Below are 72089 nucleotides of genomic sequence, written 5' to 3'. Positions count from 1 at the left end.
CAATATCTCTGCATTCAGATTGTGTGCAATGTCCTGAATAAGCTTACCGTCAAAAACGGCCTCGCGCACTGTCCTTTTCTTCCGCTTTACATGCGTGTACAGGCTCGGGAAAAGGGAGGCCGGTGACCGCCCCCTGATCCAGCACGAGGTCCAGAACGGTGCTCGCCTGCCATTGCCTATGATTACTTTGGTTGCCGCCGAGAAAAGGGCGATGTCCTTCTCATCCACAGGTAGCTGCATCCCAACCCACGGTCTATCTGTACTGCTCCACGTTAGCCATAACCAGCGCAGTCTTAATGCTCTACTGAACCTCTCCATATCTAAGATTCCGAGGCCTCCATGGCAGATAGGTCTTGCAACCAAAGGCCAAGCCACCTTGCATTTCGCACCTGTGATTTCTCCATCTCCAGCCCACAGGAATCGTCTTCTTAGCTTGTCGAGATCTTCCAGTAGTTGTTTTGGTGCATTGAGAGAGGTTAGCATATAAATTGGAATCGCACTGAGGTTTGAGCGCACAAGCTCTCTTCTCCCTGCCGGATTCAGTAAGCGTCCTTGCCAGCCAGCTAGCTTCTTTCTTGCCTTGTCTAAAATTCCTTGGAGATGAACAATCTTCAGTCTCCCCAAGGTCAATGGTAGTCCCAGGTAAGTGATTGGAAAATGCACCTTCAGGCCTGCAAATGGTTCTAAAACTTGATCCAGATTGATACCGGCACATCTTATGGGAGCTACTGAGCATTTTGTCCAGTTTAATCTCAGCCCAGTCGTCGCCCCAAAATGACTGAGGATATTCAGTAAGGATGCGACTTCTTCTCTGTTTGGGTTCAGGAAGATGACTGCGTCATCCGCATATAGAGAAAGTCTAATTTTAGCACATCTTCCACGCAGGGGGGAGAGGACACCATCATTTGTCGCTAGTTCCAGGACCTTTTGAAGCGCATCAATTGCTAGGATGAACAGGTATGGGGATAGGGGATCACCCTGCCTCAAACCCCTAGCATGTTTAATTTCTTCCCCTTCAGTGCCATTAACCAGGATGGACGAGCGTGAAGAGCACAACAGCAAGGATATCCAATCCCTCCATCTCGGGCTGAAACCACGATGTTCCATCATCTCTATCAAATAATCCCAAGAGACCGTGTCGAAGGCTTTTGAGATGTCTAGCTTGAAAAGCAACGCCGGTGTCTTAGTTCGGTGATATGCTCGCGCCAGGTTCCTCACGTACATGTAGTTATCATGTATGCAGCGTCCTTTGATGAAAGCACTCTGTGAAGATGAGATCAAATGGTCCATATGTCTTGATAGCCTGATGGCCAGAGTCTTTGTTATCAGCTTTCCAAAGGAGTGCACTAGGCTAATGGGCCTAAAGTCCTTCGCATACTCAGGTGTTTCAGTTTTAGGGATGAGGACAATATTGGCTCCATTGAGATGTTCTAGAGGTCCTGCCCGTAGATTGTAAAAGGAGCTCATTGCTGTCATTATGTCATCCTTGATCGTCTGCCAGCATTTTTTGTAAAAAATTCCAGTGAAACCATCGGGTCCCGGAGCCTTTTCTGCAGGGAGCATCTTGATGGTATGTTCCACTTCTTCCTCAGTGAAAGGCATATCTAAATCATTGTCCTCAATCCTGCATAGCTGTAGGTTGTTCCAATCTATGCTTTGTGTGTGCTGAACCGTAGTACCCAAAAGGTCATTGTAGAAACGGTACAAGATCTCTTCCTTTTCCTCATGGCTCCAGGCGATTACATCTTCCTGGTTTTTGAGGTAAGCAATCAGGTTTCGCTTTCGCCTTCCGTTAGCACGTTGATGGAAAAATTTTGTGCACGCATCTCCCTCTCTTATTTGGGTCAGCCGCGAACACTGTCGTCATCTTGACCTTTCAATCGCCGCCCACCCCAGCACTTGGTGTTTTAGGTCCTTCAAAAGATTCAGTTCGGTCTCTGAGAGCTGTCTGGTTTCCTGAGCGGTTTCCAGCCGAAGAATTGCTTCGTTTGCCAAGTTGAGTTGCAATCGTGTATTGCTGAAAAGAGATTTGCTCCAAGCTTTCAGATCAGAAGCGGTTCAATAAGAAATGTTACTTTTGGAGGTTTGCCTTACATGTCATATATCAGACTACTGCGACGATATCGGGACATGTGAATAAATAACCATCCGTACTAGTTGACCTTGCTTACGTGATCATCTCGGCGAGCATTTCTCCACCGGACGGCACCGTACTTGGTCAAGGAAGAGCTCCGATTCTACGAGGAAGGGAACACGGTCTTCCACGACCATTGTCGCTCTCCCTCGTAGAATCAAAGCTCCTCCTTGACGTCCGTTACCGCTCGGCAGAGAACATGCTCGCCGAGATGAACACGGTCCGCAAGTTCAACTAGTACGGATTTTCTATAATTTTCTAACTATTTTCTAAGTTTATATTTATATATATACTACGTTTGGGTACGGTGATTGATAGACTACTGCGATGATATCGGGACATGTGAATAAATAATCATCCGTACTAGTTGAACTTGCTTACGTGATCATCTCGGCGAGCATTTCTCCACCGGACGGCACCGTACTTGGCCACGGAAGAGCTCCGATTCTACAAGGAAGGGAACACGGTCTTCCACGATCATTGCCGCTCTCCCTCGTAGAATCAAAGCTCCTCCTTGACGTCCGTTACCGCTCGGCAGAGAACATGCTCGCCGAGCTGAACACGGTCCGCAAGTTCAACTAGTACGGATTTGCTATAATTTTCTAACTATTTTCTAAGTTTATATTTATATATACTTTAACCTTCTTTCATGTAAATATGCAAGCTTGAAGTGATTTTGAGCTCAAATTGCTTACAAATGAAAAAAACCATAATAAAGAACCATATATATATAGTGAACAAAATGGCATAAGACAATGGTGAAAAATGAGAGTATGAGATTGGTAACCTTTACAACTGAAGAATCGACGGAGGAATCGAAGAAATCGATGGAGGAATCGAAGAATGGATGGAGGAACAATTGAGGGAGGGAGGAAGCAAGAACACTAGTGCAGTGAGCTTCAAAATATGCTGAGCTCGGGCTCGGGGAGGAAGAAGGAGACGGCCGATATATAAAGGGAGAACATTTAGTCCCGGTTGGTGACTCCAACCGGGACTAAAGGTAACTTTCCAACCCCGGGTGCAGCCACGGCCCAGGAGTAGACCTTTACTCCCGATTGGATGCACCAACCGGGAGTAAAAGTATACCTTTAGTCCCGGTTGGTGGCTCCAACCGGGACTAAAGGTCCCTGCCACCTCTGTCTGGCGCAGTAGCCGTTGGGCAGGGACCTTTAGTCCCGGTTGGAGCCACCAACCGGGACTAAAGGTATTTCTAGTCCCGGGGGCAAAAAATTCTGGGACTAGAGCCCATTTTGGCCGAGGATCAAAGGTCTGTTCTCTACTAGTGATCGCTATCTTTTAAAACTTGGAGCATATATGTGGTGGAACCTAATAAGCATATTTTTGTCTCTCCCAGTGTAGGAATAGAACATATTTGAGTGGATCCAAATGGAAAGCATGTTTTTGCGTACTCCCAGTATAGGAGCAGGACATATATGCCGCATGTACGTGATCTTGATCTTGGAAGCATGATAAATTTCTCAACAAGGGTCACAAGGTTTGACCAAACTCAACACAATAACAAGCAGCATATGTAGAAGGTTTTAAAACATGTATGAACATTTGGCTTTGGTAGGAATTTTTCACCATTGAGGAGTATGTGACACTATGGTTTTATGACATTTTTATCAAACACAAAATCTCTAAGTACTTTGATTAGAAAAGGTAGGATTTCTAAGCTAGAACTATATCTCCACAACAACTTAGTCAATATAATTGTCCTATAAAGATATTTTGCCCACAAGCATAAGTATATGTATATGGAACAAACTTTATGCAAGCTTCTATCTAAAAAATGTCATAAACATGTCACTTTTCCAAATTTTAATCAAAGCGTGGTCTTGGTTCATTTTAGATTGTATAAAAGCATGTTAAAGTATCATACATGTACCAAGTAGATGAGAGAAAGTGTCAACCAGAGTTTTGAAATGAAGCATCGGTAGTGGAGGCTGGTAGGTGAGCCCAAGGCACCGAGGTAGGGTCGACCGACCCCACCTGGAGGTACCTGGCCTTCCTAGGTGTGTCTCCTCTCTGAACGATGTTTTCCTGTATTTTCCTTTTTCTGTTTTGCCATCTTTGACATGTCGGCCGACCTTCCTACTCAGCATGTTGTTGATGCATGAGTTTGTTGTCCTAGTGCACTCCTGGTTGGTCAAATCATCTAGTTTTAGACTTACTATATATTAGTTTTGTTTTTTGAAGCTAGATGGCCGACCCGAGAAACATGGATGAGGAGGAGTTGATGATGAATTTGATCAACACTGGCACTCAAGTTGCCGGCGATGATGGTGCTAAAAATAACGTGCAAGAGGATGCAGATGACGGGAGTCAGTACTTAGCTCTTGAACAAAATGAGCAATAACATATTGGCCAAGTATATATTTTTTATTATTAGCTATATATATTATCATATGTCTTATGTGTGCTCATGACATTAAAAATAATGTTTATGTTTTGTAGCCCTCTGGATCGACATCAACAACTACAACGAAGAGTAAAAATGTTCGAGGTCCCAAAAAGCCATTGGAGGGCCGCTTCATCATCTCGGAGTTCAATGTGGATACAGGAGAACCGGGGGGGGGGGGGAATAAAATGAAATTTGTGCACCACTGTGGTTACCTTGTACGGGACCGGCTCCCGATTAGTACCCGTGAATGGAAGAAGAAGACCAATGCTCCTCATATCAGTTTTGTCTCCGATCATGACAAGACGTTAATTTGGAAAGATGTCTTGGTACATTTCACGCTCCAAACAGATGGTTATGATGATATAATAGATGGTGATGAATTGAAGGAGCGAGTTAGGGATTGTGCAATGAAGAAGATGGCCACCCAGTTTCAGACTTGGAAGAAACACCTATACATGACGTATGTCAAGAAGAACATAGCACCAGATTTTACTATCCCAGGCCCGATCTCAAAGCAGATGCCCTATTGGGATGAGTTTGTACAGTACAAGACTTCAAAAGAGGGTGTGAGTCGGGTGATAAAGAACCAACGTAATGCCCAATAGAAGACATACCACCATAACTTGGGATCAGGTGGCTACCCGACTGCCATTAAGAAGTGGAACAAAATGGAAGCAGACCTTCTTGCCAAGGGTATCAGACCAGAATCACTCGAGTGGGGAGAACGTGCAAAGAATTGGTTTTTCGCTCATGGGGGAACACTAGACCAGGAGATAGGGAAGTGCGTTTATGGCGCAAGACTGCAAGAAGCAGCAGCAAGATTGTTTTATGCTCAGAGAGCTACTGCTAGTGGTGCGTTCAGGCCCAACAGAGAGAAGGATGAGCTGACATACGCCATCGGGACTATTGAACATGGTGGCCAAACTAGAGGCAAAGGAAGTGTCTCATGGGAGCATGGATTCCCTCAGGACAGACCTTCCTACAGAAGCCGCCAGAGAAAGAAGGAAGAAGAGGCATAGCGGCTCCAGAGGTTGGAGGAAGCGGTGCGTGAAGCACAGGAGCGGGAAAAAAACCTTGAAACGAGAATGCAGGAGGAAATCAAAAGGCAAGTGCAAATAGCAGTGAGTGCAAGCAAGCAGGCATCAGAGCCAGGAATCAACATTAGCCAATCTGTTCAGTTGAAAAGCAGCTGCGCTTCCACGGAGATACCAAATCAAGGGGACACAGGACTGCGCTTCCCTGTGGATGACGTCACTGAACCTTGTACAACGTGTGAGCTACACATTCCGAAGGGGAATTCTACAATCAAGGTGGCTATCAGTCTTGTTAATCCTATCGACCGAACCAAGACACCAAGGATTCATGGGAATATAATCCAAGAAGGATATGCTACCATCTCGGTAGATAAAGCTAAAAAAGGTTTTAGTGATTTGCCTCTTGACATTCTTGGAGGTGATGGCGAGAAGACTCTAGGAATAGCGGAGAAGACATTCATTCTATGGCGCAAGCTCTACATCATCATTCCAGGGATGTCGGCTCCACCTCCTCCTGAACTACCTCACCATAGGTACATGCGGATGAAAACACTACATCATTAATTTGTATTGGCTTAAATAATTAACAATCTGCTCATAATAATATGTCATTCCTTTTTTTGTAGCAGATCCTCCCCCAACCTAAATCCAATTGTTCAATCGCCAGATCATCATAGTGCTCTGTATGATGACATTGTGTTGGAAGGCGAGGCTACATCCACACCATCTCCAAGGAGGTCTCCAACGCCGCAGCCGCCACCTCCAAGGAGGTCTCCAACGCCGCTGCCAACACCTCCAAGGAGGTCTCCAACGCCTCCCCCGCCCTCGCCTACCAAGAAGCCTAGCAAGAGGCCAGCCCCTCAAATGAAGAACCAGTCCCCGCCTGCAAAGAAAGCCACCGTGAAACCAAGGGCTATTCCCAAAATAATATCTGAAGAGAAGGAAGAAGGAACTGATGCATATAAAAAAGATATGTCTAGATTCTATGACAAACTTAAAAAGAATCAAGAAGCAAGGAGAAACCCGGAGAAACCGTACTTCTTCGTAGCTCCAGATATTCTAAGAAAAAGGGTGGCTTCTTACCAGCAACAACAGCGGGAATCTCGTAAGCCATCCAAATCAACGTTATCGGACTATGACCGCACTCTCACCAAGTCAATTGAGGCGGCACAGAAAAAGAAGCGGGCAGGGAAAGGAGTTGCCCAACTCAGACAACAAGCGCACCAATCAGTCCCCCCGCTAGTTGTTGGTAATGAATATGGTTCAAATTTAGGATTAATGCATCAGGCAAACATACCTCCGGATGTCGATTTGGATCACCTTGGTGAATTTATTGATGAGACTGGTCTCGACCTTTACCAGATGTTTGGTGATGGAAACATTGAGAGTGCGGCGGAGGTTGATATTTGGTAGAAAAAATTTGTACTAGGCCAGAGTCTATACAACCCTCAAGCCTTATCTGATCTGGGGACGCAAATGTACTTGCTAAACAAGTGGTACATGCAGACGTCTACCGGTGGAGACTTCTGCGTTGGTGTCAGAATTAGAGATGAACATTGGTTTCGTGGCGATGATGTTATGTATGTTGACTTTACAGAATTTCATCAACTATGCCACCTGACCTCTCTGGACAAAGTTATCATTAGCTGCTATTGCCTGTAAGTAATAATTCTTTCGATCTATTATTAAACTCATCATATGTGTGTATATGCATATAAATTATCCTAACAAGTACTATATATATGTAGATTTACAATGACAGAGCTCAGAAAGAAAGGCTACAATGAAATTGGTTTTGTTGATCCCCATATAGTATTCAAAGACCCAATTACTCCAAAGACTAATTGGAAGTCTGAGTCAGAGAGTAACCTCATGAACTTCTTAGTGAACCAACGCCACAAGAAGGATATACTCTTTCCCTATAACTTCAAGTGAGTGTTAATAATGTCGATCATCCTTAATGGCTCATATGTTGATTCTAGTTAATTAATAAGTGTTATGCGTTATATCCTATAAACACATGCAGCAATCACTAGATATTGATGGACATCGATCTGGTGAAAAGTCACTTGATAATCTATGACTCGATGAGAAAACCACAACAAGACTACCAAGATATGATAGATATTATCCAGAGGTAATTTCGGGATCTCTAGCAACTATATATACACACAAACATGATGATTAACTATATCTGATGACGTGGCAAATTTTTTATTGGGCAGTGTTTGGAAAACCTTTATTGAGAAGCAACACATGGAAAAATGCAAAGCGCCACTGAATGTAATCCCTTTGAAAGTAAGTCCCCTGAATCGCATCATCTTTATTAATTAAACATATAGCTTTCACCGGATCACCAGATTGGATGACAAATCTTTTTCTCGTAAAGTGGTGTCTGAGGCAGGAACATGGGAACAACTACTGTGGTTACTATGTTTGCAAGTTTATCAAGGTGGTCTCCTAAAGAACTCCTACAGAGAGACTCAAAGTATGTTAAAAATACACTATATATTCATTTAATTATTATTATTGATTGTGTTACTATGTCTTTATATATATATATATATATGTACATATATTAATTTATTTTCCTTTAATTCAAACCTGTAGACTCGATGGTTGGAGAAAAAGGTCATACGGCAAGACCAAATCAAAGCAATTCAAGAGTCTATATCCAGATTTTTTAATGAGCAGGTCATCGATTCCAAGGGCGAGTTCTACTTCGACCCAACACTGCCATGGAAGCCAAGCTAGAGGATGAGAGGAAACTTGTTATATCACAACAACTATAATGCAATCTTTTTGTAATATATGCACATGAAATAATATAATGTAAAATACACATGCATGCATGTAAATATATATACGATGCATGCATGCATATATATATATATATATATTTATGCTTGAATTGTGTGATTTAATACGTTCATTGTGCTTGAACCAAAACATACTATACGTGCGTATAAATGTATAATTAGCAGCGTACAATACGACTTCGAAAACCTATTTTGAAAAGAAAAGAAAAAAGGAATAAAACCTTTAGTCCCGGTTCGTATTACCAACCGGGACTAAAGGTGCCGGCCATCGTGGCATGTCAGGAGGCACCTTTAGTCCCGGTTGGTAATACGAACCGGGACTAAAGGTCCTCCTTTAGTCCCGGTTCCTGACCCGGGACTAAAGGACCCCCCTTTAGTCCCGAATGCTTGCTCCCGGGTGGGGAACCAGGACTAGAGGGGGTTCCCCACCGGGAGTAAAGCTCTGTTCTCTACCAGTGGATCTCTCTCTAAAATTATGTGTTTTAGTAGAAGAGACATGAGCTATTCAAAAGTATGAAAAAAGAAGAAAAATAAATGGACACATGAAGGTCCAAGTATAGAAAAAAATATATGAGCACATGAAGGCTAGTACAAAATAAAAGAAAAAATATATTGCCATGTCTCAAAATTATATATTAAAGAGAGAGATCATATCTACAAGAGGAGTATACATCCACTATATATCCACACACATGCACATCTTGATCTAAGAGTATGGCATTTTTCTCCATTGAATCCTTGTTTTGACTTTACAATATATGCAATGCAAGTATGCTCTCATATTTATCCCTACCTGAGCTCCACATAAACCTTTTAGAAGTAGGATGACACAAAAAGAAGGCAAAACAGTGCTATGCCTTGGTGAGGAATCATACACCATTGAGCGATTTAAGAGTACCATTTGAGGAGTATAAAGTGAACTATGCTTTTCTTGTAAAAACTTTAAAAACTCCAAGTTGCTAAGATGAGAATTTGGGAAGATGACTTCGCTTCGAGAGCTGTTCCATTTTTCAACCGTCCAAGGATATATGGTAGCTACCGCCACATATCCCACCTGTATAAGAAATGTTTTGGAATAACTTTTATGTTAGTTATATATCTTAAAATGTTATGATCATGATTACTTTTATCTCAAACTCATTACTCGAGGACGAGCAAAGAACAGGTGTGGGGGAGCTTGTTGACGGTCGTTAACGTCAACTATAAACCAACAAATTGACTTATATTTATTCATAAAATCAATGACCAACATAGGTGTAGTGGTTTAAACTATGTATTTCCATGAGTTTTGGTGACTCTGTGAATGCAGGAGGGTATATCTAGAAAATGGACCAAAGTGGGCCATGCTACGTCAGTAAATCAAGTCCATTCGACACGAAACCGACTACACCGGGCTCTAATCCACCGTCCAAGAGATAATGACACAGATCCATGTCGAAAGAAGCCAAAGGTGGGGTCGACCGACACCACATGTAGGTCGGTCAACCCGTCCAAGTTTTCCATTTGACCCTATGACATGTGGGACACCAGCTAGAAGAAGATTCATGTCGAAAGGAGCCAGAGGTGGGGTCGGCCAACCCCACATGTAGGTCGGCCGACCACCCCTGGTCCACCTGTCGGCACCAGAATTGTTCCACCGCATCTAAGGATGAATCTCCACCATTTATTAAAGTCGGTTCGGATGGAGAGTCGAGATTAAGCCGTGCCACGGATTCATAGGCCCACAGGGTGGCTTGTGGCCACTATAAAAGGACCCCCAGACCCCCCTTCAGAAGGCATCGCAATTCAAGAGAAGAATAGTACTCTAGAATAGGATCTATTCTTTGTACATAGAAAATAGTGAGATAGAGGGTGAGGGAAGAGTTTGGAGGAAGTACCGGGTTTGCCGGTGCTCACTCTATGACTTGTACCTTGGCGGATTCAAGTTCTGCTCGAGCCCGCATCTAATACATCTCTGGTAATTGATTTCTAATCCAAAGTAAGTATTTTGTTTTGTGTCATCAGGATCACGACTTGTATGAGTGCTTTAATCCGAGGCTACAGGGTTAAGGTAGTAATTGCTAGTATAAGCATGGTGCTTAGACTTTCAGCTACTCGTGGTTGCTCCCTACATTCCGGATCGTGTGGTAGATCTCAAGAGTGACAGTCTCTTGATCCTCTGTAGTCCACCTCTCATTTGTAGGTTTAGTAGGACTAGTGTTGCGATGGAAGAAGTCATACTCGGTTTATGCTCTTTCTTAGTAATGTCCCCAGGTGAACATTAGAATACAACGCTAACTTAAGTTAGAAGTTAAAAGCCTTAGAAGTACTCTCTACACTCCTATTTATCCTTAATCTTGTTGCTATCCCTGGTTAAGTTAGTTCTAGTTAATCTCACATGTTTCCCTGTAGATATGATACTTTGAATACTCCGGGTGAAAAGCTACTTTGATATCCGTGTGCTTGCGAATTATTCTGCGTGCCACTACAGGTGTCAACATACATAATGAACTCCAAATTATCTATTGTCAATGCACAAACATTCATTACAATATACATTAACCATACATACAAGGACATTGATTAATGAGCATAAATCGTTGACATTGATTCATTCATATATGAGCTAGCCCAATGTATGGCTGGTCAGATTCAACATCATTCAAGTACAAAATACATCAGAAGCTCACAGACATGAAGTTTGTGCATGAGTAAGCCATCAGCATCCCTACCTCTACCTCATGTGACCAAAAGTCATACATCCACCACTTGTAACCAAAAGCTTAGCTCACTAACACCTAAAGTTCACTGCTCAAATTTCACTAACAGTGAGCTCATAGTCTTATCTCTAATAGGTTCAAAACAAAACATAGCTTCGATGAGCACTTTTAACATGTTGACACCATCAGGTACGCTGCCTAGGACCTTGCAGGATGGCCTGAAATGCAATATGAATATCCAATTAGTGACAAAGACAGCCAATAAGAGAAACTCTACGAGGTTCTCTAAAATTAATAGCCAAATTCCATAAAAAGGAAAGTTCAATGTCCCAAACCATTGTAAATGAAATAAATAACTAAACTAATAGTACCTAACTCAAAGCAATATACAAATTTGGTATATGGGCTGGCACTGGAGGGTAATATAAGATGATGAATTGAACATAGCCTATATAGTTTGGACAATTCAGGAACGCCACTATCTGCAGCTTGGACAATATTACATGCTATTTTATCATGTTTGCACGTATGATCAATAATTCAATAGAAATTAAAAATTCAGCATACTCAATGTGTATAAATGCAGCTGTAGGATCCTACCGTTTGCTCAAGCAATGTGAATTTTGAATGCAATTTTATGCTTTATTAAGGACAATTACATGTGTATGGAGGATTTGTATGGTATCTTTTAGTGCACTGGTTAGTTCCAGAACAAGTATATGTGGCAAAACAGGTGAACAGGTCTAGTTGTAAAACTTACACAAGACAACATAAATACAAACTGTAATCCAGCCATAAGATGTATGCTTATATTGGGGCAGGGGTACTAGCTACCTAGCAAACAGACCAACAGATACATTTAGATGGCAATGAATAAGAACTAGCAGTATCAAATTCTTTTGATTGTGTATTGTATACATAGCAGGGTGTGTTCAGCATCACAAATAGCAGCTTGGTGAAAGTAAAATTAAGAAAAAAAACATACCTGCAGTAGACTGGGATGAATGTGATACCTTGCTAAGCCTCAACTATTAGAAATATCATTAATTAGAAACTTTCATCAGAAATTGTTCGAGACTGAAATTGTTCACCCCTTCTTGATGTATCTTGGTGTTCCTACATGCAGTTTTTAAGTTAATTCCCATGCTAACTACAGATAGAAATTTCAGTCTTCGTGAAATAAGTTTGTACCTAGCATCATTATCGATCCATGATTTATCCATTTCCCTTTGTGAAAGATCAAGCAGCTTTAGTAATGAACTATATAAAATAAAAAAGACCATAAGCATCAAAGTAGCTACATACTTTGACAATCATGCTCAATCCATAATTCCACAGAATGGTTTTAATTTAAACACGATTGTCGTGTTCATGTCCACACACAATATTTAAAAAGATGGCCTACAGAAAGAGGACCATACCGTTACGCACAAGAAGAGCAACTGCCAATGTTGTGGATTTTCAAACAATCTCCAAAAGGTTGCAAGTTCCGACTTCGGCTCTAAGCTTGGGTAGACAGTCCTGTGCAGCTGTAGTGGGAATATACATGACATCAGATCAGTACATGTACAAGTATGTTGAGACTTGAATTGCAAAACAATGTAGTGCAGCAAATATGTTAGGCCAAAAAAATAGTCTGCATTTCTGTTTTCTATTACTTTGGATAGCAACTCATAGCAAAGGGGACATTATCCAGTCTGTGGCATTAGAACACTATGGATCATCTATCTACAGAAAGTTTGCATGGTGAACTAAGGTGACACTCTGACGGCACCTCAAACCTATATCATCTACAAATAGGTTCAGCAATGGCATGGTGGCTTAGTTTTAGTATGTTGCCCATCTGCCAATCAATTTCTTTTATATGAAAAAGCAAGGGGGAAGGGGTCTGCACTACACAGTAGCAGTCATCCATGAGGACCATGACAAGTTGGAAGTACATTGTTACACAGAAATGTTAGAAAGGAGCATCAGTGACTTGTCTGATATGTCATGGACAAACAAAAAAGTGTTTAATGTACTTGTCTAATATTAGAAATGTTCTACAGTTTTATGTCAGAGCATTATATATCAATATGAAGACCAAAGAGTTAGAAGCTTCGGGAAAAAAAACAGGGGAAGAGAACTTCTGTACAACAATTGAGAGTCTAAACAACTCGCCTTAACAGGTTCGATGTCTGCCAGTTCAAGTGACAGTAAAAGAATTTCCAAGGGATGTGTATTTGCACAATGTTGTATCTCTGTTTATTTTAAGTAGAACATCTCACACACTGAAGCTCTTATCTAGCAGGAGGTCACTAAAAATACTGAGTCGGATGGATGAAACAGTTCAAATATTCCCAAAAGAAACTAGCAAGCTGACTCATTTGAGATATCTCAACTTGGGTAATGCCAGTTATAAAAAAAAAGGGTAATACAAAGATAAGCAAGCTTCAGTGTGTGAGATACAAACTTTAATCCGCAAAGGTACCCAAGTATCATAATAATTACCAAATATTTACCCAAGGAAATACAGAAAGTAAGACAGCTACAACATCTTCTTGCCTACAGATATGACATGGACAAATTGTATGGAGAAATATCTCACCTTCTGGCGATGGTAGAAGATTCCATGGCACCACTGCCACAGCCACGGATGGGTTGACGGAGGAGATATTGATTCTGCTTCTAGGACAAACAGGGGCACGATAGGAGACCTGCTGCTAGACGATGGGGGCTTGTTGCTGCTGTCAGCCAGAACTCTCTCCGTCGGCCGGAATTCTTCCGGTGATCTCGCTCACGAACGCTAAGATGCAAACGAGACTCGGGAGTTTTTGGTGCTGCACAAACCGTGACAGTTTTTCTCAATGCATTAGGCTACTATTTATATACATCTCGACGCTAAAATAGGAAAGCGAGAAAAAGGAAATACAAGGACCCGTACGTGAGTAACAAGCAAGCTAATCTTGTCGTCCACCATGCGTGCATGCACACTTGCGTATGCCATACGTGCTCGGGAGGAGAATTTCCATGCCAAGCTCAACGCTATCTCCAACAAAAAGAAATAAGCAGGAACTCAGGATTACATGCCTTGCTTACATTTCACCCCCTAAGTCTGAAGTTCCTCGCCGATCTTGACGACACCCAGCTTTACACGCAGTTCGCAGAAAGGATCTCGCGAGAGCGGCTTCGTCAGAATGTCGATGATCTGCTCCTCAGTGCGTACGTGCTCAATGTACGTCTTTGCATCTCCAACACACTCCCGAATGAAATGATATCTCACATCTATATGTTTACTTCGGTCAAGGAAAACGGGATTCTTACTGAGGGCTATAGCCGATTGGCTATACATCTTTAGCAGGAAGGCTGTGCGCTGCCCGCTCTTCAACTCTGCAAGCAACTGTGCCAACCATACACCTTGACAGGCCGCCGTCGTCCCTGCAATGTACTCCGCTTCGCAGGATGATAACGCGACGACCTTTTGCTTGTGGGACTGCCAAGTCACGGGGCAGGAGCCAAGGAAGAACAGCATGCCGGTCGGTGGTGCTCTTCCTTGTATCAATGTCATCGCCCATGTCGGCGTCGCTGCAAGGTTTTCTCTACCGGTATTTTAAAAATCTCGGTGGTCACCGATAAACAGGAATATCGGATATATCGGAAACTTATCGACGATAGAAATAAAATTTCAGAAAAAATTTAGACAAAAAGTGACTCATTTTGTTTAGGAAAGCACATAGATCATTTCTAAACCACTTAACATAAAAAACTAAATAAAACATATTATCAATTGCTTATTCAATGAGAGGGCAGCGACATGGTTGGAGCGTGCGAGTGCGTTGAGGCGGTGGCAACTTGAACTTAGAAGAGAAGAGGAGATCGAGAAAATGATACATGGATTAAGGTTAGAGTATTGGGTGGGCTTTGGCGTCTATTTGGATGACAAAATTCTAAAAATATGAACATTTTCGGACGATGGAGGAAAAATTTCGGGCCCAGCCGATAAATGGGATACCTCGGAAATTTTGGATTCTATCGGCCGATATTTTTTTTGTTGCGTCGCTGTACCCGAGCAGCTTCAGCTCCTCGCCTCCACGCTTGTAGTAGCAGCCGTAGTTGATCGTGCCCGCGATGTAGTGTAGGATCCGCTTCACCTTGTCGAGGTGCTCCATGGTGGGGTTCTCCATGAACCTGCTGACGTATCCGACGGCGAATACCATGTCCGGCCTAGTATGCACCAAGTACCGGAGGCAGCTGATAAGGCCCCGGTACTCAGTGGCATCCACCGGCGCAGCTGTACTAGCCTTCGACAGCTTCAGGCGGGGCTCCATAGGAGTATGGAATGGATTGCAGCTCGCCATGCCCGCATGCTCCAGGATGTTGCGCGCTACGCCGCCTGAGACAGCTTGATGCCGTCGCCACCCTGACGCACCTCAATGCTAAAAGCAGAGTAAGCCCAGATCACTCATCTTGAACCTGGCGCTCATCTCTCGCTTGAACTTCACGATCTCGCTGGCATCCACTCACCCACGCCCCTGCTACGGCCCCTCTGCGACTCCCCTGCCATGGCCGTTCCGCGACGTCCCTGCACGCCCCGGCCCCTCCATGACGGACCTCTTGAATCTCCACGAAGACAGGCAACAAGCTGTGATGCACAGCACTAGCATGGCACCAGGAAGCCATCCCACATCCAAGTAAGACCATTCCCCCATTGACATACCCTCCTCCCTTCCCCCCTCTCCCATCTGCCTTCCTGAGTTGCCCAGATCCCCTCCCCTTCCTGTCGATGCCTCCCTCTCCCGTGGGCTCGGTCTACAGAGTGAGAAATCTACCAAGCCGATTGTGGCCACTAGTTTTTTACTGATTTATCGATCTCTTTTTCACAGGGCGTGCTGAGCGGCGCCTCCGAGATCGCTGTGAAGCGGCTGTGACATTGAAGACACAGTAATAGAAGAATATGGAAGAAAGGAAGTGGTATAGTGCGGTGAAGAAAGTCTTCAGTTCCTCTGATCTGGATGGAAAGGAAACAAAGGAATGTCGAATTCCCTATTCACAAGAAAAAATGATCCTCTTGGTCATCAAAGTAAATTCATTGTGTCTCTGTTATCCGTTCATTTTAGAATACAGCCAACATTTCACTTTCCTAGCATTTGTGTACTAATTAGTAGATGGTAAACTATTAAGAAAAAAGATGGCAGACTTGTTAAGAAAAAGAGCTAGCATACTTGTCTGCCACTTAAACAATAAAAGCTTGGCATATCTTATTCTGTCCTTTTTACTAACTACTAGAAGGAAGGCATATGAGTGATTCAGGGAAGCAACAGAAGGAAGGCATATGAGTGATTCCAGCTATATATGAACATTCCAAGGTTCTATGGTAATGCTACTGCTAGCTATGTACTGAATGTTGCTGACTATAAGCATATATGTTGCTGCCTAAATATTGTATGGTAAACTGAATTTTCCTAAAAGCATATTAAAGTGTCTATCTAAATACTGAATTTTCCTGAAAGCTTTAGACTTAGTTTGTCTTGGTAAACTGTATGGCAAGGTAATTTTCAGTTGAGAAAATTACTAGGCTTTGAATTATCTTGATAATGCATTGTTTTTAGGCAACCACTGTATTTTACATATGCAATAGGTGTCATAGGCTGTTTTTTCAGTTTCTTGTATTTAATTGGGTATGTGTGGTACCTGTATCTTTTTGAGGAATCTTTTCTGGGATGTGATGCTCATGATGAGGGAAGGCTTTTGTTAAATTTTCATGTTAATTGGATTAAGTTTGGCCTTGTTTGCTGATACTTTCTGGAAGAAGCCAGGCTGCAATTTCCGTTCTGAAGTTTTCCTGTTCTGCTTGCCTCTGTTGTCTGTTCATGAAACCAGTCAAGGTGTTTCATTCTAGGCCACTGACTACGAGCCGAATCTTCAGCATACTAAACTGAAGTTATCTGTTTAAGGCTTTTCACCTTATTTCTGGTAGCACCTAAAGCACAGGCAGTTGGTTTTCAGAGCATCTCTTTCAATTCAGTGAATCAGCTTCAGTTTTTTTTTTCTTCAGTTCAGCAACAGTTGGCTCTGCTCGACTGAAGAAGTCTCTATCTTCCTTTGGTCTGATTTCATCGACAATTTGTTGCAGTGGCAGCTTGTTTCCTGTCTCCATCTGTTATGTGGGTACCCTGGATAGCAGTAGCAGCAAGCCAGCAACCAGCACAGTATAACAAGTATTGGTCATCAGGTTTGCTTTGGAAAACTAGTAGCTCATAATTCTCTTTGCTACAGTTCTATCTAGTATTCTTTCATTGCAATTTGGTAATCGTGCTTGGGAAGTCTAGTTATTAGTTCATTGTTTTCTGGTTAACTAAATTAGTAATGGGATCTGAAAGTCACTTTATGTACATTGTAGTTGCCTTCTATTTTACCTCCTCAATGTTAGAAATAATCTGTTACTCCCCATTTCTCTTTGGTTGGCAACTGGTCGGCTCGGCCGACCACTCCCTGTTGGGAGTTGGGGACTGATCGGCTCTGCCGACCAGTTCCTGTAGATGCAGCAGTTTTACAATGGGCCACCTCTAGTACATTAGTTGGTAGCTATTACATCAGTCATGTCTTGGTAGTGGGCTGAGGTAAGCTTTGTACTGCTAGGTGTAGTTGGTATACCCTGTACCTTAAGAGTAGGTAGTTGGTGCACTATTGTACTCAGGAGTAGGTAGTTGGCCAACAACTATGTACCTGGTAGAGGTACAGTTAGAGTTGTATATATTCTATCCAAAGGGTAATGGAATACTCAGTTCAGTTGCCACAAACAAAAGGGCAGGGCTTCGGCCAACGCTGGTGCTTGTGCTGAGTGTGTGTGCTGTTCTCAAATCTCTTCTTCTACCTCTAGCCATAGTGAGTGAGTGTGTGTGCGAGTAAGCTAGTTGCTTACCTGTGCAGGGCAGCCAGGGACGAACAACTAGCATCAAAGCTGGCGGGTGAGCTTCCTCGCCGATCAGCTCGCCCAGCAGCCAGACAGCCTAGCACGCCGCCATGGCCGCTGCGACGTACTCCGCCTCACACGTCGATAGCGCCACGATCTTTTACTTCAGCGACTGCCAAGCAATGGGGTCTGCTCCAAATAAGACGAGCACGCCGGAGGTGCTTCGTCGCCCGCCATGTCCACATCGCTGAAAATAGTGAGCTCCGGCTCACCTTCCTTTGCCTTGGGGGGTTCCTCGCTGGACACCATGAGCCGCAACCCTCCCTTGCCGCCACTCTTGGGGAAGATGATCGCTTGATCGAGCATCCCCTTAACGTAGCGCAACAACCTTTTCACTGTCGACCAGTGATCATCGCGCGGGTCCTCCATGAAACGGCTGACGTATCCAACCGCGAACGCAATGTCCGGTCAGGTATGAGTAAGGTAGCGTAGCCCACCGATGATACTCCGGTAGCGTGTCACGTCCACCTTCGCAGCAGTGCTGTGCTTGCTCAGCTTCAGCCGTTCCTCCATCGGAGTTGCGCACGGCTTGCACTCTGCCATGCCGCCGAGCTCCAACAGCTTCTCCATGTAGGCACGCTGACCCAGGAAGATGCTCTGCTTCCCCTACCTCACCTCAATGCCGAGGTAGTAGGAGAGCGTGCCGAGATCGCTCATCTTGAAACGAGCCACCATCTTGCGCTTGAAACCATCGATTTCCTCTACTCGCGCTCCGGTGACGATTAAGTCATCCACGTACACGCCGATGACGAGCTCCTCCTTCCCCCGTCGCCGCGTGTAGAGCACGTGCTCTGTAGCGCAGCGAGTGAACCCAAGCTCGCCCAAGGTGGCATCGAGCTTGGCATTCCACGCCTGAGGGGCCTGCCGCAACCCGTAGAGCGCCTTGCGTAGCTTGAGCACCATGTGCTCAGCGCCCTTGATGGCGAAGCCCAGAGCTTGCTTGACGAAGACCGTCTCCATGAGCTCACCATTGAGGAATGCAGACTTGATGTCGAGGTGGTGGACGCGCCAATCCTTCGCTGCTGCTATGGCCAACAGCACGGACTCCATTCGCGCCATCGGAGCAAAGACTTCCTCGAAGTCAATGCCCTCACGCTACACGAAGCCGCGGGCGATGAGCTGAGCCGTGTACTTGACAATGACGCAGCGCTCGTCCTGCTTCACCTTGTAGACCCACTTCAAGCTAATCGGCCTACAGCCCACCGGTGGATCTATCAGCTTCCATGTGCCATTGTCCTCGATGGCCTTCATCTTTTCCAACATCGCCCATTGCCAATTGGCGTCGCATTCAGCCACTACGAACGTCGGTGGCTCCTCGACACTAACAAGGAGCACCTCTGGATCGTCGAGCAGCTGACTCACCAGGCCTATGGCCCCTGCATTGCTGAGGATGTTGTCCAGCCTGCGGAATCGGACCTCCTCGCCGTCGTAGAAGGCATCCACGAACTCGCTGATGTGGCTCAGAGGGGAGGTGAACTCGATCGGTGGTTCTCGAATTTCTTTTTCTACCAGAGTGGTCGACATCGCTGCTGGACCGCTCGGCACCATTGCCGGAGTGGTCGGATCCACTACTGGAGTGGTCGGCACCACTCCTAGAGTGGTTGACTCCACTGTTGGAGCGCTTGGCACTGCTACTAAAGTGCTCGGCACCCCCTCTATAGTGCTCTGCACCCCTCCCGGAGTGCTTGGCACTGCCCCAGGAGTGCTCGGCTCTGTTACTGGAGTGGTCGGCACCTCCTCTCCAGCGTCTCCACCACCATGGATGACCATGTGCTTGATGACGAAGGTGCTGGTGAAGCCACCAGCTTCCCCCATGCCCGGACTGTCCCAATTCCAGGCCACCTTCTCATCGAACACCACATCCCTAGAGATCACCTTCTTGCCTCTCTTAGGATCATAAAGCCGATAGGCCTTGCTGCCCTCCTCATAGCCCAGGAGCACCATTGGTGTGCTCCTGTCTTCCAGCTTGCCGAGGTGAGGCTTGATGTTCTTCACATGGCCGACACAGCCAAATGTCCTAAGGAAGGACACATTCGTCTTGCCTCCATGCCAAGCCTCGAATGGCATCTTGCCCTTTAGGGCCTTGGTGGGCGCGCGATTGAGGATAAACATCGCTGTGGTCACCGCCTCTCCCCAGAACTCCGCCAACATCTTCATAGCCTTCATCATGGATCGAGCTAGGTCGGCCACCGTCTAGTTTCGCCACTCCACCACACCATTCTATTGTGGTGAGTATGGCGTGGTGTGGTGTCGCACCATGCCTTGATCCGCGCAGTATGCAACGAATTCCACCGAAGTGAATTCGCCACCGCGATCAGTCAGCAGCATGCACAGCTTCTTGCCGCTCTCTGCCTCCACACGCGCCTTGAACTTCTTAACTGCTTCCGCTGCCTCGGTCTTGCTGGTCAGAAGCTGTAGCCACATGTACCGGCTATAGTCATCCATCAGCAAGATAAAGTACTTGCGCCCGCCGGGCATCGCCGGTGTGATCGGCCCGCAGAGGTCACCATGGACCAGCTCGAGGGTCTCTGCCGCGTGGTACTTCGTCGTCTTCGGAAATAGCAACCTTCTTTGCTTCTTGGCCAGGCAGCTGTCACACAGCTCACCTGGGTACTCGATGTGAGGCAGCCCAGTCACCATCTTCTCTAGCCGACCAATAGCGTCGAAGCTGAGATGTCCATACCGAGCATGCCACAGCCATGGCTCCTCCATGCGTTGTGTAGCCAAGTAGATGGGCTGCTCCACCTTGAGGTCAAGCATGTACAGCCGGTTCTGGGACCTCTTCACCATGGAAAGAAGCCGCTACTCCGGGTCCCTGATCCTGAGGACGCCGTCCTTGATCAATTCCTCGCTGCCATGCTCATCCAGCTGGCCAATGCTGATGATGCTTGAACACAGCTGCAAGATGTAATATACATCCATTAGCTCGTGGTGCTCGCCATTCTGGCACCTGAAGATGATGGTGCCGCACCCTCAGATCGCCACCCTTGAGCCATCACCGAACTTCACTGTGTCGGTCACATCGTCGTTGAGCTCAGAGAAGGCTACCTTGGAGCCCATCATGTGGTTGCTGGCGCTGGAGTCCAGGTACCACCGCTGCCCCTACTCGCCGCCCACACGTCCGAGGTGGACTTGGGTGCGTAGTTCGTCAAGGTTGATATCTTTTAGAGCCTTCTCAGACCCTTCCACCGCCATCACCTCTCCCTTCTTCTTAGCCTCAACGTCGTGTAGTGCTTAGAACATCGCCATCAGGAGAGTGGCCTCATCATCATCATCAGTCTACGCCAGATGAGCCTCAGCCTTTTTCTCTAGCTTGCGATTTGGGCACTCCTTTGCCCAATGGCCCATCTTCCCGCAGCGCCGGTAGACGTTGGGGTCGACCTTCTTCTTCTTCTTCTCCGAAAAAGCTGAAAGGTCCTAATGGCTAGAGGGGGGGTGAATAGCCTAATAAAATTTCTACAACAACACTTAACAAAATGGTTAGACAAATATGAGGCGAAGCGAGTGTTGCGCTAGCCTACTCAAAATGCAAGCCACCTACCACAATTCTAGTTTAGATAGTGTCGATCCACACAAAAGCTATGACACTACCCTATGCTAGTGTGCTCTCAAAGGCTAACTAAAGAGCCACACCAACCAAGCAAGCAAGCTCTCACAATTAGCTACACTAAAGAGCTTGTCAACTAATTTGCGGTAAAGTAAAGAGAGTGATCAAGAGGGTTATACCGCCGTGTAGATGAATGATCCAATCAATCACAAGGATGAATAACAATGAAGACCAATCACCTCGGAATCAATGATGAACACAATGATTTTTTTACCGAGGTTCACTTGCTTGCCGGCAAGCTAGTCCTCGTTGTGGCGATTCACTCACTTGGGGGTTCACGCGCTAATTGGCTTCACATGCCAAACCCTCAATAGGGTGCCACACAACCAACACAAGATGAGGATCACACAAGCCACGAGCAATTCACTAGAGTACCTTTTGGCTCTCTGCCGGGGAAAGGTCAAGAACCCCTCACAATCACCACGATCGGAGCCAGAGACAATCACCACCCTCCGCTCAACGATCCTCGCTGCTCCAAGCCATCTAGGTGGCAGCAACCACCAAGAGTAACAAGCGAAATCCGCAGCGAAACACGAACACCAAGTGCTTCTAGATGCAATCACTCAAGCAATGCACTTGGATCACTCCCAATCTCACTATGATGATGAATCATTGATGGAGATGAGTGGGAGGACTTTGGCTTAGCTCACAAGGTTGCTATGTCAATGAAAAATGGCCAAAGATGTGAGCCACAGCCGGCCATGGGGCTTAAATAGAAGCCCTCATGAAATAGAGCCATTGTACCCCTTCACTGGGTACACTGCGCTCTGACCAGACGCTCCGGTCATACTGACCGGACCCTAGACCTAGCGTCCGGTCCACTGATGGACGCCACGCATCACCAGCTTCAAACGCCGTTCGTCAGATTTCAACGGCTACGAACCTGACCGGACACTCTAGTAAAACTGACCGGACGCAAGAGCCTCAGCGTCCGATCGAGTACAGTAAGGGTCAAAAACCGGTTTTCCTCGACCGGACGCGTCCGGTCCACCTCGACCGGACACAGCCCAGCGTCCGGTGGTAAACCATAGCCTCTGTACCGCCAGTCAGTGCGACCGGACGCAGGCAGTCAGCGTCCGGTGCTTTTGGATCCAGCGTCCGGTCACATGACCGACGCTGTCATCTCCTCCGTTCTCTTCACCCTTGCTCAAATGTGCTAACCACCAAGTGTATCACCTTGTGCACATGTGTTAGCATATTTTCACAAACATTTTCAAGGGTGTTAGCACTCCACTAGATCCTAAATGCATATACAATGAGTTAGAGCATCTAGTGGCACTTTGATAACCGTATTCTGATACGAATTTCACCTCTCTTAATAGTACGGCTATCAAACCTAAATGTGATCACACTCTCTAAGTGTCTTGATCACTAAAACCAAATAGCTCCTACAAATAATACCTTTGCCTTGAGCTTTTTGTTTTTCTCTTTCTTCATTTCAAGTTTAAGCCCTTGATCATCGCCATGCCATCACCATTTGTCATGTTATGATCTTCATTAGCTTCTTTACTTGAAGTGTGCTACCTATCTCATAATCACTTGATAAATTAGGTTAGCACTTAGGGTTTCATCAATTCACCAAAACCAAACTAGAGCTTTCAATCTCCCCCTTTTTGGTAATTGATGACAACCCTTATACAAAGATATGAAATGAAATGAAATTGAATCCATGTTGCTTGCCCAAGCATATTTACCATGTGTAAAAGGATATGGACAAGTTTCATGAACCCTAAGTGGTAGCAATTGCTCCCCCTACATATGTGCTAAGAATTTGGATTGAAGCTTGCACATATGCTTAGATAGGAAATATAGGAGTCAATGTTTACCAAATGATGCTAAGGTATAAAAGATGGACCTTTGAAGCATGATACCAATCGGAGTGCGCCAATATACCATCCTTAGCACCATGGTTAGTTCAATATCACTTGGAAACATATTTTTGAAAGATACCACTTGTAAAGACTTACTTGGAAATGAAAGTTATCTAGTGATTTCATTTCATCATTCAATCTTACAACTAACATTCATCACACAAGCATGGATGTGTAAATTTAATACTTGTGCCATGCACACAAACATATGAAATGCACATTCAAATGCACCATACAAGTTCATGAGCTTGCTCCCCCTACTTGTGTGCTCAAAATTTTTTAGTTGATCCCTTTCCTTTGTTATATCTCTCCCCTTATGTCATATATATCTTTCTTTATGTTTGTTTCTCTCCCCAAACCCCTTATCTTTGTTTCTCTCCCCCTTTGTCATCAATGACCACAAAGGTTCTAAATGTAGATAGTATTACTTGTAGGGTCAAGATTATCAATGTCAATCAATGGGGTGAGGGTCATTTTCCCAAATTTGGTTCAATTCTAGATTATCTCCCAAAGATATTTAACTCGGTTTGATCCAAGGACAAGCTTCTTCACACCTCCAAATAAGGGTTATCTTGTACCATGTTGAGTTAAACACTTATAGTTCATTTTCTAGATTAAACACTAGGTTTACAAGCTCACAAACATGTCATATGCCATCACTAGATCAAGTCAAACATAGAAGCAATAGTGATATCATATAGACATTAAAATCATTTGATTTTCATGAATGAGCCTTATAAGATAGAACCACTTGCAAGGTCCTAATAAGATTAAAAATATGACTAGATGCACTAAACATGTCCTTAGCAAGGATGTATGTCATGCCAATCAACTTTTACCTTGGATTGCTCGAAGGAGAGGCATGTCATATGAGTGGGGGTGCATCAACACATATTTGAGAAATCCAATATGTTCAACTCATTCCTTAGCTTGCAAAACATTTTCTCATCCAATGGCTTGGTGAATATATCGGCAAGTTGATCTTTGGTGCCTACACTCTCAATGCAAATGTCCCCTTTTTGTTGGTGATCTCTTATGAAATGGTGGCGGACATCAATGTGCTTTGTTCTTGCATGTTGAACCGGATTATTGGTTAACTTGATTGCACCCTTATTGTCACATAGCAATGGCACTTTCTTGAACTTAATTCCAAAGTCATTCAAGGTGGCCTTCATCCAAAGAATTTGTGCACAACAACTACCGGTAGATATGTATTCAGCTTCGGCGGTTGATAATGCAATACTATTTTGCTTCTTTGATGACCATGAAACAAGTGATCTTTCCAACAATTGACATGTGCCCGAGGTGCTCTTCCTTTCTACCTTGCATCCTGCATAATTCGAGTTGGAGTAACCAACTAGCTCAAACTTTGCTCCTTTGGGATACCACAAACCAACATTTGGTGTATGCTTCAAGTACCTCAATATTCTCTTTGTAGCCTTCAAATGACTTTCTCTTGGTGAGGCTTGAAATCTTGCACACATGCATACACTAAACATGACATCCGGCCTTGATGCGGTCACATAGAGTAGGCTTCCAATCATAGACCGATACAACTTTTGATCTACCATATTTCCACTTACATCACTATCCAAGTTGCCATTGGTTCCCATTGGTGTGCTAATGACTTTGGTATCAATCATTCCAAACTTCTTGATCATGTCCTTGATGTACTTGCCTTGTCTTACAAATGTACCATTCTTTAATTGCTTGATTTGAAGACCAAGGAAGTAACTCAACTCTCCAATCATGGACATCTCAAACTCATTAGCCATCATCTTTCCAAACTCATCACAAAATTCTTGATTGGTTGATCCAAATATGATGTCATCAACATAGAGTTGCAATACAAATAGATCTTTTCCAATCTTCTTGATGAAAAGAGTGGTGTCAACATTGCCCATGGTGAACCCTTTAGAGAGTAGAAAATCTCTCAATCTCTCATACCATGCTCTAGGTGCATGCTTCAAGCCATACAATTCCTTCTTTAACTTGTACACATGGTTGGGCTTCTTATCATCTTCAAAACCGGGAGGTTGCTCAACATATACTTCTTCATTGATGTAGCCATTGAGAAATGCACTCTTAACATCCATTTGATAGAGCTTGATGTTGTGAGCACAAGCATAGGCTAGCAAGATTCTTATTGCTTCCAATCTAGCAACCGGGGCATATGTTTCTCCAAAGTCAAGACCTTCAACTTGGGTATAGCCTTGTGCTACCAATCTTGCTTTGTTCCTTACTACTATCCCATCTTGATCTTGCTTGTTTCTAAAGACCCATTTGGTTCCAATCACATTGTGTCCCTTTGGTCTTTCTATCAACTCCCATACTTGATTTCTTGTGAAGTTGTTCAATTCTTCATGCATAGCATTTACCCAATCAATATCCTTCAATGCTTCATCTATCTTCTTTGGTTCAATGGATGACACAAATGAGAAGTGTTCACAAAATGATGCCAATCTTGATCTTGTTTGTACACCTCTTAAAATATCTCTAATGATTGTATCCAAAGGATGATCTCTTGCAATACTTGTTGGTTGGAGCAATGGAACTTGATTGCTTGCACTTGCTAGATCATTGGGTTGAGATGATGTACTAGCCATTTGATCTTGATTAATGTCATGAGAGTCACTTGCACTAGCTTGATTTGTATCATCTTGCACATTTGAGTTGGAGAGCACTTGCACTTGATCATCTTCATCATCATTCACTTGCCTAGGCCTCAATTCACCAACATCCATGTTATTCATGGCATTTGAAAGTTGAATGCCTCTAACATCTTCCAAGTTCTCATTCTCTTCTTGTGAACCCTTGGTTTCATCAAATTCAACATCATGAACTTCCTCAAGAGTACCACTATCCAAATTTCAAACTCTATATGCTTTGCTTGTAGTGGAATAACCAAGTAGGAATCCTTCATCACATTTCTTGTCAAACTTGCCCAATCTTGTGCCTTTCTTCAAGATATAGCATTTGCATCCAAAGACCCAAAAATATGCAATGTTGGGCTTTCTACCATTCAAGAGCTCATATGGTGTCTTCTCTTTCAATCGGTGACAATAGAGGCGGTTGCTACAATAGCAAGCCATGTTGATAGCTTCGGCCCAAAAAGATTGACTCACATTGTACTCACTAAGCATAGACCTTGCCATATCAATGAGTGTTCTATTCTTCCTCTCAACAAGGCCATTTGATTATGGAGTGTACTTGGCCGAGAATTGATGTCTAATTCTAAATTCATCACATAACTCATCAATTCTAGTGTTCTTGAACTCACTACCATTGTCACTTCTAACTCTCTTGATGGTTGTTTCAAACTCATTGTGAATGCCTTTGACAAATGATTTGAATGTTGCAAATACATCACTTTTGTCCACTAGAAAGAATACCCATGTGTATCGAGTGTAGTCATCCACTATCACAAAGCCATATTTATTACCACCGATACTAGTGTATTGTGTTGACCCAAACAAGTCCATGTGCAATAACTCAAATGCTTTACTAGTGCTCATCATGCTTTTCTTAGGATGGGTGTTTCTAACTTGTTTCCTGGCATGACAAGAGCTACAAAGCTTATCTTTTTCAAACACAACATCTTTCAAGCCTTTAACTAAGTCATGCTTAATCAATCTATTCAATTGTTTCATTCCAACATGACCAAGCCTTCTATGCCATAACCAACCCATGCTAGACTTAGTGAACAAGCATGTAGACAATCTAGCTTCACTAGCATTGAAATCAACCAAGTATAGATTCTCATATCTAAAGCCTTTGAAGATCAAGTTAGAGCCATCTACACTTATGATCTCTACATCATCTACTCCAAATATGCATTTGAATCCAAGATCATATAATTGAGCTACGGATAACAAATTGAAGTTCAAGCTTTCTACTAGCAATACATTGGATATGCTCATGTCATTGGATATTGCAATCTTACCAAGCCCTTTGACCTTGCCTTTGCCATTATCACCAAATGTGATACTATCATAACCATCATTGCCATTGGTGTTGATTGAGTTGAACATTTTTGCATCACCGGTCATGTGTTGAGTGCACCCACTATCAAGAACCCAATGCCTTCCTCCGGCTTTGTAATTGACCTACAAAAGAAGATCAATACTTTTTAGGTACCCAAACTTGCTTGGGTCCTTGAAGGTTAGTAACCAAGCTCTTTGACACCCAAATGGCTTTCTTCTTTGAGCCCATCCATGGTTTACCAATGAACTTAGCCTTTACACCATTTGTACCCTTAGTAAGCATATAGCATGAATCAAGCTTAATAAAGGATACATTAGCATTTTTGTTCTTATGTTTGCATTCTTGCTCTTTGTGACCCACTTGCTTGCAACTAGTGCAAAACCGACCATTGTTCTTCACAAAACTAGTCTTGTGAGGAGCAAAGGCTGCTTTGCCTTTCTTGGGGGTATAGCCCAATCCCTCTTTGTAGAGAGATACTCTTTGGCTACCCAAGCACATAAGCAAGCGGTCCTCACCACCATAAGCCTTAGCTAGGTTGTGAGTGAGCTTAGTGACCTCCTTCTTGAGGTTCTCATTCTCAACCACTAGTGAGGCATCACAAGTGAGACCATCACTACTAGATGAGGTAGAAGTGGAAGTGCTACAAGAAGGGTTAGTAGGAGCAACAATGATAGCATAGATAGCGGTTCATCAATTATGTCACAAGTTAAACCTACGTTGCAAGTTTCAACATGCTTCTTTTTATTTTGCTTATCAAGCAAAGAGGAATGAGCCTTTTCAAGCTTTTTGTGAGCTTTGCCAAGCTTCTCATTGGCTTCCTCTAGCCTCTCATGAGATGCATTGAGCTCATCAAAGACTTGCTTAAGGGCTTTTAGTTCCTTACGCAAGCTTTTGCATTCCCTTCTCTTGATATTAAAGTGTTCTCTAGCATCTTCTAGCATGTCAAATAATTCATTCTTAGTAGGTTCATCATCATTACTATCACTATCATTTTTATTTTCATGTTCTTTATCATCAACATGTTCTTCATCACTTTCATCATCACAAGATTGTACCTTAGTGGCCTTGGCCATGAAGCATGATGAAGATTCGAAGAGAGAAGGCTTCTCATTTATGGCAATGCTTGCAAGAACCTTCTTCTTGGTGGTCTTGTGATCATCACTATCATCATTATCATCACTTGAGGAAGCATCACTATCCCAAGTGACTACATATGAACCACCCTTCTTCTTCTTGAAGGCCATCTTGTCCTTCTTCTCTTTCTTTTCCTTCTTGTCCTTCTTCTTGTTCTTCTTGTTGTCATCATCATTGTCACTATTGTATGGGCATTGAGCAACAAGATGATCTTTGCTTCCACACTTGAAGCACCTTCTTGACTCTTCTTTGTTCTTGAATGAAGACTTCTTTCTTCTAGCATGATAGCCCTTCTTCACCATGAACTTGCCAAATCTGTTGACAAATAGAGCCATTCTTTCATCATCATCATCATCATCATCTCAAGATTCATCTTCTTCACTTGATGTTTCTTGCTTTGCTTTGCCCTTGGATGATGTGGCTTTGAATGCCACGCTCTTCTTCTTGTCATATTTCTTCTCTTCTTTCTTCTCTCTCTTTTCTTCCTTCTCATCATCATCTCTATAGGCATCATCGGCCATGATATCTCCCAAGATTTGATTTGGTGTCATTGTATCCAAATCGAACCTCACAAGAATAGTGACCAATGTAACAAATCTTGAGGGTAAGCATCTCAAGAACTTATTTGAGAACTCCTTGTCCTCTATCTTCTCACCAAGTACCTTGAGATCATTTACAATCACTTTCATCCGATGGAACATGCCCGGCACACTTTCATCTTCCTTCATCTTGAAACTAGCAAATTTATCCTTGAGAATGTATGCCTTTGCACCTTTGATTGCCTTGATGCCCTCAAATGATTCTTCCAATTTCTTCCATGCCTCATGAGCTCTCTCAATGTTCTTGATTTGCTCAAATGTTCTCTCATCCAAAGCATCATGGATGGCACTAAGAGCAATGTCATTGTTTTGGAGTAGCAATTCTTCGGCGGCGGTGGGAGTCTCTTCATCTTCAATCTCAATTTTTGTTTCTACCACCTTCCAAATCTTCTTATTGATTGACTTGATATATGTTGTCATCTTAGCCTTCCAATAGGGATAATTTGTGCCATCAAATTGGGGTGGCTTTTTGGTGTTGTTGATTTGAGCCATTTTTACACCGAAGGTTGTTAAGCCTCAAATCACGGTGACCTTGGCTCCGATACCACTTGAAAGGTCCTAATGGCTAAAGGGGGGTGAATAGCCTAATAAAATTTCTACAACAACACTTAACAAAATGGTTAGACAAATATGAGGTGAAGCGAGTGTTGCGCTAGCCTACTCAAAATGCAAGCCACCTACCATAATTCTAGTTTAGATAGTGTCGATCCACACAAAAGCTATGACACTACCCTATGCTAGTGTGCTCTCAAAGGCTAACTAAAGAGCCACACCAACCAAGCAAGCAAGCTCTCACAATTAGCTACACTAAAGAGCTTGTCAACTAATTTGCGGTAAAGTAAAGAGAGTGATCAAGAGGGTTATACCGCCGTGTAGATGAATGATTCAATCAATCACAAGGATGAATAACAATGAAGACCAATCACCTCAGAATCAATGATGAACACAATGATTTTTTTACCGAGGTTCACTTGCTTGCCGGCAAGCTAGTCCTCGTTGTGGCGATTCACTCACTTAGGGGTTCACGCGCTAATTGGCTTCACACGCCAAACCCTCAATAGGGTGCCGCACAACCAACACAAGATGAGAATCACACAAGCCACGAGCAATTCACTAGAGTACCTTTTGGCTCTCCGCCGGGGAAAGGTCAAGAACCCCTCACAATCACCACGATCAAAGCCGGAGACAATCACCACCCTCCGCTCAACGATCCTTGCTGCTCCAAGCCGTCTAGGTGGCGGCAACCACCAAGAGTAACAAGCGAAATCCGCAGCAAAACACGAACACCAAGTGCCTCTAGATGCAATCACTCAAGCAATGCACTTGGATCACTCCCAATCTCACTATGATGATGAATCAATGATGGAGATGAGTGGGAGGACTTTGGCTTAGCTCACAAGGTTGCTATGTCAATGAAAAATGGCCAAAGATGTGAGCCACAGCCGGCCATGGGGCTTAAATAGAAGCCCTCATGAAATAGAGCTGTTGTACCCCTTCACTGGGTACACTGCGCTCTGATCGGACGCTCCGGTCATACTGACCGGACCCTGGACCCAGCGTCCGGTACACTGATGGACGCCACGCGTCACAAGCTTCAAATGCTGTTCGTCATATTTCAACGGCTATGAACCTGACCGGACACTCTGGTAAAACTGACCAGACGCTAGAGCCTCAGCGTCCGGTCGAGTATAGTAAGGGTCGAAAACCGGTTTTCCTCGACCGGACACGTCCGGTCCACCTCGACCGGACACAGCCCAGCGTCCGGTGGTAAACCCTTGCCTCTGTACCGCCAGTCAGCGTAACCGGACGTAGGCAGTCAGTGTCCAGTGCTTTTGGATCCAGCGTCCGGTCACATGACCGACGCTGTCATCTCCTCCGTTCTCTTCACCCTTGCTGAAATGTGCTAACCACCAAGTGTATCACCTTGTGCACATGTATTAGCATATTTTCACAAACATTTTCAAGGGTGTTAGCACTCCACTAGATCCTAAATGCATATGCAATAAGTTAGAGCATCTAGTGGCACTTTGATAACCGTATTCCGATACGAGTTTCACCTCTCTTAATAGTACGTCTATCAAACCTAAATGTGATCACACTCTCTAAGTGTCTTGATCACCAAAACAAAATAGCTCCTACAAATAATACCTTTGCCTTGAGCTTTTTGTTTTTCTCTTTCTTCATTTCAAGTTTAAGCCCTTGATCATCGCCATGCCACCACCATTTGTCATGTTATGATCTTCATTAGCTTCTTTACTTGAAGTGTGCTACCTATCTCATAATCACTTGATAAACTAGGTTAGCACTTAGGGTTTCATCAATTCACCAAAACCAAACTAGAGCTTTCAAAAGCCTTGCCGCGGCTCTTGCCATCACCACCACAGCTGGAGGAGGCTTCCCCGGACTTCTTCTCCTTCATCCGGGTAGCCCACTCCTTCTATGTCAGCAGCAGCTTGCCGCTGTCCATCGTTGCTGTGGCCTGCTCCATGCGCTCATCCACCACCTACAGACGTCCTGTCACATCCTCAATGGTGAGGGTGGACAAGTCCAGCATCGTCTCTATGGAAAGAGCAATCTGGATGCACTTCGTCGGTACGGAGTGGAGGTACATGGAGACTGCCTCTTCTTCATCGATGGTGACACCGTGGCTCCTCAGCTTGCTGATGAACATTGACAGGTAGAGGGAGAAATCCTCCACCGCCTCACCATCCTTGAACTTGAGGTTGGCGTACTCCTGCTTCAGCAGCTGGGGTGTCGCCTTCTTTGCGTGGTTGGAACCGACGCGCATTACCAAAATAGCCTCCCACGCCTCCTTAGCAGAGCTCTTCGCCCCCAATGGCTCCCTGTACTCCGCTGGTACAGCAGTGAGGATGGCTTCCAACGCTAACATGTCGTCGTCTTCGTTGTCGGTGCCCTTGTCAATGGCATTCCAGAGCCGTCGGGATCTGAGCTTGACCTTCAAGGTCACCGCCCATTCGCCATAGTTGGTGCGAGTCAACATCGGCCAACTGGTGCCACTGACCTTCCGCACCATGCGCACAACGACCTCCTATCGTGGCTGGGCAGCTATAGCAGCGCGCTACTGCTGTCGCATATCTCCAAACTGTCTGTCATCGCCAGCGGTTAGTCCGGCGATGACGCTTGTACGGCTCCGATCCTCGCCAAGAACCTGGTCCTCCACGATTGGAGCAAGCACATCGACATCAAGTTCCACTTTCTCTGGGACTGCATCGATGGAGGGCAGATCATCATCGAGTTTGTCGAGACCGACAGACAGCTCGTTGAGATCCTCACCAAGTCACTCAGACGCCTGCGGTTCATGGAGCTGAGGAAGATGATTGACATGGATGAGGTTAAGGCATCGGGCTAGCAGCAGGATTAGGGGAAGAATTGTTAGACATAAGCTGCTGCTCCCAATTTCTCCCTGATTGGAGACTGGTCGGCTCGGCCGACTACTCCCTGTTGGGAGTTGGGGGACTGATCGGCTCTGCTGACCAGTTCCTGTAGCTATAGTAGTATTGCAATAGGCCATTTCTAGTACATTAGTTGATAGCTATTACATCAGCCATGTCTTAGTTGGCTGATGTAAGCTTTGTACTGCTAGGAGTAGTTGGTATACCCTGTACCTTAGGAATAGCTAGTTGGTGTACTATTGTACTCAGGAGTAGGTAGTTGGCCAACAACCATGTCAGGAGTAGGTAGTTGTCCAACAATTATGTACCTGGTAGACGTATAGCTAGAGTTGTATATATTCCATTCAAAGGGCAATGAAATATTCAGTTCAGTTGCTACAAACAAAAGGGCAGGGCTTCGGCCAATGCTGGTGCTTGTGCTGAGTGTGTGTGTTGTTCTCAATTCTCTTCTTTTACCTCTAGCCATAGTGAGTGAGTGTGTGTGCTAGTAAGCTAGTTGCTTACCTGTGCCGGGCAGCCGGGGACCAACACTCAATGCTTAATTTATGATTGCAAACTTACAAACGTAAGCGGCTTTGAATAAGCAATGGATTGCTGGGATTCTGTGTTTCCTTGTTTTTCATTTAATTATCAGAAACCAGCTTCTTTAATTATCAGTAGTGCTGTTGTAACTGCAACTGCTGGTTTGTCCTCCCTTTGCCTACACTGAATCTAGTTGTGCTAGCAAGTATCAATTTGGGTTACTGATAATTGATCTAGTGTTCTTGCTTGATTTTTTAGACCATTAGTATTTCACAGTAACAACTGAGGATGGACCAGATGAGCATAAAAATTTTATAACCACATTTTAATCTAACTGCTGCTGCTATTTTCCATAGCCTGCAATTTAAAACCATGTTCCCAGCCATGAGTAGATGCAACATGCAGTAGTGCTAGCAGTCTGTCCTCCCTTTGCGTACACGGAATCAGATTCAAAACTAGTTGGTTACTTCATCAAAAAAATATAAAACGAAGCAGCGCTACTCTAATAAAGTGATCTGCTCCTTCCTAGTTTTTTCTCTCTCTAATAAATAATAATACAACAGTTCATAGTATTATTTGTGCTTACCTATGATTTTGTAAGATCTATTATGATGAGTTCACTAAATACGATTGTAGTAGCTCTGAATAAATACTATGTTTTCATGCATGTGACAGATCAAATGGAACTTAAATAAAAGTCAATTTGTGTCTATCTCTGATATATCTTTTGCTTCTTTAAGTAATAATGTCAGTGTTCAGATATAAGATGTTCTAACAGTGCCATATGTACTTACATTTGTGCTGTGTTTTGCTGTAGGGTGACAAATCAAATGGAATTTTAGTGCAGTTTGGAGGATGGACAATGTAGTGGAAGATGATTGGACATAAATGTTATATATTGTCGCAACCAATTCTTGTAATTTGATCTGTTGGATAAAAACTTGTATGTGATCTATTATTGGGTGAAAACTTGAAACTTTGTATTGGATTTGGTCCTAGATGAAAACTTTGATTTATTGCATGTGATGCGTGTTATATCATTATGAGATTTCCAAACTGTGCTAGAATGATGTCAGCATCCATGTGACATCCACGTCAGCATCCATGTAGTGCCCATGTTAGGCCCCGTTCGGCTTACCCTATATTCGGCTTGTTCGACTTCTTTTTTCAGCTGGAACAGTGTTTTTCTCTCACAACAATTTAGCCAGAACAGTATTTTTCAGCCAGTTTCAGCCAAAATTCTGCTAGCCGAACGGGGCTATCAGCGTCCATGTCAACGCTGACATCAGTGTCCACATCTGCATGAAGGAACGAGGGGATGTGGCAGCGCCTCATGTGAAAGATGGGCGGTGTGCAAGCGGTCGTGGTGTGTACGTGATCACTGGGCAATTTTCATTCGTGCATACCTATGTTGTCGTGATTAGATTACCCTGAAATGCAATACGGTATTTATGCAGGTCAAATTTTCTTAAGTTTGACTAGATTTATAAAAAATATTAGCAACCTTTGTATCTCCAAGTAAGTTTATTATGAAAATATATTCAACTATTTATCTAAATAATACTAATTATATATTATAAATATTAATATTTTATTGTATATATTTGCTCAAAGTTATAAGTGATTGACTTCTCAGTAAGCGAGAACGACACTTGTTTTGGAACGGAGGTAGTATGTAAATACATGGGTTGTGATACAAGCTTCTATTGCCACAATATGTACTGCTATATAACAACTACTAAGCAATGTTGCAATACAAACTTAGCTATTGCAACGATTCAGTTTTTCGTTGCTATATGTATAACCCTATTGCAACGCAAGCGACTATTATATGCAAGGCCACATATTCATTGCAATATAGACGTGCTATCACAACCATCAACTAAACAGTTACAATATCTTCTCAGTATTGCAACGCCAATAAAACTGTTCGCAACGCAAATCAAATCGTGGCAACAGTGATAATTTATTGCAACCATTTTATAATTGGTTGCGATAACACTTACTTATTGGAATGATCTTCATACTTAGGGCCACGAAACAATTTGTGTGGCAAAAATTCCATCTATCGCAACCAAAAGTGCAAATGGCTACGATAACACCCCCTATTGCAACCAAATCTTGCTGTTGCGACATAAAAGCGTGGCATAAGGGTCAAACTTAGTAGTGATAGTTTGTTCACATTCCGATCCTTGTACTCAGCTTTCATCCGAGAGGGTGTTCTTCGTGATAAAAGCCCTCTTTGGAAATTAAAAATACCACTTAGAATTAAGATTTTTATATGGTATTTAAAAAAGAGGTAACCCTCACGAAAGATAACTTAGCCAAGAGGAATTGGCAGGGAAGTGTTAAATGTTGTCTTTGTAGTTCGATTGAAGCCATTCAACATTTATTCTTTAACGGCCACTTTGCACGCTTTATTTGGAATACTGCGCACATCACCTTCTAACTTTGCCAATTTGTTTGGTTACTGGATGCATGGTCTAAGCTTAAAGCTTAAAAACCAAATTCTACTAGGAGTTGATGCGCTTTGTTGGTCGATATGGTTGAATAGGGATGATATGGTATTTAACAAATCTAAATCTAACACATCGATGCATGTAATTTTCAGGATGACATATTGGATCCGTCAGAGGCCCATGCTGCGTAGGGAGGAGCAGCGACCACTGTTCAAAGACGGATGTAGATGGTGGGAGACTATGATCATGACTATCTTTGCGAAGTTTGGCTGGAGCTTCTCCCATCGTATTGAGGCTTAGTTTCTCTATTTTTTCTGGTTGCGCTCACTACGTGGGCCAAACCCTGCTTTTGTTTCTCATGTGTTTGTAAGCCTTATGGCTTTGATTTGTACCGTGACTATCAGCTGTGTACCATTCCCGGATGGTAGAGGCTAGAACCTTATTCCATTATTAAAAAAAATCTTGATGAAATTTTTTTGCTCTCTCCATAATTGTAGTGACAAGCACGTGTCGTTAGATTTTTCCTACATTAATTAGTGACACAGCATTTACTGGAAATCAAACCCCTTTGGGACATCTGACAAAGGCCCCACCATAGTCATCGGCAGGCTGGCCACTAGCGTGAGATCCGTTGCCCTATATATATGCTTGCATTATTGGCCGGCCGGAAAATGTAATGACAATGCATATAGTCTTGGTTCACGTATGTAGTTCTCTATGCTGGCGTAAGATCCGTTTCCCTATGAGCGAGTACATGCTTTGGCCCCATTCGCTTCGCTGAAAAAATAAGCCAAAACATTGTTCCGGCTGATTTATTGTGAGAGAGAAATAATGTTCCGGCTAAAAAAAAGGATGAAAAGCACGGATTATAAGAGAAGCGAACATGACCAATTTATTAGGGAGATAGTGAAGCACCGACCACTCTTTAGAGTTTTGTAGTTTTCAAGGACAAACCTACTCCGCTAGCTTGTTAGCTACCCTAATGACAAGAGTAGTGTCATCACCAATACTATAAGAAGTTCGACTTTTGGAGGTTTGCCATAAGTATGATGCATGTGCATATATCATTACTACAGAATGGACTTGTTGTCCCGGGCGGTAACGGCCTTTAGTTCCGGTTACCGCGCCGGGACAACGATCCCGGGACTAAAGGTGTCACCTTTAGTCCCGGGTCATCGAGCCGGGACTAAAGAGGGACCTTTAGTCCCGGTTGGTGTTACCAACCGGGACTAAAGGCCCTCCAGCCGAGCAAACGTGGCCGCACCCTTTAGTCCCGGTTGGTAACCCCAACCAGGACTAAAGGTTCCTTTTCTTTTTCTTTTTTTTTGTTTAATTTGTTTTCAGTTCAGTTACACGTATTTGTTTAATATATAATATGTTTTTATGTACGTATTCTACGCTGCTAATATAAATACACGCACGCATATAATTACATCTAATTCTCATCTCGAGCATTATTATATTCGAATAAAGTATGAACCTATATATATTATAGATATATATATGTATATATACAACACTTTCATAATCTTGTTCTCGAAAATAACGATATCAATAAACATTTAATTTACATCATTTATTCCTTAGGATCAAAGTAGAACTCGCCGTTGGGATTTAGCACTTTTTCTAGAAAATATCCTGCTATTGACTCTTGAACTGCTTTCAGATGGTCTTTTTGCATGACCCTTCGTTTCAACCATTCAGTCTTGCATTTGAAATAAAAGGAAAAGTATTAATATATATATATATATATATATATATATTCATTTAAAAATAAATAAAAAAATTGATATATACGTACTCTGAGTACATCTTTAGGAGTTCTTCTTATGTGCGCAGTGATAAATTCACAAACGTAGTATCCACACAAGTTATTACCTGGTTCCTGCCGCAAACACCACTGTACGAGAAGAAGATTATTCTCATCATCTCACACGTAAATTGAAGTACGATATAGTAATTAAACACGTGGGGAAGTGTATATAGTACAACTTACTGGTATTTCAACTACATTAAGTGGTGCCTTGCAATCCTTGCGATGTTGCCGAATAAACTCTTTCCAAACCCTGTGCGACCAATAATGTACGTTCGTTAATAAATTATGGCAAAGTCTATTCAATAATAGTTGTGTGCGAGAGATCGAAATTACCCCTGGATAATGTCTATCATATCTTGGTATAGTGCCCGCTCTTTTCTCAACGAGTCAAAGATTACTAACCGACTTGAGTTTAACTCAATGACAATGAGTATCCAGTGAAACCTGCATTGGTTTATACACACACGTACATGCATATAAGTTGTATTGATATTACATAAAATGTGTAGACTACATTATTATTAACACTTACTCAAAGTTGTACGGGAAAAGTATTGTTGTCTTATCGTGCTGCTTCACGAAGAACATCATGATATTCTCCTGTGCTTCAGATACCCACCGCTCCTTGACAATAATACCGGTTTTGAATATGATATAAGGATCAATGAAGCCAACACTGGTGTCTTATATTCTTTGGAGCTCTGACATCTGGAATCTGTATATAAATATAAGTTACATGTGAGGATAATTATATACACGTACGCATGGAAGTGAGTTTATTAAATAAAAGTAAGAATCACTTATAAACAAAAGGAGCTAATGATTGATTTGTCCAGAGCGTCCATGTGGTATAGTTGATGCAATTCTTCGAAACTAATATGTAAGATGTCATCGCCACGGAAGTAATGATGGTCTCTAAATCTGACAAAGATCCACTGCTCACCCCTGCCACACGCCTGCATATACCACTTGTTGAGCAAGTACATTTGCATACCCAATTCATTCAGAGCCGCAGGGTTGTATAGACTTTTGCCATATTTATAAGTCTTCCAGGTATCAACTTCCAGGTTCTGGATTGGAGCTTTGCCCGTCAATTGATCCAAGGTTAAACCAGTATCTTCAAAAAAAGCATTAAGGGCTTCAACCGACACTTCTCCAGAGTTGTCTGGTCGACAGACTTCTATGTTGGAACCATATTCATTAGCAACAACAAGATTTTGCATTGGTTGCTTCTGTTGTCTGAGCTGTGGGACATCCTTCCCTGATGCTCTTTTCCTTTTCTTATCTGCATCATGTGACTTCACGAGGGAGCGGTCATAGTCTGATAGTGGCGAAGGCTTACGAAGTTCAATCATCTTTTTCTTGTGAGCATCGACCTTTTGCCTCAGCACCTCTCGTGGTATGTAAAAGTATGGCTTCTCCTTAAGCTTCACTTGACTCTTGTTTTTGGTATCTATAAAAAAATCTTTCACTTTTTTGTCTTCTTCAGCTGCTATTTGCTCATCAGTCTTTTTAGGAAGTATTTCTTGAGAAATAACTCTTTTTCTCGGGGTCTTCTTTGCCGCCGGGACCTTAGACGTCTTTGTAGTGCGTCGCTGTGGAGGGGGTGGGGGCGGTGTTGGAGACCGGCGTGGAGGCGATGTGGCCGGTGTTGGTGGAGACCGGCGTGGAGGCGTTGGAGATCGTTGTGGAGGCGGTGGGGACGGTGTAGGAGTTGGAGATCGTTGTGGAGGCGATGGGGCCGGTGTAGGAGTTGGCGATCGCCGTGGGGATGAAATCGTCTCGCCCCCTGCAACGCTGTGATGAGATGGGGAATGAATGATTAGGCTAGGCTGGGGGGAGACCCTGCTACAAAAACAAGTCGTGTGTCAATTATTTTTGAAGCCAATAGAAAATTAATGGAAAATAATATTTCATTCACTTTCATTTGTACCTAGGGTGAGGTAGGGGAAGCGGTGGCGCCCCAGGAATGATGATGAAGCATTTGCGCCATTGAATAAATGTCTTCTCTGCTTCTCCTAGTGTCTTCTCCCCATCACCGCCTTCAATGTCAAGAGGAACATTGCTCTAACCTTTGAGCACTCTATCGACCGAGACGCTAGCATATCCAGGTTGAATAACTGACCCATGGATTCTTGGTGTCTTCGTTCGGTCTATTGGAGATACAACCCCGATAGCCACTATGATTGATGCATTATTACCATCTGGAATGTGCAGCTCACATGTTGTTAGAGGCACGGTAATGTCATCAATAGGGAAGCACAACCCAGCGTCGTCTTGAATAACTGGCAGCTCCATAGAAGCACAACTGCTTTTCATCTGACCAACAGGGCTAATGGTGACTCCCGGTGTTGATTGTGATTGCATTTGACTCATTGCTAGCTGCACTTGCCTCTTGATCTCCTCCTGCATTCTTGCCTCAAGAGATTTTCTCGTTCACGTGATTCAAGCAATGCTTGTCGTGACTCATCAACAAATTGCTCCAATGCACGGATTCGTTCTGCCTCCTCATCCTTCTTTCTCTAGCGGCTTCTATAGGTATCCTTGTCTGCTGGGAATGCGTGTAGCCACGGAACCGCCCCATAGCCTCTTGTTCGACCACCGTGTTCGGGATTCTCTAGGGCATATGTCAATTCATCCTTCTCTCTGTTGGGCTTGAAAACACCACTATCAGCTTCTTCCCTAGCACGAGCTAGTCTCTGTGTTGCTCTCTCAATTTTTTGGCCGAAAATTAGCTTGCTAGTGTCTGGGTCTAGGCTTCCCCCATGAGCGTAGAACCAATTCTTCGCGCGTTGAGGCCAGTTCTTCTCTATTGTTTCAGGTATGATTCCCTTGGCAGTAATCTCTGCTTCTAGGTTCTGCCACTTGGGAATAGCACTCCTATAACCACCTGATCCCATGCGATGATGGTATTGCTTCTGTCGGGCATTCTGCCGATTCCTCATCACACGTTCCTCACTGTCTTGAGATGTCTTGTATTCTACGAAGGCATCCCAATGGGACTCCAACTTGACAAACGCCTTAGCATTGAAATTCGGTGTAGCATTCTTCAAGATAAACTTTTTATACAATGTCTTCTTCCAACTCTGGAGCAATGTTGCCATCTTCTTCATTGTCCAATCCCTCACTAGCTCCTTCAAAGCATCATCTGCTTGTAATGTGAAATGCTGAGTGATATCTCTCCAAGCTAGGTTCTTGTCACGATCAGATACAAAACTAACATTAGGAGCAGATATCTTCTGCTTCCATTCATGAGCACTAACTGGGATCCTATCCCTTACAATGAACCCACATTGATTGACATATGTCTGAGCATGTGGCCCCAATGGTTTACCGGTGTCGGTGTCGAATTCTGATATTATGAAACGGCCCTCTAATAGCTTTTTTGGCCCTCGAACTTTCCTACTTTTGTCGGTGGTTGATGTAGATCCAGAGACCGGCTACATGAGTAGAAACACAACGATTAACAACAAATATATGTACGCATGCATCTATAAGAGATGATAGATAATCGAATATACCTCGCCAGTATTTTCTTGCACGACAATTTGTTGATCTTCAACCACCGGCATATTCAGGATATCCTCATAATCAGCAAAGTACTGACTCGTGTCATCTACATCCACATTGGTGCCGGCGTTGATAATATCCGCCATTATGTCATCACTCAAGTTATCATCCGGAGCAGCCATTTGTATCTTCAAGATAACACATAGATAGAATTACTATGGTACATAACATAAGTACATGTGATAACACATATAGAATTACTAAATCCAATTAAATATAATAACACATAATATTTCATAAGGATAAATAATAATAAGGTATAGGCTTTGGAATCGAATAAAAAACACTTTCGATCCAAAAACATGGAAATAAGTACATGTATATATATACACATAGAATGATACAATATATTTTCTCTCTCTCTCAACACATAGAAATAAGTGCATATGTCTATATCTCTAGATATGCATGTGATACATATAGAATGTCTCTCTAGATACAATTTTCTCTCTCTCTCAACACATGAAAATAAGTACATGTATATATACATATAGAAATAATTAAGTACATATGTATACATATAGAATCTCTCTCTAGATATAATATATATAAAGAGATAGAATATATAATTACTAAATCCAATTAAATAAATCTAACATGAAATTAGATAAACTAGTAATAGATAATACATTTTAATCTAACATATATCAAAAACTATAATAAAAAACTATCTAAAAAAACTATCTAAATAAAATACTAATTAAATTTTAATACATTTAAATCTAATATATCAAAAACTATCTAAAAAATAACTAAAAAACTAACAATAAACTACCAATTAAAATTTAATACATTTTAATCTAACATACAGCCGAGACTTTGTAAAAAAAATCTAAAAAACATGGCCGATCGAGAGCAGCAGATCAAGAGTTCGACGGAGGCCGTACGGTGGGCGCGCGGGAAGCGTCGGCGACGGAGGGTGGGGTCGGGTGCGGCGGCGGAGACGGGATGCGGCGATGCGGGCCGGGAGAATGGCGTGGCCGGGCGGGGGTAGACGACGACGGCGGCGCGGCAGAGACGAGCTCGACGACGGCGGATGGCGCGGCCGGGCGGGGCTGAGCGACGGAGGCGAGATCGAAGATGAACAGAACAGACGTTCGATATATATAGGCCGGGACCCTTTAGTCCTAGCTGGTAACACCAGCCGGGACTAAAGTACATTTAGTCCCAGCTGGTAAGACCAACCGGGGCTAAAGGTCCAACCCTTTAGTCCTGGTTGGTCTTACCAGCCGGGACTAAAGGTATTTTTGGGTGGGCACCGAAATTGCCGCCCACCCTTTAGTCCCGATTCTTGGTCTGGGCCGGGACTGAAGGCCTGAAAATTTTGGCAACCCGCCAGCGTAATTGGAAAGGCCTGGGATTTTGATTTTGTTTAATACTAGGTTAATCAATTAATTCCATAGCAACTTCAATACTTTGCAATATTTATTTTAAAAAATACTATTGATTAACTAATTATTTATTGTAAATAGGAAAATTTTGTAACCTAAAGTTTTTAATTTCTTTTATGAATATAGAATATAAATGTTACTAATACTAAGTATTTTGTTAATGCAAAAATATATTTGTAACTTAAAATTAATAAAACTAATATTATTCGATAGAAAATTTATTATCACATTATTGTAACGTCAATGTTTCAATTTTGTCTCGGTTTTTGACCAAAATTGACAGGAATTTTTTGTTGAACCTATAAAAATAAAGAAAATGTAGTATTTTTTGTTCTACAACTTTTTCAAATGAAAAATAGCCTATATAAGGATTGTAGATATTGATGAGCTTAACAAACTTGGTATTCAAAACTTTTCAATTTGAGACAATCTAGGGTTTCGGAAACTAGTTTGTAGGCGTCGAAATTTAAAAATCATAAATTTGAACCATCCAAACTTTCTCAAATGGAAAGTTGACCAAAACAACAATTGTAGATCTTTTTGAGTTTAACAAACTTGGTATTCAAAACTTTTCAATTTGAAGTCATTTAGAGTTCATAATACTAGAGTCAAAGTGTTGTTTTTTTATTTGACCAAATTTGACTTGGTCAAACTTGCTCAAATGAGACACTAAATGACCTTAGATGAAAAAACTCTGAATACAAAGTTTGATCATCTCAGCAAGATCTACAATTGTTACATAGCTCATTTTCCCATTTGAGAAATGTTTATCAAACACTAGTCACAACTTCTTGAATCTCATATAGACTTTCTAAAACTATATCACACACTTGTGAAATTTGAATTACATTTTATTCAAGCTTTCTCAAATGAAAAAATGGCCTATATAAGGATTGTAGATATTGATGAGCTTAACAAACTTGGTATTCAAAACTTTTCAATTTGAGACAATCTAGGGTTCCGGAAACTAGTTTGTAAGCGTCGAAATTTAAAAATCACAAATTTGAACCATCCAAACTTTCTCAAATGGAAAGTTGACCAAAACAACAATTGTAGATCTTTTTGATTTTAACAAACTTGGTATTCAAAACTTTTCAATTTGAAGTCATTTAGAGTTCATAATACTAGAGTCAAAGTGTTGTTTTTTTATTTGACCAAATTTGACTTGGTCAAACTTGCTCAAATGAGACACTAAATGACCTCAGATGAAAAAACTCTGAATACCAAGTTTGATCATCTCAGCAAGATCTACAATTGTTACATAGCTCATTTTCCCATTTGAGAAATTTTTATCAAACACTAGTCACAACTTCTTGAATCTCATATAGACTTTCTAAAACTATGTCACACACTTGTGAAATTTGAACTACATTTTGTTCAAGCTTTCTCAAATGAAAAAATGGCCTATATAAGGATTGTAGATATTGATGAGCTTAACAAACTTGGTATTCAAAACTTTTCAATTTGAGACAATCTAGGGTCCCGAAAACTAGTTTGTAGGCGTCCAAATTTAAAAATCACAAATTTGAACCATCCAAACTTTCTCAAATGGAAAGTTGACCAAAACAACAATTGTAGATATTGATGAGTTTAATAAACTTGGTATTCAAAACTTTTCAATTTGAAGTCATTTAGAGTTCATAATACTAGAGTCAAAGTGTTGTTTTTTTATTTGACCAAATTTGACTTGGTCAAACTTGCTCAAATGAGACACTAAATGACCTCAGATGAAAAAACTCTGAATACCAAGTTTGATCATCTCAGCAATATCTACAATTGTGAAGTCATAACATATTACACAATATCCGTCTCTAAAACATAATATATTAAACATGCATCGTTGTATCATGCGGGCACAACAGTGAATTTCTTCTTGACGTATGACCCTTGGTTATGATCTTGTCGTAACCATGGAGTGTCTTCATCATTTAACATGATGCTTGGATCTTTCTTCACTATGAAGGGTGGAATTCGGACATTTCTTTCATAATCTTCTGACATGTCTGACTTGTCTTCAATTTCCACTATATTTATTTTCCCAGAAAGAATTATGTGGCGCTTTGGCTCATTGATCATTGAGTTGATGTCTTCGTTTTTTCCTCTCTTTGATTTTGTAGACATGTCTTTCACATAGAACACCTGACTCATATCGTCAGCAAGGACAAATGGTTCCTCTTTGTACCCAATATTATTGAGGTCCACTGTTGTCATTCCATACTCTTTGTCGACTGTTACCCCTCCTCCGGTCAGCTTCACCCATTGGCACCGGAACAAAGGGACTTTAAAATTAGGTGCATAGTCTAGTTTCCATATCTCTTCTATGCGGCCATAATATGTTTGTATATTCCTATTTGGATCTGTGCCATCTATGCGAACACCACTATTTTGATTGGTGCTCCTTTTATCTTGGGCAACTGTGTAAAATGTATTCCCATTTATCTTGTACCCTTGGTACGTGAGGATATGCCACGATGGTTGCCTAGCCAACAAATACAGTTGCTCATCAATATTGTCATCGCCTTGACATTCTTTTCGCAACCAACCACTGAAACTTTCCATGTGCTGACGCCTAATCCAAGCTTCAGTCTTCCCTAGAAACTTGGATCGTAAGAACTCCTTATGTATCTCGATGTACGGATGCACCAATGACGAGTTCTAAAGAACTGTGTAGTGTGCTTTATTGAAATAATCGTCTTCCATGCCGATATATGTTTTCTTCCCTAAAGTTCCTTTACCACTGAGTCGCCCCTCGTGTCGTGATTCGGGAACGCCAATCGGGGCAAGGTTAGGAATAAAGTCAACACAGAACTCAATGACCTCCTCTGTTCCATAGCCCTAGGCGATGCTTCCTTTAGGCTTAGAACGGACTTTCACATATTTCTTCAAGACTCCCATAAACCTCTCAAAGGGGAACATGTTATGTAAGAACACAGGTCCAAGAATACTAATCTCCTTCACCAAATGAACTAGGATGTGTGTCATGATATTAAAGAAGGATGGAGGGAACACCAACTCAAAGCTGACAAGACATTGAACCACATCATTCTGTAGAGTAGCTAGTTCCACTGGATTAATTGCCTTCTAAGAAATTGCATTGAGGAATGCACATAGCTTCACAGTGGCTAGACGTACATGTGGAGGTAGAATTCCTCTTAAAGCAACTAGAAGCAATTGCGTCATAAGCACGTGGCAGTCGTGGGACTTTAAGTTTAGGAATTTCTTATCTGGCACATTTATTATACCCTTTATATTGGAGGAGAATACTGATGGGACCTTGATGCTGCTTAGACATTCGAACATGCTGTCCCTCTCTTCTTTGCTAAGCGTGTAGCTAGCAGGACTTAAGTAATGACGTCCATCATCTGTCTTCTCTGGATGAAGGTTATCTCGTTCTTTCATGCCCTGCAAGTCCTGGCGTGCTTCAAGTGAATCCTTTGGCTTCCCGTACACACCCATGAATCCTAATAGGTTCACACAAAGATTCTTTGTCAGGTGCATCACGTCGATTGCGTTGCGGACCTCTAGGACTTGCCAATAGGGTAGCTCCCAAAAGATGGACTTCTTCTTCCACATGGGTGCATGTCCCTTAGCATCTTTGGGAACAGATTCACTGCCTTGTCCCTTTCCAAATACTACTTTCACATCCTTGACCATTGCAAGTACATCTTCCCCGGTTCGGTTATGAGGCTTCTTCCGGTGGTCTGGCTTACCTTTAAAATGCTTCCCTTTCTTTCTTACTTGGTGATTCAAAGGAAGGAATCGATGATGGCCAAGGTACATGACCTTTCGACATCTTTTCAAATATATACTGTCAAGGTCATCAAAACAATGTGTGCATGCATTATATCCTTTGTTTGTCTGACCTAAAAGATTACTTAAAGCAGGCCAATCATTGATTGTTACGAACAACATTGCTCGTAGGTCAAAGTGTTCTTGTTTGTACTCATCCCAGACACGTACACCTGGTTTGTTCCATAAAACTAGAAGTTCTTCAACTAATGGCTTCAGATAGACATCAATATCGTTGCCAGGTTGCCTTGGACCTTGGATGAGGATCAGCATCATAATGAACTTCCGCTTCATGCATAACCATGGAGGAAGGTTGTAGATACATAGAGTAACTGGCCAAGTGCTATGACTAGTGCTCTGCTCTCCAAAAGGATTCATACCATCTGTACTTAAGGCGAACCTTAAGTTTCTAGCCTCATTTGCAAACTCTGGAAATTCCCTGTCTATCGCTCTCCACTGGACCCATCAGCTGGGTGTCTCAGCATATTGTCTACCTTACGGTCTTCTTTATACCACCGCAACAACTTTGCATGGTCTTTATTTCTGAACAAACGTTTTAAGCGTGGTATTATAGGAGCATACCACATAACCTTGGCAGGGATTTTCTTTCTAGGACGTTGTTCACCCTCGACGTCACCAGGATCATCGCGCCTGATCTTATACCGCGATGCTTTACATACCGGACATTCATCCAAATTCTCGTATTCATTGCCATGGTAGAGGATGCAGTCATTAGGACATGCATGTATCTTCTGGATTTTTAATCCCAATGGGCAGACAACCTTTTTTGCTTCATACGTAGTGGTGGGCAATTCATTTGGCTTCGGAAGCATCTTCTTTATGAGGTTCAATAAATTCCCAAATGCCTTGTCGGATATACCATTCTTTGTCTTCCATTGTAGCAATTCCAGTGGAGTACCCAGCTTTTTTTTGCCCCTCTTCGGCCGTCGGGTATAGCAACTTTCTATGATCCTCAAGCATGCGCTCGAACTTAACTTTCTCTTTTTCACTTTCCCATTCTTGTTGTGCATCACGAATGGCATCGCCAAGAGCATCACCGAGATCATCTTCTACCGCTACCTCTTCTTCATCTCCCCCCATTGTAGTATCATCAAAGGCACCATACTGAGCAATAACGTCATCAATGTCTAAATCTTCTCCTTCACCTTCTTCCATCATGACCCCGCTTTCTCCATGCTTAGTCCAACATATATAGTTTGACATGAAACCTGACTTAAGCAAATGTGAATGAAGACTCATTGAGCTTGAATATTCCTTTAAATTCTTACATAGGGCACATGGACAGCACATGAAACCATCCCGCTTATTTGCCTCGGCCACACCTAAGAAATAGTGCAAGCCCTCAATAAAGTCTTGGGAGCGGCGATCGGCATTGTATATCCAATGGCGTGACATAATCTGTATTACACGATAAATTATGAAAACCTTGAACATAATTAAGTATTTTATTACACAACATAAATAACACACACACGGTTGATTAATTAACTAAGTCTGGCTACAACGTAAGCAATCCCAACTATCACTAAACAAACTAAAACTACAATGCACTTCAGTAACATAATTATTTTGTGATCGTACGCAACTAAAACAGACAAATCATTCTTCTGTTGAATATCAATAAGCTTGTCCTGCTGGCTCACTACCTCATCAGCAGCAGCCGCTACCTCAAGCGCACCCAAATTCTACACGTATGTAGCATAATCTTCCTCCCAGTACCAACCATCGCATCCATTGCCCTCTCACTGAAATTAAAGCCAAAAAATATTTAGTCAAAAATATTCAAGAAAAGCAGGTCAATTAGCCATAATTATAAAATGCGTAAGAAACTCACATCGCGATCCGGGCACTTGTAGAAAACACGACCCTTGTTGGGTCCCTATCTCTTGACATGGTACTCCATCACAATCTTCTGCTTATACTTGCCGCAGATAATGAGAGGGAGTTCTGGCCTCAGTCGTTTCGCAACCGAACGAGAGGCCGATGATCCTGTACCAGTTGTCATCTACTTTCTACACTTATTTTTGCAAACTAGTGTAAATTTCATATTTTCTAAAATGATATATTTAAACAAAACTAGTATGGATTTCACATGTTTCAATAAATAACCATCCGTACTAGTTGACCTTGCTTACGTGATCATCTCGGCCAGCATTTCTCCACCGGACGGCACTGTACTTGGCCAAGGAAGAGCTCCGATTCTACGAGAAAGGGAACACGGTCTTCCATGACCGTTGCCGCTCTCCCTCGTAGCATCAAAGTTCCTCCTTGACGTCCGTTACCGCTCGGCAGAGAACATGTTGGCCGAGCTGAACACGGTCCGCAAGTTCAACTAGTACAGATTTTCTATAATTTTCTAACTATTTACTAAGTTTTTCATTTCATGGAAATTTTAATTCTAAAAAAAGGCATGATTTCTAAGTAGTTCATTTCATGGAAAAAATAATTCTAAGTGACTTGCTCGATATCGGCGAGCTCACGGACGTTTAGGTTGCCGAGGATAGTAACATTTGTAGATGACATTTGTAGGTCTGAAGTTATCAAATATCCATCAAATTATAGCTCAAAAACATGTTTCAATAAATAACCATCCGTACTAGTTGACCTTGCTTACGTGATCAACTCGGCGAGCATTTCTCCACCAGACGGCACCGTACTTGGCCAAGGAAGAGCTCCGATTCTACAGAAAGGGAACACGGTCTTCCACGACCGTTGCCGCTCTCCCTCGTAGAATCAAAGCTCCTCCTTGACGTCCGTTACCGCTCGGCAGAGAACATCCTCGCCGACCTGAACACGGTCCGCAAGTTCAACTAGTACGGATTTTCTATAATTTTCTAATTATTTTCTAAGTTTTTCATTTTATGGAAAATTTAATTCTAAAAAATAAAAGGCATGATTTCTAAGTATTTCATTTCATGGAAAAAATAATTCTAAGTGACCTGCTCGATATCGGCGAGCTCGTGGGCGTTTAGGTTGCCGAGGATAGTAACATTTGTAGATGACATTTGTAGGTCTAAAGTTATCAAATATCCATCAAATTATAGCTCAAAAACATGTTTCAATAAATAACCATCCGTACTAGTTGACCTTGCTTACGTGATCATCTCGGCGATCATTTCTCCACCGAATGGCACCGTACTTGCCAAGGAAGAGCTCCGATTCTACGAGAAAGGGAACACGGTCTTCCACGACCGTTGCCGCTCTCCCTCGTAGAATCAAAGCTCCTCATTGACGTCTATTATCGCTCGGCAGAGAACATGCTTGCTGAGCTGAACACGGTCCGCAAGTTCAACTAGTACGGATTTTCTACAATTTTTTAACAATTTTCTAAATTTTTTATTTCATGGAAAAATTAATTCTAAGATCACGTAAGCCACCGGGGACGAGGATGGCGCGTGCTCCAGCGAGGACGAGCGAGGCGTGATTTTGATGAACTAATTTAACTTTTGTTTATCCAAACATATATGCAAATCATCATGTGATTTTGAGCTAAAAATGACATATAAAATCATAATAAAGTCCAACATATAAAGTTACACATGCATCTACATCGCAAAATAAGATAAGCTACTGATAAAACATAAGAGGATTAAGTTTGTTACCTCCAAAATCGAAGAGCAACACCAATGGAGGGGGAGAGAGCAAGAACAACAGCAAGCTGAAGAACAGAGGCAGTGAGTTTGAATAGAATGGCTAGGGGCTCGGGGAGGAAGAAATGAGCTGAATTATAGACCGGGATGATTAGTCCCGGTTAGGGGTCCAAACCGGGACTAAAGATTAATCTTTATTCCTGGGGCATCACCCAAACCGGGACTAAAGATTCCTGCCCCGCGGACGACCGTTGGGCAGGGACCTTTAGTCTCGGTTGGTATTACCAACCGGGACTAAAGGGTCCTTTAGTCCCGGGGGTAAAAAATGCCAATACCAACCGGGACTAAAGGGTCCTTTAGTCCCGGGGGTAAAAATGCCGAGGCTAATGCTAATTTGGGACATCGTTCTAAAGTCTGTTATCTAGTAGTGTATCTTCCAAAAGTTCTAAAAGGAGACTTTGACCGCACCGGACTTTTGCATGCACGGGAAGTAATCAACGTGTATATTGCCTTCAAAAAGGAGAACTATACCAGATTGGGTTTTCGACAAATCTCCCAACGCAACCGAAACTTTGTGTTTATGCCGAGGAACAAAAGGAATGTATTCGGCTGAAACTTATGGACATACACAATGGCGCTATGGCAAGGACAAAACAGCTAGTATGATTCGACGCAAGAATTTAGGAAATACAGAATACTTGCGCCGCCAAGACAAACATGCAAGACTAGACTGAAACAAGACCTAGACACGATGAACACAAACACATGCAAGGGACGACCGATCAATAAAGCAAACTGAAATTAAAAATATTGCAATGGCAAAACGGCTAATGGGATAGGGGAAGAACAATGATGAACACAAGTATATTTTGTAGGGCAATTTTCTGGATTTATGAGACAAAGGCAAAAACACTCGAACTAAGAGTAAGATGTGAATCTGACGGTATACCTGAAGCTCTGATTACCACTTGATGAGGACTGGGTTCCCGATCTTCCGTCAAGTTCAAGATAACTATCGATTTGGTCGGAGAGCGACATACGGATCCAGCTTCAGATCACAAAAACCTGAACCCTGCAACCTTAGCACCACGTCTCCTTAGGTGATCATTCGTGTCACAATTTTGTTGACCTTGCCAATAAGGCTAATCCCTGCTGCGAATCGAAGAACACAAACAACAACAAGATAAAATGCAACTCAATTAAAGTGACAACTTACAGATGTATGATTAAGATCTTAATGTGGGGTTTCACAAATTGATAATGACGACTGTTCAAAGGTAGATTGATCTAAAGAAAAAATCAAACCCTAACGTAGGCGGCAGTTATTGATTATATAGCCTAAGGGGCATCCAAGGACCCCCATTCGCGTCCCTAAGGAGTCCCGACACGTTACAAGGCCCAAACGGCCCAAAAGACGATGACACAGTGCCCTGACAGATTCTAGACGTCAACTTATTTCGATGATTCCCGTTGATTCCGAAGGAACTTTGATGTGGGACCATTTCCATTGGTTGCCCTTATCAAATTATCTTCCCATCTAAACGTGGATTGTCGAAAACAGAGTCCGTATGCGACCTGGACGTCCGTTTTACTATAGACTGCTCCTGGAACCCGAGATAGACACAAACTTGACATAGATTGGGCCTCCAACTTGGCTTGGACGCCCTTGCTTGCCTCCTAAGGTGGTGGACAAGGAAGAAGATGTCCTTGGGCATCTCTGAGGTGTTCTCCTTCTCCTCGGGCATGCTCCAACTTGGGCTAGGGTCCCAAGGGTGAATATCAGGCCCATGACAACGACGCAGCTTTCGGTAGAAACAACGGCAACTTGTCATGATGGTTTGGAGGCTTTGCCGATGTGATGTTGAGGTCAAACCAGATCCATTTGAAAGCTTACCAAAAAAGATTTTCATCAAGTGCTCATTGACCTCAGTTGCACTCTGGATGGATAAGTTATGACCTTCGCAATGAAGCACTATCGAGCTGCCGACGAACCGAATGTTGGACTTTGATGAGCTTGCACTCCAAGATCAGTTTTGTTCATGGCATATCCATACTCTATTATCATCATCATCGTTCCTAAGCACATTTGAAATACCGATAGGTAGTAACAAATTCTTAGTTTTATCATTATGCAAATATAGGAATGAGCTCACCTTGTTTTTAACTTTCATAGGCGTATCTATAGGTGCCATGTCCTCACGAGTGCTCTCTTTCTTCTTTTCGTTTTTGGAAATCTAGTTCAGTGGCTAGCCGTGGTGTCTTCTTCTTGGCCCATGACCAGCCGTTATAGCAAAAGACAGCGCAAATCAAGGAAGCCTATGAGATTAGCAATTAGCAAGAAATGAAACTACACTAAATAATACAGTATTCATCATGTGGTCAGCTTTTCGGGCTGTGTGCGTTCTTGAGTTGGCGGGGCATCTTCACGCTCCGTTTCTGTTAACTGGGCTCAAGTTGGGTCCTGACTCGTCGCTTGACTTTTGTTTCTGTTAATTGGCTTCTTCGTCAGTGAACTAGACGTTTGGCCGCATGGGTAACAATAATACACATCTTGAAATTGGCACTATAAAAAATTCTGAAGCATCTCTGGTTGCTGGAGTCATCTAGGTCGTCCCATTTTATTGATACATCAACCTCTACGAGCAGTGATGGATGAATGTATTAATTAAGTCGTTGGCGTTATTCAACAGCAAGGCAAAATTTAATGGTACTAGTACCCTGGCTTGCCAGACTGTCTCTGTTAATTATTGGATGAGCGTTGGCTCGCACAATCAACAAGACGTATTTGTAACAATACTCTAACACACATCCGTTTAGCAGAGCAAAGCATCTTGGTTAATTAGGTGCGTATTTGGTGTAGACTTGCGAGGTAAAGATCAGCTTGTAATTTTATTTTTATTTTAAACAAAGGCAGCACTGAAGATGTTTGGAAAGTTAAAAAGGACAGTCCCCATTTTGGGATTACATTTCCTGGGCAGTTCTGAAAGAAAAAGAAAGCAGACCTTACATGAGAGCCAAAATATGGCCTGCTCCTAGGTACAGCTGACACTACCTATTCGGGGCTCAAGGGGTCCTGCCAACAAGTATCGTTACGTGCATGTCTTCTGTCCTTGCCTAATGTACGTACTTTCGTCAGTCCTTCATCATCGCTGCTCATAGTGAAGTACGAGCTCAGGATGTTATTGGAGCTGGTTTGACGCGACGCGACTAATTTGGCGTCAGCCGAGATGAGGCACTGCCGATTCTAAATCTAGCAATGAAGGTGCTTTTGGAACTGGTAGTGATCCTTAGTTCTGCAATGGTGCACGCTCGTGCAAATTCTATCTTCAATTCGGGATATCAACAAGTCGAAACCACCAACAGTGTGGGTAACAAATTAAGAGTCTCTTTAGAAGCAATGTTAACGGCAGCAGTTGAGTCGATGTACGATGATGTGACTCGTCTTTCCAAGCACTAGTAGCATATTTTTATTCTATAAGCACGCAACCATGCATACTCGCTGTTAGCTCGAGATCTACAACGATGTGGAAAGACTGTCTGTAGGGCAGCCGGTCGCCATGCACAAAAAAGCACTGACAGCTGATTATTGCAGTGTAGTACACCGACGTAGGCATGCGACAGGTTCATCGATCAAATCTCATTATTTGTTGTTTGTTTCTACGTATATATATACAGGTCTGACGTGCTGGCAATAGTGTACACACTTACTCGATCAAACATTATATTAGATTATTACTTCTAGCAAAAAACATCGTCATGCGTAGCAACGGTACATAATTTGTTGCACGGTGCTTGTACGAAAAAGGGGTTTTCCCTGATGTAAATGTGCTCGGTGACCAAGCCATCCATGATATGAGTGGTGTGGCGCCAACAAATGTTTTGTAACTCCAGATTCAAAGTGAAAAGGTTGAGAATGAAAGACTAGATCTATCGAGTGAGACATGAACAGACGAGACAAAGGGCAGGATACGACGGACCGAGTGATAATAGAGCAGTAAGTGATGAGCGGACGGTGAAGGAGAGAGTAAGAGATTGAATAAAAAATGTTCTCTTTGTAAGTAAAATTTATTTTTATACCATCTGGTCGCATGCATGTAGCAAAATCGAGAGATGCCACAAGTAAAAACGGGTTAAGTCCAATTTACACCCTCCAACTTGCAGCAAAGTTCGGATTTCAACCTCGAACTTCAAAACCGGACAACTTTGACCCTCCAACTCTCGAAAAAGTTCAACTTTCAACCTCCTAAGCGGTTTTCTGGGTGAACAGTAACTTTTGATATTTTCGAGAGCGCCGAAATTTTATATTATTTTTTTGAGCATCTTAACGTCCTCAAATGAAAAAACTCAAAACTACAAAGTTGTAGATCTCATCGAGGTCTACAATTTACATATAAAAATTATCTTCATCCGACATCGTATTGAAGGGTTTTCTATTTTTTGAAATTTGAGTCTCATCACGCGATAAAATATGGTGCTGAAATTTTATATTATTTTTTCGAGCATCTTACTGTCATCAAATGAAAAAACTCAAAACTACAAAGTTATAGATCTCATCGAGGTCTACAATTTACATATAACAATTATCTTCATCCGACATCGTATTGAAAGGTTTTCTATTTTTTGAAATTTGAGTCTCATCACGCGTGAAACAATTTTGTCGTGTGATGAGACTCAAATTTCAAAAAATATAAAACCCTTCAATACGATGTCGGATGAAGATAATTTTTATATGTAAATTGTAGACCTCGATGAGATCTACAACTTTGTAGTTTTGAGTTTTTTCATTTGAGGACGTTAAGATGCTCAAAAAAATAATATAAAATTTCAGCACCATATTTTATCGCGTGATGAGACTCAAATTTCAAAAAATAGAAAACCCTTCAATACGATGTCGTATGAAGATAATTTTTATATGTAAATTGTAGACCTCGATGAGATCTACAACTTTGTAGTTTTGAGTTTTTTCATTTGAGGACGTTAAGATGCTCAAAAAAATAATATAAAATTTCGGCGCTCTCGAAAATATCAAAAGTTACTGTTCACCTGTAAAACCGCCCAGAAGGTTGAAAGTTGAACTTTTTTTAGAGTTGGAGGGCCAAAGTTATCCGGTTTTGAAGTTTGAGGTTGAAATCCGAACTTTGCTGCAAGTTGAAGGATGTAAATTGGACTTAACCCTAAAAACAATAGCAGTAGATCACCGTGCACACGACACGGAAGCGCTGGACGAAGACGACACATACTGCATGTGTGTGCATGTGACCCCAGCAGGGCAGCTTTATTACTTTGCGGTAATTCCGGGGCTCCGTCTGTTAATTTACTGAATTTTTTTTTTTAGAATAGTTTACTGAAAACTTAAGTATGCGGCATGTTATTGTAATACATCGATGAACGACAAACATATACTATGGACTTGTGTCAGCCAAGTTGCTACTTGGTACTCCTCAACTCCATTTCCTATACAAGGACTGGATTCCTGCTGGGCTTGGATCGTCCCGTCACGCATTCTCCTTACCGCGCTCTCTTTCGTTCCACAAAGAGCTCTGCAATAAGTTGAGGTGAGCGCTACGCAAGAATAGGCGATCTGCCACCGGGGCTGGGGGTCTCGAGCCGAGCCCCCCTACCACTACTGGAAACCAGCACTTTGCCGTGTGCCGCACTCGGCAAAGGGCACTCGGCAAAAAATTAATCGGTAAAGAAGCCTTTGCCGAGTGCTTTTTGTTGAGCACTCGGCAAAGTTTTTGTCGAGTGCCGGAAAAGCACTTGGCAAAGATTTACACTCGGCAAAATAAAAATGCGAAAAAAACAAAAATAATAGCAATTTTTTTTCGGGGGAGACCGCCACCGGCCAGCGCCCGCCCGTCTCCATCGAAGTCGCTACATTTTTTGCGCAAAATTCGCGGCTAACGCGGCCGGTGGGATTCAAACTCACGACCTCTCCCTCGCGTGTCTGCTGCTCTACCACGGCACTACACTGTCACTTGTGTCTAGATTCCGTAATCTATCCTTATATATTATACTAAACCGAGAGTAAATTGCTTGTTTGAGGCCCTAAACGAATTCAAATCAAAAAGTGGTCCACTACAAAGTTTCATAACTTTTCGAGATCTACAATTTTCATTTAGGAAGTTTTTCCATCCGAGGTCGTTTGAAAAATTCGAATTTCAAATTTCAGAGATTCAAACGTAGTTTTGCATGATAAGATGATTTCAAATCAAAAAGTTGTCAACTACATAGTTTCATAACTTTTGGAGATCTACAATTTTCATTTAGGAAGTTTTTTCCATCCGAGGTCTTTTGAAAAATTCAAATTTTAAAATTTTCAAATTCAAACGTCATTTTTGCATGACAAGATGATTTCAAATCAAAATGTTGCCAACTACAAAATTTCAGAACTTCTCAAGATCTACAAAGTTTATTTTGGTCATTTGTTCATCCGATATAGTGGTAGTAACATTGTTCACAAATCTTATATATCTCTCTTCTACTTTCATGAAACTAATATGAGAGATGTAGATTCTATGAACAACGTTATTGTCGCTTTGTCAAATGAAGAAATGACCAAAATAAACTTTGTAAATCTTGAGAAGTTATACAACTTTGTAGTTGAAAAGTTTTTCATTTGAATTCATTTAGGGCCACAAAAATTGCTTTGAAAAAATGATTTGCCGAGGGCAAAAAAAATACACACGGCAAAATGCCTCTTTGCCGAGTGCCAAAACATGGCACTCGGCAAAATACATCTTTGCCGAGTGCCAGAAAAAGGCACTCGGCAAAGACGCATTTTGCCGAGTGCATTTTAATGGCACTCGGCAAAATACATATTTGCCGAGTGCCAAAAAAAAAGGCACTCGGCAAAGACGCATTTTGCCGAGTGCCGAAAAATGGCACTCGGCAAAATACATCTTTGCCGAGTGCTGAAAAAAACACTCGGCAAAGCCGTCTTTGTCGAGTGTTTTTTTTTTGCCGAGTGTATTTTATTTGGCACTCAGCAAAGACCGTCTTTGCCGAGTGCCCGATAAAATACACTCGGCAAAGTGCCGATTTCCAGTAGTGTACCGTGGTTTCCAGTAGTGCCGGTTTCTTGAGTGGTGCGGAGCCCTCCCTCAGCCCCCCCTAAATTTTTTCTGCCATTGGAGGATGGAAAGGAGGAGCTTGAGCGTTGAGCTGAGGTTGAAGACGATGCTGGAGCGTTGAGCAGAGCTTGATGCCTTTGTCCCCGTGTGAACTTAAGCCCTCCTAGATTTTCATCCTAAATCCGCCACTAGTGCTGAAGCTAACAATGATTACTTATCATTGCTGGCACGTGAGCCTAGGATCTACCATCACGCAGCTTTTAGTGCTTTGATTACAATCAGCTTATTATGTAGGTGAAACTTGTTTGTTCTCTCGAGATAATTCTAATAGCATTTATCATTAGATTTTACTTACATTAGTGACACCTTCTTGTAATGAGAATCGAACCCCGTTGGGAGTTCTGAAGGCCTCCAAAGTTAGCCGCCGGCCGGACACAAGCGTGAGATACGTTGCCATATATATATATATATATATATATATATATATATATATATATATATATATATATATATATATATATATATAGAGAGAGAGAGAGAGGCTATTCAGTAGCCGGCTACAAAATAAGTTATTCTGTAGCCACCTCCATTTACTATAATTTTATATACTAATTTACCATAATATAAATACATATTTACGATAGTTGGGTTACTATAACACATGGGGATATTTACCATAACGTTATATTAAACCACTTAGTAAGGAGTTACTATAATCTCGTAAAATAACATAGTAATTATCGTAACTCAAAGTGGCTACAGAATAAGTTATTCTTTAGCCAGCTACAGGATAGTAGTTCTATATATATATATATATATATATATATATATATATATATATATATATATATATATATATATATATATATATACATGCTTGCATTATTGCACAGCCGGAAAAAGTAATGACCTTGCATATAGTCTCTCTAAAGAATATTTACGTTTTGGCTCAAGTAATATACAATTCTCTATACCGGCTGGCCTATAAGCGCGCCTATCAACGGGTACATGCTTAGGGAGACAGTGGCCCACCAACAACTCTTAGAATTTCGCAGTTTTCAAGGACAAAACAACTCCGCCAGCTTGCTACCCTAACGACACGACAAGAGTAGTGTCGTGACCAATACTAAACAAGTTCTAGTTTTGGAGGCTTGCATTAAATATGATGCATGTGCATATATATAGTAAATAAGTCTAAAACTGGATTATTTGACGAAACAAAAGAGCACAAAGTAGAACCAAGTCACGGACGACCCGAGCAGAAGTGCATGAACCATCTCGTGCAACATGCACCGTAAAACACTGAGTCGAATTAGGGTGACCCGGCCTCTTAGGAGTTTAGTACTAGTGTATAGACTACTAAGAAACGGAGTTATTAAGGACAGTTTGAATCCAGAAGCTATACAGAAACTGTACATAAAACTATATTTAATGGATAGTTTTGTCGAAATATTTTTTGTCTACCCACTTGTTTTCTCCGTCCTATCATCTATCTATCACATGTCTTCGTATTTTAGTTCTCATGTTGATATAATTTCTTATCTAAGAAACAATTTTCTCATCTCTCTCCGTAATTCTAATGCCACATTATAGTTTTGCTTAGTTGGCACCTAATAAACACGCATAACATAGTCGCAAAAAAACACACGCTTAGTTCTCCAGAGCGTTCTTGGACTCGACCTTCTTCTTGTGCTCAACTTTAGACTTGTACTTCTCAGTATCATGTACCCTCTTTTCAATCTCCTTGCTCAGCCTGCCCTTGTCGTTTGTGATAGTGATCTTGTTCTTCTGGCCAGTCGTCTTGTCTGAATAGGTGGAGAATACCTGCTCCTTCTTGCTGGGCATGGTAGTGTACCTCGGGATCAGAAAGGTCATGACACCTCCAGCCGTGTCCAGACCAAGAGAAAGTGGAGTAACATTCAACAGCAGGAAGTCCAGAACCTTCTCATAGCCCTCACCACTCAAGATGGCAGCCTGGACAGCAGCATCATAGGCAACAGGATATAGCTCACCACCAAGGTGAGTGTCACCAACTGTGGCCTTGACCTCAAAGATACCCTCCTCAATGGTGAGAAGAGAGACATGAAAAGTACCTCCTCCAAGGTCAAATATAAGAACATTCTTCTCACCAACGCTGGTAGCCTTCTTGTCAAGACCATATGCAATAGCAGCAGCGGTCAGCTCATTGATAAAATGCATAACATTTATATCAGCAATTACCCCAGCATCCTTGGTGGCGTCATGGCGTGCCTCTGGGAGTCATTGAAGTAGCAGGAACGGTGACAACTGCGTTCTTGATAGTGTCAGCAACGTAAGCTTCAGCAATCTCCCTCATCTTGATGAGAAGTTGAGAACCATAGAGGAGATATCTCTTCAGCAGCGAACTGCTTCTCCTCGCCCTTGTACTTAACAACAATCGTGGGTTTGTCACCAGGCCCCTAAATAACCTTGAAGAGCCAGAGCTTAAAGTCGCCCTGTACGTAGTCTGTACAGAAGCATCCGTAAATCTCCTACCATCGAGATGCTTGGCATCTGTAGAAAGGATATTATGTGTCAGTAGTTGCAGTATAATTTTTGTACACATAAATGATATGTTTCTAATCTAATAAAGAAAATCACCAATACAAATCAGTATAGGCTTCCTACAGGGAAGTAAAATCACATATAATGCTAATACAAGGACTAGTAACTGTCTATTAAAAGTATAATACATTCAGAAGTGGATAACTATTCTACAAATGGTAGGGGGTAACATTCATTTAAATCATGTGGACTACAAACTTGTCATTCAAGAACTAATGATAATGTTAAGCTCACAACTAAAGGCAATAGCTTGAACGACACACACTTGAATGAGCATACAGCAGACCAATGATTAGATCAACTGCAGATAGCTGATGTATCGTAATTCTAGTCTAGAACCAACAAAATAAAGCACCAGGATAGGTTTACACAAACCTAAAAGGATAATGTTGGCATGTAAACTGCTATAAATGAGTAACTGGAGGCTAATTAAGGAGCAACCAATGTCACAAGATCCGTTCCTCCTAGCTATATGCCATATTTCTTGCCATATTCCAAATGAGTGACAGGGCACATGCAGGCAAATTGTGTGGCAATCGAAGTATAATAAAACAATAATATCCTTTCTGCTACCAATTAAGTTGACACATAAGAGAAACAAGAGTCAACCTGAAGTCAACCAACCCAACAGCAGTCAACTGAACTAAGCTGGTGCGTAGATCCAGTAGCTCTGAGCGAAATAACTAGCAACCAGCAACAGATCCGTCGAAGGTACTCAAAGTGATAAACGACATCGCAGGGATCCCTTGAGAAATCAAGAACTTTGCACTGGCGTACGACAAAAATCAATACAGGCTGTGCTAGAACAGGAGCCAAAATTGCTAGATCTAATCTAACCCAACAAGCAGCAGAGCAGGGACCATCAGAAGTTCAGTACAACGAAGGCGGCCGGACTGCCGGAGAGGGGGTCTGGGTCAGCTCACCGAAGACGGTTCTCAATGCTACCCGTGTTGATGGGGTTCATGGCGACTTGGTTCTTGGCCCCATCACGGATGAGGTGCTCGGAGTCTGTGAAGGCGGCGTAGGACGGGGTGGTGCGGTTGCCCTAGTGGCTGGCGATGATCTCGACGTGGTCGTGCTGCCAGACGCGGAAACACGAGTTGGTGGTGCCGAGGTCGATCCCGATAATAGCCGGGTCCTCGCCCTTGCCGGTCATCCCTGCTTGCTACCTGACGGGAGGACAGCGAGACAGAGGGGCGGCGGCGGGTAGGGATTTTGTGAGGAGCGACGGTGGCGGGTCGGAAGAGCGAAAACAGGGGAGAGGAAGGAGGTTGCGAGTGGCGGATGGAAAAGCTGGTCAAACCAATGTCTCAAAAGAGGAAACTTTTGTATTTTTATTAATTGATGTTTGAATTGATGAAAAAATCATCTATGTAAGGACTTTTAAAGAAAAGCTTCATATTTGTCCTTCCGCTTTTTCGACCCTTGCAAGCACCATATCCCCTTGCTACTTTGCTTTCTTTGCATGCTAATGAAAATGTAACGGACAAGATCGATCTGCAAAATGTTAACAGCAGTGAGGTGGAGGGCAACTGGGGATGGACGACGCCACCACAGCTCACGCAGGCTCAGCTTTTTCGCACAGCTTGAAAAAAAAATCCGGGCCATCATGCTCGGGTTCTTGCTTATGGGCCTAGGCTCCTTTGTATATATATCGTGGCCTACCTTGGAAGACCGCAGCTCACAGAAACTGTTTGCTCAAAGGAATCAAGTCCTCCTAGGTAGAGAGTGGCAGAGGCAAGTTGCTCCACTTGGTCAACCCTTGCTAGGCGGTAGATACTCCTTTGGTTGCTGAACGATGTTGTATAATGTGTTCAGGAATGCTCCACGTACTCGACAGCAGCATTAGGATTCAGGAAGTAATTAACTGAGTAACCGTGTGATGCTGTTACTCCTTCGTTTGTGGAACGATGTTGTATGATGTGTTCAGGAATGCTCCATTCGACAGCAGCATCAGGGTGTAACGGAGTAACCGTGTGATCATTCGGCGCCAAAATTAGTTTGCAGGATAAGAAACTCGCTCTTGCGTCGCAAGGCCATATTATCAGAAATAAATGACTTTTGATATTGAGGTAATTAGTATTACTTTTGGCTAACCTACATGTTCAGTGCACCTACATGTGCAGTCGTACTGCTTTACGTTGTACCCCTTACTATGCACTCTAGTATTTTCAAGTATCTTTATTTTTGCATTGATAGTGTAATAATTAGTTGTTGCATGCAGGGATCCTTGCTTATGGCAGAGCCGCATGGTGCTAGCTTGCAGTGGCCAGTAGGAGTCAGATCCGATCGGTAGATGATGCTCACCAGTATCTAGCACACAATACACATACTCTGTTTGCTCCATTGCTTTACTCCGGCTATCGATCATTCCTGGTGACACGCAGGCTGTCGATGAAAGCCTCCCGATGACATACTGCCAAATCATGTTAACCGGAGACCAAGGTGCGGGAAAGCCTGGCGATGCTCTTGTAGTCTTGGGCATGTGTATATTTCTTCACTGCATAACAATTTTTTTTAAGTAATGGGCCTATGTATATTTGTTCAAGTAATGGACCTGTGGTCCTGGATTTTATAATGAACTGAACATGTAGTGATGAAATCTTTTGTAGTACAACAATAACAGAAAGCGAGCAGACATGGTAGGCTGATCCTGATCGACGTTCCTGAAATCAGGCAAATCATTCTTGATGTCGATGCCCAAAACACGATATCATGTCGATTATTATGGGGTTGTCCTCTGCTTTTCCTATCTCCGCAGCAGCACCATATCCTCTGCCTTTTCGTACGCACAACACCAATATATACATACAGGCCCTCTGCTTTCTGGGATGGAATGAAAACGGAAGACAACCTGCCTGCTTAATAATACTTTGAAGCATGGGAAAAGCTGTGCATCATGTATATATGAACAGATCAAAGAGGAAGTAGATCACAGCAGAAAGAAAGCAGAGCAATGGCCCTGGACTCTGGCTTACACAGGAAAAAAGAAATCTCATGCGCAACGTATACCTCTCTTGAGCTCTCTGTGGCCTTGGACTCAGGTCGACACACGAAATAAGAAATCTCAAGCGCAAGGTATACCTCCTGTAAACTAGTGCTACTAATCCATCATCAACTCGGCCAGTTGTGGCAATATATATGCAAAAGCTCCTATCAGCGAGAGCCGGCGGCATGAGGCGCAATTAAATTTCTTGGTAACATTTTTTACTGATCAGGTTTGCTCTGATTGCACCATGCGGTCAATGGGTATACGTACAACGCTGGTGCACTGCCACCAACTCTACTTTAGAGTTATTTATTTATATCACCAGCTTTGCTTTCAACGACAAGACAATTTTCTCCACCCGCTACACCCAGACAATACGGCAAGAGCTTCACCAGTACAATAACAAACGTCTTCTTCTGCTGGTTTGCCATATGATTGGCCTACATATACTTAGTCTTAAACTGGACGAGATGACCAAACAATAATGCACTTCTAAAAGGCACAAAGAAATCAAATGCTGTGTCGGATTGGTGTGACCTCTTTGGAGTTTAGCACTAGTATGTATCTATTATACTGGTGATTAAAGAAATCAGTTGAGTTTTAAAGTAGATTGGGTTTGTGCATTAAATGTTGTTTGATTTTGTACTATATATATGACAATGAAAGGGCAGCAAGTTGGTCGTAACAAAATGCTGCTGAGTAGTCTGATTGCCATGACCTCTTTTTTCAGATAACATTTTGAATAAGCTAGTTAGTTCAGAAAATGAACTAAATTAGTGTGTCCTCAACATATTCTTAATTACCAACATCTTATATTACCAAAAAAATATATATGACAATGAAAGGGCTGCAAGTTGGTCATAACAAATGCTCCTGAGCAGCCCGATTGGTATGACCTTGGAGTTTAGTACTGGCTACCTTTGGTGCGTACTCTAAGAACAATGATAATGGCTGCAACTTCGACCTACCATGTGCTTAGTATGATTCGTTGTGTGACCTACTAGGAGGTTTACTCCCTTTGTTTTTTAAAATTAATGTTTTAAATAAGCTACTAAGTTAAAAAAAAACAAATTGTTGTTTGATTTCCATTAATATAAAAATGATTTAGGAGATAGTCCTTTTGATTTAGGGATTGTGCAATAGCTCTATAAATAAGAGTATGACTGCTCCTAATCTGCACATCTTTCCTGTTGTCATTCTCTAGGTTTCCTCAGTATGTAGTTGTCTAGTTCTAATGCTATTGAGATCCACAGTGCGAGAGGTTAATACTGTATCTGTGTTTAAGTTTTCTGCAAGTTGTCCTTTGTAAGATCCAGACCTGGTAGATCTCGGAAATAAAGCAATCATGTCCTCTGAGATCTGAGTCTTTGTTCTAATATGATTTGGCTTTCCCCTTCTCTCTGCCCCCCTCTTCACCGTTTTGCTCGATCTTAAGTTCCTAAGGTTTTGAGGTTGTTTTGTTGTGTTGAATTTGTGCTAAGGACATCAAATGAACATCCCTGCCAAATGAATCGGGTAGATTTACCACAAGCACAATTTTTCACCCTTGGGAGGTTTTCCTGAGAAAACCCCACTTCCCTATGCATATTCAGATCTGTTTCATTTCCGGAGTTTGTGGGGTTTGATTCTTTGGGGATATCATCTAATACGCCTAAGAATCATCTCTGTAAATTGTGGGAATTTTTAGAGGCCGTTTGATCCAACTTCGGGATTTTGGGAAGAATTTCGGGGACCTAAGCCGAGCAGACCGACCAGGCTGGTTCTTCACTGTCCAGCCAGCCTCCCAAGTGCTCCAGCCGGCCAGGATGCTCCGAGCACCAGGCAGACGGGTCACCCAACTGGGGCAGGCTGGTTTGCCAGCTCCTTTCTTTTGTGTTGTCCGTTTTCACGAGTTTTTGAGCTCCGGTTGCCTGTTTTGTGTTCTGTCTGTTCCGTAAGCTTTTGTAAGTTGTGCATCGTATATACGTGAACAGAGCAAAGAGGAAGTAGATCACAGCAAAAACAAAGCAGACCAGAGCATGAGCAGATGCAGTGCCAAGCAGTGGCGGTTCTACAGGTTATGCCGGGTATGCACCGGCATATTCTGCGGTCCAGCCAACACGAGTAATACATTATATAATGTAAAAAGAAAAAGAAAAAAAGACACGATGCTTTGCCTGCCTCCCGCTAAGTCCGATGGGTGCGTTGTGAAGTCACGATCCCAATCCCCAACAGCCGCTGCCACGCCGCTCTTTCTTCATCTATGGTCTGCCTCACGAACTCGCGAGGCGCAATCTGGCGATCTCGTCCTGGCTGTGATTCTGCCCATTTCATTCCTGGAAAAGAAGCCAGCGCGGACAGCGGTGCCTACGTTCTGCAGTTCTAGCTGGCTGGCCAACTGCTGCTGCCGGCGTTCTGCGCTTCTGGCTGAAACGACCTGATTTCCGCGAACGGAAATCCATAGAGTCGAAGTGTAATAAGACCGTTATAGATCATATTACCCAAATTCCAGCCGCATATCACATCCATACAACGATAATATCAGAGTACAAATAGTGCAGAATTACATAAATTATTACATCGCCGCATTGGCGGAATCAAAAGTAGCATTCATTCAGAACAGCTTGAAGATAAGATCGCCAAACTTGAGCATAGGAACGAACCCCCCAACCGTCAAACTCCTCGGAGCTATACTCCTCAGCAGAACCTGTGTGTCAAAATTTATCAGTACGATTTGTACTGGCCACTCCCACCGTATGAGCATTGCTTTGTGGAAATTGGATGCAAGTTGGATATAATCAAAAGAAAACTATAAGGCTGGGGTTTCCTAGGTATTAGCATATCGAGTATATAATAACAGTTGGTCAAGTTCTAACACCAATCCCACACACATTTCACCCCATTTCCGTCCAGAGCCAGGTTTCGATCCTGGGATCGATATACCACCATCTCCACACCATCACCATACCATCGCTCAGTCGACAGGCCAACTCCCTCTCGGCACTGTCTCAAGGCCCGTAGCCCCTGGCTATGACCGAACACTCACTCCCAAGGGGAGAAGAGGACTCATCTCACTATCTAGTTTAAGCGAAACCCAGGAAAGGTCCATAGCCGACAAGTCAGCATATGTATCGATCGATCAACCAAACACTCTGCAGAGGTTTTACATAACCACAAGATCCGCCTTCCTTGCTGACCGTCGTCAACTGGGCTGATTCCGGCCGCTTGCTAGCCTAGGATAATGCCACCCTACCATTCCGCCCTGGTACACCCCAAGTCTAGTCTGAGGTGGCTGAAACTGTGAGTCATGAGCCGGGTCCACAAGGTATCCATGAAGTCTCGGAAGGGTGTGGGGGGAATCCTTCGCGCCCCGTACCTCCCTCACACTGTCCGCTATCAACCTAGCAGTAGTGGCAATATCCTACCCAGTATTCCGGCCGTCCCGCACCATATAGGGCTAGTGGTACGTAAGGCTTCCCGGTGAATCTGAGTACTAGTAAGTCCTTAGGGATGACCAAGCCAGAATGTCTTCATCAGGGTTTCCATTTACCGTGCCACCACAGCACCTCCACCCTGGGCTCCTCCCATCACAGGTTCACACCCAGGGCCACCTCATATACCTTTTACCCACCACAGGTATCCCTTCCAGGGGTGCCCAGGTAGCACCCCACGGCAAGACTTGCCCCAGGCTCGTCGTATACTCCAACTTGGTCGACACAACCCTCACCCTCCACGCACCCAAGTCACACACGCAGCACTCTCCCATAGTCCAGATAACACCAGTTTCCACCACGCATCAATGTAGTACAAGCGTAGTAGAAGTAATAAGCAATGAATTATACCAGCAAGTGTGTGACTAGCCTAACAGCAGGGTGAGCAGGGGTAAAGTTGTGTCAAGGTAAAGGCCATCAAGAAAGCATACTACCATGCAAGTCCTATCATAGTGTGATCATAACAATAAAGTAAAAGCACTAGCATTTCTACTTTAGCCATGCGTAATAGGTGCTACAAGATTGGGTGGGATGTGGCACCTTCAGTGTAGTCGTCTCCGTACTCCTCACAGTACTCACGATCCTCGTCCGTCTGATTCTCCTCTGAGTCTACAAACGATCGCATTATAGTCGCATAAGCGACGTCTATAGAATAGCACAAAGAAGCAATGAAACTTCAAAAGAGCCAAATGCACTCAAACATGGGTTCATTGCGTAGAGCTCAATTTTAGATGAATTTTGGTCCTGGTTTCATATTTTTCTGAGGTCGTATGAATTAGTTATGAATTTCTAAAAATTAAATCTATTTCTGAAAATGGAAAATGTTGAATTAATCTTGGGCTGACACGTGTCACACTGTGACTGGTCCACATGGCATGCTGACATCAGCATGACATCAGCATGACGTCATCAACGTCACCGTTTCCGACAGGTGGGGCTAGAGGCTCTTGGGTCACTGACATGTGGGTCCGGTCAGAGTCAACGTCAAGTCAACGAGCGAGTTAACGGTCAACGAGTCAGGGTCACTAACGTGTGGGGCCAGGGCTGCTGACATCTCCGTGACATCATCATGACGTCACCTCGGCTGTGTCGGCTTCTGACGTGCGGGTCCAGCGTGACGTCACCCACTGATAAGTGGGTCCAGCAGCTCTGTGTTGCTGACATGTGGGTCCTGGTCAACGGTCAATGTTGACCGGTCAACGGTCAACCGGATTGGGCCTCGACTGGGCTTTGGTGGGCTTGGACAGGGCTGGACTTGGGCCGGGCTCAGCCCGCCATATGGCATGCTGTGACACAGCCACGTCACGACCTTGGGCCTCCGCTGGGTTTCGTCCACAGCTCGGCCCACACCGTGTGGCTCACGGTGAACCTGTGTTCATGGTCCATGGACCGTTGGCTGGTCTTCGGTGGACCGAGTCCACCCTTCTTCCATCTAGCCTGGTGGGTGCAGGCGCGTGCGGCCGGCAAGGGGAAATCCCCTGCTTCGCTCCCGGCGTGCTCCCACCGGTGGCGTGCCTCGTCGGTGAGCCTTGCCGTAGGCGCTGGCGTCCAATTAAGGTGGGGGAATGCTTCACCAGGCTTCGACGAACACGGTGGTGGGGTCTAGGTGGTGGCTAGGGCTTTCCAGAATGTTGGCCACGGTGGTCGGTGGCTTGGTCATGGCGATGCCCGCCGACGGGGCAGCTAGGGGCTGTCCTAGGGGTCCTGGTGCCCCGTTCCCATCTAGACGGCTAGCGGGCGATAGGGTAAAGTGACGACGGTGACCAAAAGGCCTGGCGGAGTCCACGAGCGGTGGTGGTGCATGGTGGAGCTCTGGCCGAGGTCCTGTGCTCAAGGCCGGCTAATGGAGTCTCGGTCTATGTGGCTACTCTCTGGGCATCACGGTGGTGCTACGACTATGTCCTAGTCCGGCGAGGTGGTCGGGTGCACCAGTGGTGTCCGCGCCATGACGGCGGCAATGTGAGCGCAACATGCGCGTGCTCTGCTATGGCGTCCATGGGGCTAGGAGGAGTCTCAGCAGTGAGGGGCTCACCACTGGTGTCGAAGACGATAGGATGGTGGTGCGGTGGCGGGTCATGGCCATGTAGAGATGAAGCAGTGCAGTGCCGACCCGCAAAGACGACGGCGTCGTCTTCGGCTCCGACGGCTTCGGCAGCATGCGGGTGGCTCTGATCCTCCTCTTCCTTGCTCCTCATTCGTTCCTTCTTCTTCCTCTATCCCCTCTCTCTCTCTTAGCTCGGGTGTGTGGTGGATGGCCACCAGGTGGCGGCGGGGCACGAGGACGTGCTTGGGCAACTGGGGCTGAGGCTTTTATAGCCGAAGCTCGGCCATGGCATGCAGTGAATGGCTGGGGATGGCCAAGGGGCGCGCGGAGGGCTATGATCACATCGAGGCTAGGCTATGGGATCGTGACACGGCTGTGGGTGCGTTGGCGAAACCAATTTCGCGTTCCTTGGTCAGCAAGGCGGGGGACAGGGAGGCGACAAGGTCATGGCTCGGCCATGGCCATGGCAGGCGCGCGTGAGGGGGTGTAGGGTCACGCCGTGGGCGTGGCTGCTGTCAGACTTGGTCGGTCCAGCTGGCGTCCTTGAGCGCGTCTGATCGGTTGATGGCGCGATCATGCGGCCAAGGCGGATTGCGTGGAGCTCCCGCTCCCGTCTCCATTCTACGATTGGAAAAAGCAGGGGGGACCGAGGTGGGTGATGACACCTGGGCCTCGCTTGGCAGCAGCTTCCGTCGGATGATGGCGTGCTAGCGCGTGGGGTCCGGTGGCAGTGGCAGCAAGCGAAGCGGAGAGGCGTGCGGGTGTGAGCAGCGTGCCGGCGGGCTTGCTGAGCTGGCCGCGTGAGTTGGGCCGGCTGCTGCTGCGCGCGCAAGCTGGGCGGGCTGGCTGCTACTGCGTGCTAGTGGGCCGAGCAGGCCGAGCCAGCTGCGGGCCTTCATCTTTTCTCTTCCTTTTTCTGTTTTTATTTTTCTTCTCCTTTGTTTAAGTTCAAATTGATTTGGAATTTGAATTCAAAATTGGTGTACCTTATTCATTAGAGTTTTAGATATGAGGCCCACAACATTCTTTTATATATATTAGGAATTTTTATTTAGCTATTTTGTATAACAAAAATAGGTGTAGTTTTGTTATACAAAAATAGAAATAGTTTTCTCTTTAAGCATTTATTCTTTGATTTGATTAATAATTTCTTTATGGTTTATTTCTTTAAATGAGTTGTTAGGCATTACATAAAGCAAATAGAAATCCAAATCACCATTTGAGTTAACACAGTATGATACATTATATTTGTCAGTATTTAAATGAACATAACTAAACAAATGACATGCCATGCTCATGAAATTGTTTAGTTGGGTTACAACTAATGCAATACTTAGGGTTAGCTCCTACAAATGTCACTCAAAATTGCATGGGGTAATACCAAAAATTTTATAGTTGTGATTTTTGGTGTGTGGATTTTTGGGTTGTTACAGTCCTACCCCCTTAACAGAATCTCGTCCCCGAGATTAAAGCGTAACGTACCCTTCGAAGAGATAAGGATATTGTAGCCGGAGATTAGACTCTTTCTCCCATGTTGCTTCTCTCTCTGTGTGATTGCTCCATTAGATCTCGCACATAGGAATAGTTTTGCTTCGGGTCTCTTTGGTATCTCTGTCTAGAATTCTGATAGGATGTTCTTTATACTCAAGTGTATCTTGAATGTCGAGTGTATCAGTTGGAACTACTTCATCGGGCACTCTCAAGCACTTGCGTAGCTGAGATACATGAAACACGGGATGTACACCCACCAATTCCTCAGGTAGCTCAAGTTTGTAAGCGAGTTTTCCAATCCTTTTATGGATCTTGTATGGCCCAACAAATCTAGGGGCTAGCTTTCCTTTCACATGGAATCTGACAGTTCCACGTAGCGGGGATACCTTGAGATAGACGAAGTCTCCCACATTGAACTCAAGTTCTCTTCTCCTTTTGTCAGCATAGCTCTTGTATCAACTTTGAGCAATTCTCATATTCTCCTTTACTTGAGCAACTCCTTCTTCTGCATCTTGAATCTTAGCGGAATCAAAGAACGATCTTTCACCCGGTTGGGACCACATCAAAAGTGTCTTACAAGGTCTGCCATACAGAGCTTCAAACGGAGACATCTTGATATTGGCTTGGTAGCTGTTGTTGTAAGAGAACTCTGCATAGGGTAGGCATTTCTCCCAATCAGAGCCATAATTCAGTACACTAGCACGAAGCATGTCTTCTAAAATCTGATTTACTCGTTTTGTCTGTCCATCTGTCTGTGGGTGATAAGCAGTACTGAAATCAAGTTTGGTTCCGATGGACTTGTGCAGAGCTTCCCAGAATCTAGACACAAACTGAGGACCACGATCAGATACAATACTAGAGGGAGCTCCATGTAGTCTGAGAATATGCTCAACATATAGATCTGCTAATTTTTCGGCATTGGTCTTGGTCTTAACGGGTACAAAGTGAGCAACCTTAGTCAAACGATCTACAATCACCCAAATGGAATCATTGCCTCTCTGTGATCGGGGCAATCCAACTATGAAATCCATGGATATGCTCTCCCATTTCCACTCGGGAACGTTAAGAGGCTTTAGCAAACCTACAGGCCTTTGGTGTTCAGCCTTGACTCTATTACAGGTGTCACATCGTGCCACAAGTCCTGCAATGTCCGTCTTCATGCCTTTCCACCAAAAGTGTTTCTTCAAGTCTTGATACATTTTTGAACCTCCAGGGTGAATACAGTACTTGGAATCGTGAGCTTCTGATAGAATTTCCTCTCGAAGCCCTAGGTCAGATGGAACACAGATTCTGTTCTTGAACCAGATGGTTCCTTGTTCATCTTCATGGTGGTTGGTCTTGTAGCCTAGTTTCATCAGACCATGAAGATATTCGATCTCTTCGCAACTTTTCTGAGCTTGATGGATGCGATCTGTGAGATCATACTGTATGCGGAGCTCATTCAACAAGCCATGTGGTAGTATCTCAAGTTGGAAATCATCAATCTCTTCCTTGAGCTCATATGGTATGGATTCAGTGATCAAAGTGTGATAGTAACTCTTGCGACTAAGAGCATCTGCGACTACATTAGCTTTTCCCGGATGATAGTGAATTTCTAGGTCATAGTCTTTGATCAACTCTAGCCATCGGCGTTGCCTCATATTCAAATCTTCTTGAGTGAAGAAGTACTTCAAGCTCTTGTGATCAGTGTAGATATCACACTTGTTGCCTATCAAATAGTGTCTCCAGATCTTTAAGGCATGCACAACTGCTGCTAACTCAAGATCATTGGTTGGGTAACGGTTCTCGTGTTCTTTCAACTATCGAGAAGCATAAGCTATCACTCTTCTGCCTTGCATCAATACACAGCCAAGTCCTTGAAGGGATGCATCACTATAGACCACAAAATATTTGCTGATATCAGGCAATGCTAGCATAGGAGTTGTGGTAAGCTTATGTTTCAATTCCTAGAAGCTTCGCTCACACTCGGGCATCCATTCAAACTCCTTAGTCTTCTTTAGAAGGTAGGTCATCAGACGGGCTATCTTGGAAAAGTTCTCGATGAATCAGCGATAGTATCCAGCCAATCCCAAGAAACTTCTGACTTTTGTCACATTACGGGGTTGTTCCCATTCTTTCACAGCTTCAATCTTAGCTGGGTCAACTGCAACACCTTTAGCTGATAGTACATGGCCTAGGATGGCAACTTCCTATAGCCAAAACTCACATTTGCTGAACTTTGCGTAGAGCTGATGTTGGGCTAGTTTCTCAAGTACAGTTCTCAGATGATGTTTATGTTCCTCAGTGGTGGGTGAATAGACAAGGATGTCATCAATAAATACTACCACGAACTTATCAAGTTCATCCATGAAAACCTTATTCATCATGTTCTTGAAGTATGCGGGAGCATTCATGAGCCCAAAGGATACCACAGTGAACTCAAACTGCCCATACCTAGTCACGAAAGCTGTCTTCGGGATGTCACTCTCTCGAATCTTCATCTGATGATAGCCAGATCTGAGATCAATCTTGGAGAAATACTTGGCACCTCAAAGCTGATCAAGTAAATCATCGATCCTTGGCAGGGGGTACTTGTTCTTGATGGTGATTGCGTTCAAGTTCCGATAATCAATGCACATTCTCATTGAGCCA

At 43.1% G+C, this 72089-nt stretch overlaps 1 non-coding gene and 1 pseudogene across 1 annotated transcript; both read right to left on the bottom strand.

The window, feature by feature from the left end:
• Positions 1-58310: 58310 nt before the first annotated feature.
• Positions 58311-68118, bottom strand: LOC136489657 (heat shock cognate 70 kDa protein 2-like; annotated as a pseudogene).
• On the bottom strand, positions 59857-59990 carry LOC136490497 (small nucleolar RNA F1/F2/snoR5a). Its single transcript, XR_010767775.1, has one exon. It is a non-coding gene; the product is annotated as a small nucleolar RNA F1/F2/snoR5a (small nucleolar RNA).
• Positions 68119-72089: the final 3971 nt, after the last annotated feature.

The sequence above is a fragment of the Miscanthus floridulus genome, chromosome 10, assembly GCF_019320115.1.
Source record: "Miscanthus floridulus cultivar M001 chromosome 10, ASM1932011v1, whole genome shotgun sequence".
Classification (NCBI taxonomy): domain Eukaryota; kingdom Viridiplantae; phylum Streptophyta; class Magnoliopsida; order Poales; family Poaceae; genus Miscanthus; species Miscanthus floridulus.
This window is presented reverse-complemented; position numbering and strand designations above follow the sequence as displayed.